General features: G+C 42.0%; 1 protein-coding gene across 5 annotated transcripts; it reads left to right on the forward strand.

Annotated features, from left to right (window-relative positions):
* Positions 1-4,324: 4,324 nt before the first annotated feature.
* Positions 4,325-53,535, forward strand: LONRF3 (LON peptidase N-terminal domain and ring finger 3). 5 transcript variants are annotated; one of them, XM_037821293.1, is made up of 13 exons: positions 4,325-4,554; positions 4,719-5,909; positions 8,787-8,905; positions 11,580-11,702; positions 17,798-18,035; positions 18,825-18,915; positions 30,892-31,006; positions 33,151-33,272; positions 35,159-35,317; positions 43,808-43,970; positions 44,998-45,147; positions 49,518-49,569; positions 50,132-53,535. In XM_037821293.1, exons 2-12 carry the CDS (start codon positions 5,111-5,113, stop codon positions 49,548-49,550), a joined length of 2,112 nt encoding a protein of 703 aa, XP_037677221.1. In that variant the 5' UTR covers positions 4,325-4,554; positions 4,719-5,110; the 3' UTR covers positions 49,551-49,569; positions 50,132-53,535. The 5 variants fall into 5 exon arrangements, with proteins under 5 accessions (XP_037677221.1, XP_037677222.1, XP_037677224.1 ...); XM_037821294.1 differs by having other exon boundaries at positions 50,143-53,535; XM_037821296.1 differs by lacking the exons at positions 49,518-49,569; positions 50,132-53,535 and adding exons at positions 15,611-15,766; positions 48,503-48,953.
* Positions 53,536-72,089: the final 18,554 nt, after the last annotated feature.

Here is a 72,089-nt window from a genome sequence, read left to right on the forward strand (position 1 = left end):
AAGGCAAAGGTATAACATTCCAGCTGAGTTTTCTCTTGTCATTCTGCATACTCCCAGTCAGTCCCAGGATATCCATTGGCATGCTCATTAATATCTGTGCAGATACTATCCTCTGTGGAGCCGATGAAAGACATAAGACACTAGTCTTTGCTTCTACTCTGCCTGGAAAGCCTGTTTAAGAATGTGTGGTGGGAAGATGTATGGAGGGGAGGGTCTGATAGCTAAGTGCTGCTTTGATGTATCTCCAGTACCCAGAGCAGTGCCTTGTACATAGAAGATGCTCAATAAATATGTGAAAATGATGGGCAATGCCATGCTTCTCAAGCTATTTATTTTAGTTGTAAAGCCTTTTTTCAATGAAGCCTTACCTGGAAGCTCAATATATGAAATGAATGAAACAGACACAGCACTGCCCTAGTTGAGGGGAGCTAGGGTTGAGCACTGTCTCTGTCTCCTCTCACCCATAGAGTTTCCTCAGGACAAAGTTTGAAAACTACTGCTGTAGTCAGCTGGAAAGCAGTTAGCACAACCCTAACTCTCTTCCAGGTTAACCACAGCCATGTGGAGATCCTAGCAAAAATAAATGGAGATTTGAAGGTCACGACACTACAAAGGAAATATTTGCATTTGAAAAGATGTTCTCAATCTCCACTCCTTTCTTTCTAGGGAGCAACAATTAGTAAGAGCAGAGGGGAGGGGGTTTTGAGTAGGAGACTTCTGAGTTGGTCCATGAATGTGTATCAATGTAATGTTTGTTTAATTTTAAATAAAAGAAAGAAAGCCACTCTAGCAAAGATTTCTAGCATTCAATAGAAACCCATTTGGTGTTATCTTATAGGCAGTCCTGATTTGAAAATACAATGTAAAACTCCTCAAGGAGTCTGGTCTGTAAGTAGGTGGTGCTGCCTTTTGCACTAGTGTACCCTGCTTTTACTCTGATGGCTATTAACATTCCTGACCAAGTTCATGGTTGGCCTTGGGCATATGGGCACACCACCTGCCAAGAGGGGCTTGCCTGGTAAGAGAGTCCCTGCAGGACTGGGACCCGCTGCCTGACCTGGCCTTCTTTCCTCCACCCACCCTCAATACCACCACCACCACCTCCTCCCCCACTCCCTCCCTCCTCACCCCCGCCCGAAGAGGGCAAGGGAGGGAAATCAATCCAGGGTCCGCTCATTTGTCAAGACGATGACCAAGACTTTTTCTCTCTCGATCAAGCTGCCAGCCTTATTCCTCATGTGCCCCTACCTGCTCCCTCCCATGTCCTGACTACCTTGAAACTAATCTTGCTGCTGTGGGACTGCAGAGAAAAACAATCAGACCATAGAGGGGAAAAAAAAGGAAAAAAATACTTCAGACCTTGACTAGTTTAAATATCAAACTCGCCCCCAATCTCCTTCCCCCCTTTCCTGCTCAACCCTGCTACCAAGGAGCCTGGGCGTCTTCTTCTTTTTTTTAATTCAATTTTATTAAGATATATCCACACACCATGCAGTCATACAAAGCATACAATCAATTGTCCACAGCACCATCATATAGTTGTGCATTCATCACCAAAATTAATTTTTGAACATTTTCATTACCACAGACACAAAAATAATAAGAATAAAAATTAAAGTGAAAAAGAACAATTAAAGTAAAAAAGACTACTGATTGCCGTTTTTTTTTCTTCCCCCATTTTTCTACTCATCCATCCACAAACTAGACAAAGGGGAGTGTGGTCCATCTGGCTTTCCCAATCACATTGTCACCCCTCATAAGCTACATTTTTATACAATTGTCTTCAAGATTCATGGGTCTTGGGTTGTAGTTTGATAGTTTCAGGTATTTACTGCTAGCCATTCCAATTCATTAGAACCTAAAAAGGGTTGTCTATATTGTGCGCAAGAGTGCCCACCAGAGTGACCTCTCAGCTCCCCCTGGAATCTCTCAGCCACTGAAACTTACTTCATTTCATTTCACATCCCCCCTTTGGTCAAGAAGATGCCCTCCATTCCACAGTGCCAGGTCTAGATTCCTCCCTGGGAGTCATATTCCATGTTGTCAGGGAGATCCACACCCCTGGGTGTCAGATTCCACGTAGAGGGGAGGGCAGTGATTTCACCCGCCAAGTTGGCCTAGCCGGAGAGAGAGGGCCACATCTGAGCAACAAAGAGACACCCAGGAGGAGACACTTAGGCACAACTGTAAGCAGGTCCAGCTTCTGAGAGTCTTCTAGTTGGGTAGTTCCTTACCTTCCTCCTCCTCTCTCAGTGCTTACAATCTCCAGTAGCCTAATTACCACAAAGGAAAACATTCTGAGCCAAGTGGTCCTAATAACTACCTCAGGAAATTTCTTAGCCATCCCAGTGAACAACCCTTCTCACTATCATCCAGTGCTTTTCCTCCAACCCACTCCCAGCCCTTCAAAAGCTGGCTATCCTGTTTCCACAAAGTTGAGTTCTACCCTCTCTCCCCTGATATAGCAGCCCCTGAATAAAGTCATCCTTGCCTGTTTAACATTGTCCAGTGCAGTTTTTTCCTTGACAGTGGTCTGGGGAATCAAGGCACATCACCGATCTGCATTTGGAAGACAATTTGGGGTACCAGACATCTAATTTTTAGGCTTGTTGAAGGAATAAACCTCTTGAAATAAGAGGTTTTCATCATTATCCATCTTGTGGCCCTTTTATGTGAACCTCTTTACTTGTGCCACAGACTGTTTCTCCTCATGGGAGCCAGAAGAGACAGGAAGATAATTAGTGCTGGGAACACCATTCAACAGCAAGGGAAACTGAGGGGGTGAAAAATGTTCTGCTCAGGTCAGACAGCAAGACACAGTGGGCACCAGTTTCTCTCCTACTGCCTGGCATGGCTGCCTTCTCTTCACGAGTCCCCTGACTTCCCTATCCTCAAAATCAAGCTGAGGCCTGACCCTGACAAAGATGAGAGCTGTCCAGCTGCCCCTGCCCTTCCACTATTACTGACTTCAGCCCCCCATTCAGGCCAAAACCCACAGCACCTGGACTAGCCATTTGTACTTAAGTAGGTGGAATCACAAAATTGGTCTTAGAAGTGAAGCCACTCAAAGTTAGGGCTGGAGGGGACCCTGAAGATCAGGCGAATCTAAGGTCTGGAGGACTTGCCCAGGGTCTCACTTCAAGTTGTGACAAAGCCAAGTCTCCCAGACAAGTTCTCCTAACTATGCCTCATGTCTTTCTGGCTACATCCTAAGTTCCCTCATTTCATTTCTTGGCATCTTTTTCCCAGTGTGCCAACTTCCCTTCTCCCCTCTCGTTTACTGTCTCACCCAAGGGAAGCTCTAGGGTTCAATTCGCAGTACCTGCTCTCTGGGATCTTGTTATTGATTTAAAGGGTGGACTAATGAGCCAAAGAGACAGTGCCCAGATAAAGCCCACAGTTCCTAGCTCTGAAACACGACTTGATGACTTGATGTCCCTGATATTTGTTCAGAAGTGAAAACGATGGCTCCCAGAGTTTAGGTGACTTGCCCGAGGTCACCTGGTTAAGAAGTAGCCGCAGCAGGAACCACCCATAGGTCTTCATGTCCCTGAGGCAGGGTTCTGTCCAACTACTGATCCTGGCACTGCCCAGAGTCCACAGGAGCCCAGACCCCACCACCCCCACGAAACAGCGTGATCGTGGGGAAGTGAGTTATTACTTGAGATCTCCAAGCCTCCGTCAGCAACTTTGTGCGTATGGCTCCCGTTCGAAGTGTGGGCTTGGGAGGCAGACACTAACAGCGTGTGTGCTTGGTCTACCACCCTGGCCTGCTGGAAGTTCACGGGGCGCCCTCGAGGAACCCCAGTTTTTGTGAGCCAGTCACCACGGCTCATGCCCAGCCCCAACCCTCTCCAGCGCAGCCCCCCATTATGACGCGCCAATATTAGAACTCAGCGCTCCCGGGCGGCGTACCCCGAGGCAGCTCCGCCGTTAGGCTGCGCCAGAATCCGCGGACCTCCTTAGGAGTCGCATTCTAGGCTCGGTCTTCCGCCGGCGATTATCTCATAGCCCCAGAGAACCCCTGAACCCAAGCAGCCCCGGTTCTCACGGCTGCGCCCACAGGGCCTGTGGCCCCTAGGGCCCCGCGTGTACCCAGCGGGGCGCCCGCCATCCGCCCCGGTGTGGATTCCAGCCTTGAGCTGTTTTCCCTATCAGGTCAGGGAGAGAAAGGGTGAGGGAGACGGGCCGGCGAGGTGCCTACCCCCGGGCGGAGCCGACGAGCGCATCCTCTAGGTCAGTCCTTCGCCGCCCAGGCAGCGCCGCCCAACTTCTGCACCCGCCCCGCCCGCCGCTCGGAGCGGCTCCGGGCCCAGGATACCAAGCGCCTTCTGAAAACCGCGCTCACCACCTTTGTGGACTCTCCGGAGAAGGTGGTCAGGGATTCCGAGTGTGGGAAACAGGGTTGGGGCTCCCAGGGCTCACGGCCCGGGGCTGAGGGTATTCTTCCCGGGGACTCTTCCCAACCCGCTTCCCTTCGCAAGCAGCAGCAGCAGCCCCTCAGAGGGCGAGTCCTCGGAGCTCCAGAAGACTCAGCGGACAGTGCGCCTCACGGTACGGGCCTCTTCAGGGAGGGGCGAGGGGTGCGCTAGCGGCGGATGACAGAGGGGACCTGTTTGCTGGCGGGTTTGGAGGTAGGGTTGGTGTGGAGTTTAGAGTTGGTGAAGCCTGAGAGAAGACTGAGTTTTTCTGTTTCTTTTTTCCCCTCTTCCGAAAAGGAACCACTTTGGGAGGGGGAAATAAGGCGGAGTGTAAACACAAACAACCTCAAAAAGAAGCCAAGAAAAGCGAAGCCAAAAGAAGCAAGCGCAACACTGTTACAAAACTGTCTGGTTTTGTAACAATTTCCCTGTCGCCGGCCAATGAGCGGCGTGGCAGCGCGTCACGTGGTATCGTTTTATATAACACTTTGCTGAGACAAGACAGTTATTAGGCGGCGCGGGGCGGCCGGCATGGAGCTCGCGGAGGCGCGGCAGGATCCGGCGCGCGGCGGCACGGCGGTGGTGACAGCCACAGCAACCACTGAAGCAGCCCCGATTTCCTCTTGCCGCGGCTCCCTGCTCCGGGTTCCCAGCTCCTAGACGCCTCTTCCCCGCGCTGTCCCTCTCCCATGGATTCCTTTCAGCCTGGACAGATGCTGAGCTTGGCGGCCGAGCTCGGCAGCAACAACTTAGAGCTGGTAGACCCAGCAGCATCAGCGACCCGCGTAGACGTGGGTCCCCACCCGGAGGCGGCTACAGAGGGCTCCGCATCCCCATCGTCGCGGGAGCCGGAGTCGGAGCCTCCTCGGGCTTCGATGTCTGAGTGCAAAGTCCTGCTCACGCAGGCCGACGCCCTGGCGTCCGGGGGGCGCCTCCAGGAAGCCCTCGAAGTATACAGACAGGTCTCGGAGCGGCAGCAGCTGGTGGCCGAGCAGCTGGAGCAGCTGGTAAGCTGCCTGGCCGAGAACGTCCCGCAGCGTGAGGCGCTAGCGTCCCCGGACGGCGGCAGTGCGACGGGCTGCGCGGTGGCGGCGGAAGAAGCAGGGTCGGCAGCGGCCACCGAGGTATGGGACGGCTTTAAGTGCCGGAAGTGCCATGGATTTCTGTCAAACCCCGTGTCCTTGTCGTGCGGCCACACCTTTTGTAAACTGTGCTTGGAACGCGGGCGGGCGGCCGACCGGCGCTGTGCGTTGTGTGGGGTCAAGTTCTCCGCCTTGATGGTGGCCACAGGGCGGGGGTGCGGGACCCGGCGGGCTGGGCAACAGGCCCCACCGCCGCTGCGGGTCAACGTGGTGCTCAGCGGCCTCCTGGACAAGTTGTTCCCCGGCCCGGCGCGGGCGTCGCAACTCCGGCACGAGGGCAACCGGCTGTACCGCGAGCGCCAGATGGAGGCAGCGCTGCTCAAGTACAACGAGGCAGTTCGTCTAGGTGAGCCCACCGCGCCGCTGGGCAGTGCCCAGGGCGGAACTGGACCCCAGTGAGCAAGGGGAGAGGTCGCGATGCCAGGGGCCGGAGAAGGAAGTGGGGAAGGAGATGGGGGGCATGGACCAGGGCGGAGGAGGGTGCGGGGAGACGGGGAGAAGGATGGTGGCAGGGGTGGGGAAGAGGGCTTTCTGGGGGTTCGGTCTTTTTCTCTGTCTCTTTCTTTTTCTCTGTCTCTCTATGTCTATCTCTATTCTTGCTCTTTTTCTCTGTTCTCTGTTCTGTTCTCTTCTGTGTCTCTGTGTCTCAGTCTCGTTTGTCACCCTGTTTCTCTTTTTCTCTTTCTCTTCGCATTTGTTTCACTCTGTTTCGGTCTTGCTGCGTGTCACCGTCTGTTTCTCTCTGTTGCTCCTTCTGCCTCGCCCTCTGCATACCCGGGTTCCCTCTTACACCTGCCCTCACTTTCTCCTCCAGGAGAGTAACTTCGCGCCCTTCCCACACTCACGCCCGGTCCTCTGGGCACTTGCCAATCCGAGATGTCGGGTCAGTGCCCGCACCTCCCCCTCCCGCCCGGCCCCGGGCCGCCGCTGCCGCTGGGAGTTGTCCCTTCCGGGGCCGCGGCTCCCTGTGGGGTGGGTCCTGCGTGGAATTAGGTCAGGAGAGCACTGGTTGCATAAGGGCCGCGAGCGGGCCGGGTCGGGCGGCCCCTCCTCCGCGCGGGCGGGCGGGATTGTGTAATGGCTGAGGTAACTGAAGTGGGCCACGCTCGCCTCAGAAACCATCCCGCGAGCGTGTGCGGGGCGGGGGGGGGGTGTAGGGGGGGAGGGAAGCTCTCGCGCCCCGCTGCCCTGTGACTCATTGTCACCGCTTCCTATCACACGGTCCTCGGCTGAAATAGATGCCCCCCCTCACCCTGCCGCCTGCCTGCAGCCTGTGCCCTCGCCTCGCACTGAAACCCGCCAAGTCCAGCGGGAGGAAACCGGGCCTGGCAACCGCTTCGGGGACCGTGTGCTGGCTATAGAGTGGTAAGGGGGCACGCCTCTGCCCCACTTTACCGTGCCGTTTCTGGAGAGGGATGGGTGGGTTCTGCGGCTTCAAGGGCAAAGCAGGCAGTTCCACGCCCCCAGCTGGGCTATGGGCGTCTGCCCGAGCCCCCCCTTTAGGGAGCTGCTTGCACCCTCCCATTCCTGGACCCGGGAAGTGGCCGCTGAGCCGCGGGCCGGTATCGCCCTGCTCGGGCCAGTTGCCAGGAGCTTGGTCTGCGAGGTGCGGTGTCTGGTGAAGCGTGGTGCCCAGAAGCAGGGCTGGGCAGACAGGGCTCTGGGATCCGAGGGTGCCCTGGGCCTGACTGATAGTTGGAGGAGGGGGCAGGATGGAGTAGCCACGTTTTGAATCTCCACCCAACCTTGCAACAGGTAATGGGGGGGCAGGGATGAGGGCTGACTGAACAGAACTGGCAACTGGGGGAGCAGGGCACTGCTGCCCAGCCCCCCCCCCCCCCACACACACACCCTGTCTGCCCAGGCAGGGCAGACTTTGAGCTGCCACTGGCCTGGGGGTGTGCTGCAGAGGAGAATGGGCAGAAAAGACTATAAACTCTTTGCTAATGTCATAAAAGCAAGTAATGGGCCCCCAAGAAAGCTCTGGTCAACCCCCCCCCCCACACACACACAAACAAACAAACAAGAAAGCCTGCTGCAGCAACAGAAGCTGGTGCATAGCCCTTAAGGGAAAGCAGGGCAATATGAATGAGACAGATGGAGACCATTTAAGCCCAGACTCCCAAGGGAGGTTCCATTCCTTTCAGCCATTCCCTAAAAACCAGGAAAGCCACTTCCTGCCCTTTCCCTCCTCTTTTGCTGCTGCCTCCACTTCCTTTACCCAGGAGGTTCTTCCTTGCACTTTTGTTAATCCCCTCAGCTCAGTCAGGGTGAAAATATCAAGACCGATTTCTAGAAGAATAAGAATTTCCCCAACAGAGAGTATCTTTGTGCTGCAAGATGGTCAGTGTCTCCTTCTAATTCTAACTACTGTGTTCCCCTTCAGAAAAAGGAACCTGTCCCCCACTACAGCTTTAATGTCCTGCCACTTAGCAATGACTCTGACCAGCTGGTGGTGTGACTTGACCAGATGCCTTTCTCTCTCTGTGCTTAATTTTTCCCCATCTGAGGAACTGTGTGGGTTGAAAGTGACGATCTCTAAATACCTGTCCAGCCCTGGCATCCAGTGATTCAGAATTGTTGGTGAGAGTTGGAAATGAATTTCCTAGGCTTGTTCCCAGAATTCTTATCCAGGTTCATTCACATTTGGCCATCAGTGATGAGAGGATGGAGCCTTGCAAATGCATTAACATTTTCTCCTGGGAAACTTCATATATGCTGGGCTTTGTAGATAGAGGTGTCGTTAATATCACCAGTCATCCCACCTAGGGACTAACTTGGACTTGTCTTCCTGGTGACTGAGATAGGGTCATATCTGACCACCCCCTTTTCTGCCCTCCCTGACCTGTTTCATTGTTGGTAATACCTCACTCAGAAGTCACACTGTCAGGCACTAGCCATGCATAACCATGAAGCAGGTGCCAGGGTTTCCTCTATGTCAAAGTCTCTAGTGTGTCACTGACACCACAGGCCACCTGAATAACTGCTTGAGGGAGGGGAATAAAAATTGCTTCTTTGCGGTTGGGGAAGCTCAGATCCAGAGTGACTGGGTTGGGGGGATGTGGTAGGCAGGGCAATATTAGGGCTGGAAATTGAACCTAACCCTTTGGATCCCCAGTAGAAAAGTCCTAGATAACTTGCTATTTTCTCAAGATCCAGCCTCATACAGGACTTATGGACTTATACCTGGGGTCATTAATGAAGGTTTTTCTCCTCTTGGCAGCTCCAAATGACCACTTGCTTTATAGCAACCGATCTCAAATTTATTTCACCTTGGAGTCTCATGAGGATGCTCTGCATGATGCAGAAATAGCATGTAAGCTCTGCCCAAAGGGTTTTAAGGTAAGTATGGGAAGGGGTTGCATTGTAGACAGAAAGGGCTGTCTCCTTGGGGTCTGAGGGCACTAGAGTGCAGGCAGAGCAGGGAGAAGGCTTAGGCCTCTCCCAGGATGCCAGGATGCGAACTGTCACTTTCTGCATCCTGCCTGGCCTCAGGACTGGCCTCTGGCCACATATCAATATTTTGTTTAGAAGACTAGATTTGAGCCTTGGCTCTACTACTTGCAAACTAAGTGACTATGGGGAAGTCGCTTCACTCTATGAACCCCAAGTGTCCTTGTTTGCAAAACAAGGCTATTGCTTGTTGCTTTACGGGGTTGCACTTAGGATCAAATGTGAGCATGGCTAAGAGGATAGTCTGCAAGCTACAAAGCTTGCTGGGTCTTAGTGTAGTGCTCTTTCTATACAACTCCAAGATGCCTTCCTTGGAAAGCCAACTTATCCAAGTCCAGGTCCATGATTCATTATCTGAATCTCATGGGGCCAGATGTGTTTCAGAATCCAGAATGCTTCCGATTTTAGAAAGACCATGTATTTAGATAACACCCTCAGTGAGCTCTGGATGGTACCATGTAATCAAGAAACTTATATGAAAATTCACATTAAGTTAGATAAAGACTTAAAACACTTTACATCAGTTGAGATCAGGTTTTGCCTTCTAGAGTTTTGATGTCAAGCTTATGAAAATACTAGATTATCAGAATTTTTGGATTTGGGAACTTTAGATAAAGGATTGTAGACTTGTATACATTGCCATTAGTGCCATGGTGACTCTCAAATGTTTCTTTCATTAGAAGGTCTTCATGGGGGTGATGGATTAATGTGCTTTGTTTCCCAAGGAAAACATTTACAGTTTAATAGAAGTCACTAATGTCTTAAATCAAAGGAGCTTGAGTGGGGGCATTTCAGGCCTTGTAGCAGTGCAAGCCAGGGAGCTGGCCAGGAGTAAGAGGACTCCTTTTGCACCTTCTACTGTTCCTACCCTAAGCCTCAGGTGAGGGCCTTGATAGCAACTTGGGAAGCAGGGCTGAGAGTCAGTGGACTGTTTGGGATGAAATGGGAGAAGTGACTCCCACGGTGAAGGAAGGGTTGATGGAAGTATTAAGCTGGAGCTTCATTTCTTCATAGTGCTGGGGTAAGGAGGGTTCTTTGGGACTGAGAAAAGACCCTTTGGATAAGCCGATGTATATAATACAAAAACCACTTCATACCCTGCTTTGCGTACTTCCCACAATTTCTATGTGAAATGCCCCTATGGAAGGGGTTTGCCTTGCAGCCCCATTCCAGCCATTCAGCCAGGGCTCATTGGTACTCAAAAAACCCTGTGGGTAGTACAGCTTTCAATGGAGTGAGCTTGTGGCCCTGAACAGGTGGAGTATATGGGTTGCCACTTGGTGTGATTAGTGGGACCCTAGAGTTCTTGCCAGTCTCCCAACACTTAACCCCTCCAGTTGTCCAGAAATGTCATTCAAGCCTTATCTCCAAAAGACCTCTGGTAAACAGTGCTGGGAAGAGCAGCAAGGGAAGCCATTAGCTTCCATGTATCAGCCAAGATTAAGTTCCTGAAGGAGGATAGGGAACATTCGGAGAGGTCCCCAAGAGCTATGGAGTAGGGGCCACTGCTCAAGAAGGCAGATCCCAGTCAATTCCTGTAGCCAGGCTGGAACCTGAGGGTACGGGGGCCTGCAGAGGCATGTTGGAAGGGGAGGCAGGTGGTACCCAGCAGCAGCAACCTGGCCCTTTTCATTCACTAAGTTTGACTTAGGGTCAGCCCTGGAGGCAAAGGAGCAGGCCACTGAGGGGCAACCTAGATGACTCAAGAGAAATGGCCTCCAAGCCAAGTTGCAAGTGGCCACCTGTTCCAAGGCCCAAAGAAAGAACTGCCCTCTCCCCTTTGTTTCCTTCTTCACATCCCCCTTCCCCAGGATGTTCCTCTAGAGTTTCTCTCCCAGGGTAGTTGGCCTTGGACCCTGAAGAACCCTAAAACTTCTTTATACTTTTTAAAGATTTGGTGAAGGAGCAGAAGTGACCTGAGTGTCCAGTAGAGAAAACATTTGCTCAACCTCTGGGTATCCCTCTAGGAGGCAGTTTGCTTTGAGGGGAAGAGCATTCTGGGAGTTGTAAGACCACAGTTCTGGCTCCAGCTTTGCCAGTAGCTAGCTTTGAAGTATTGGAAAGGTCATGTCCCTTCTCTTGGACCTTTTCTGAAATATGATCAGTAAATATAGGTGGTCCCTACTACTAGGCCTCTGCTTGACAGACTAGCTAAGAGGAAGGCATCACATAGGGGCAGATCCTGAAATCTAGTTAGTGTGTGGTCAGTGAGGGTACTTGCTAAATTTGGTGATTCCTCCAATACATTGGGGGTGAGTGGGTGGGTAGTATAGCACAATGGGTAAAATTATGGGCTTGGTATCAGTCAGTCTCAAGTTCAAATCCTGATTCTAAAATTTACTGGCTTTGTTGCTTTGAGCAAGTCACTTTTCTGGGTTTCAATGTCCTCTTCCTTAAAAACAGGATTCAGAATAGCTATCTAAGTTATAGGGCCATAGATAAGATGGTTCTTTTAAAATATTTAAAGTATAATAGTGAATACTGTATTTAGCTGTTATTATTAATAGTAGTATCCTTAATAAGATGAATAAGAAAGAGATTGAAAACTCATGTTTTCTTCCAGGCACACTTCCGCAAAGCGCAAGCCCTAGCCACCCTAGGCAAGGTAGACGAAGCACTAAGGGAATTTCTATATTGTGTATCCCTCAATGGAAAGAACAAGAGAGCAAGATCTGAAGCACAAAGGGTGAGTTGAAATGACACCAGGGTCTGGCTGCCTAATGGGCTTCTATATCTTTGTCTTCTCCAGGGAGGGGAGTGAGGGTACTGCCCTCCCTGGCCTTTGGGGCCCTGAGTGGGTGGCTCTCTGAGATAAGGGGACAGGAGGGAGACACGTGTTCCAACTGACTGCCCAGAAACATCCTCTTCCTGGTATGTACAATCAGATTGGGCAGTTTCTGCATTTTTGTAGGAATGTTCTTGCTGCTTTGACTCGGGGTCTGAACTCTCAGTGTGATACCAAACAAAACAAAACAAAGTAAGTTAGTATGGGGATGGAGGCTAACGGAGGAGATTCTGGATGTTAATGAGAGATCTGGGGTGTGGAGCCACCTGTAGTTGTATAACTTCTCTTTGTCTGGGTCACCTCTTCACCAGTCACACAGGGCAGTCAGCTCTTGGGACGGGACCTTGGTCCCCATCTCCCTTGCCATACACAGAATTCCAACCTTCAGTTACTTTGCTAGAAATAAAACACATACACTCTCTCACAAATGCAAGTCTTATATTATATTATATTATGTTATATTCCAAAATATCATCCCACCTCTTGGGTCCCAGTGGAATGCAATTGTTATAAAAAGTTGCTTGAAATATTGGGAGCATTAGCGAAGGCTCAAGCATCTTCAGTTCAAGGACTTTGTTGCTTATTGTTTTTGCAATTTTCTCTCACAGTGTCTGCCTAACTGGTCTGGGAGTTGGGTCTTGACAGTCAGTAGTCTTCTCTATTCCCCTTGTGTCCTTCCCTCCAGCCCCCCACCTCGCACCCTGATTCACTACCATGCCCCAAGTGCTTCTGTTCCAGTGTGGTTTGGCAGAGCAGTGTCTAAAGATGCTGAGCAAGAGAAAGGACTGGTTTCTAAAGTCTCCAGAAAGGAATCTTGAGCAAAATCAGTGGATGAGGGGAATCTGTACTCTCAATTTTCTACCTGTTACAGAGAATTTGTTTCTGGGGAAGTTGTTTTGATTTGGTTTGGGCATATGGACAAGCGTTCTTGAGAGGAGCACAGGTGGGATAGAGTTGTTCCAAACTCTGGACCCTTCCCCAAACTTAGGTATTGTCCATGGTGAGAGTAGTAGTAGTAATAATAATAATAGGTAACATTTTTTAAGCATTTTGTATGCATTAGGCACTGTGTTAAGTGCTTTATTTGGAAGATATATTTTAATCCCCACAACATGCCCATGAAGGCAGGTACTGTTATTTACTCCATGTTACAGGTTAGACAGATGAGGAAGCTGAAGCTTGGTGACTTTCTCAAGGCCACACAGCTAGCGATTGATGGAAAAGCATTCAAACCCATCTGTGTCTGCTTCCAAAGCTTTTTCTCTTAGCCTTTCCAGCTTCCTGCTGTCCCAGGAGGACATGACAGAAGTCTTAGCACTTATTGGTTGGGCTAGGTCAAGCATAGCAATGGAACTATCCAATTCTGGAATGGACAAAGGCAGTTAGAAGAACCTTGACTTTGGGAGCAGTGTGCAAGAGTCAACAGAGGCAGGTCTCAATCCATGGGTGAGTGTTTTCTTTACTCCTGTTTGTCTGTTTCCTACTTGGTCTGAGAGACTCTGGTATCATCATTTGGGCTGACCTCTTTCTCCAGCCCCGTTTTATAGACCAGATGGTTCATTTCTACAATGGCCTAATGGATGGAACAAGGCATTGTACAAAACTCTTGGAGACCCAAAGTGACATAAGCCACAGTCTCTGTCCTCAAGAAACTTCCAATCTTGATAATCGTTAATTCAAATATCAGACAATACAATCAAGTATATGTCAATGTCAAGTGTTATAGGAGTTCGGAGATTAGAGCAAGGATTTAGAGGCTAATTTCCACTGAATATGATGAGGGCATGACAGCCATTTAAGAGCACTGAGGGCCCTCAGCTGTGCTTATTTGCTGGATTGTTCCAATTTCAGGCTAACTATTTGACAGAGATGATCCAGGTTCACTTAGCATTAATTCGCTGCCTTAGACACACAGTCCTGAGTTTCTTTTTAATGTTTGCTTTTACCTCAGTTTTTTTTTTTCCTTCTTGACTCAGTTGGGCTTTTCCAAGACTGACACAGTGGAATTGACTTTCATTCATGTGGAATGATCATTCTAACTGAGAGTTGTCCTCAAGTTTTGTTTTCCAAAGCCATTGAGAAGGTCTAGAGAGAGATCTTAAGTAGTAGAGGGAAGAAGAGAAGTGCTGCTATTTCTGCTTTGTTTCTTTTGATTTCTCCCCTCTGCCTCCTTTTCTTCCTGCCACCCTCTCCCCATTGATCCTTGTACCTTGGGATGCTATGTGGCTGCCACTGAAGGGCATCACGCTTTCTTTGGGAGAATTCCTGGAAGACTGCCTCAAAAATGGGTGGGTCCTGTTGGGCCATGCAGGAGGGCTTCTGAGGGCCAACTTTGGCCCCTGTGGAGAAAAGACCTCTGAAAACTGGCATTTCTGGCCCTGGGTGCTGTGAGTGCTTCAGCATGTCACTCCTTTGCCAACTTATACCTGGAAAGTGGGTTTCCCAGAGCTGGAAGGAAAGAGAAGGCTCTGTCTGGGGACTTTGGTTCTTAATTCAATTGCACTTAATTCAATTCAATGTGATGAGTCTTTATTGGTCATCTGTTATGTGCACCCCAAAAGTCTGCCATTTGGTTTGAAAGAAATACATCTGTGACACAATTCAAGGATATCAAAAGATTGTGTAACATAAGATGCCACATTATGGTACAGCAGGGAACATGAAAGAAGAGATCAGGCAGGCTGGAGTAGTAAGGACAGGCAACACTTGAGCTGATTGAGCCTGACAAGCTGAGCAGGGTTTGGCATCTGAAGGAACATCAGGAAGGAACTGCTGGGGATCAGCAAGGGAACAAATCAAACCAAAGAGAGTCTGGTGTTCTGTCATATTCCCTTGATCAGTGAATACCCTGACTGTGTAACCTGAGCAAGAAGGTGGTGCCTCCTTAGTGGGTCTCCAGACACTCCAAACACTGTAGGGGCTGCTCAGTGGTAGTTTAAAAACTTTAAATATAAATACTTCAGTATATTTTATAAGGCAAGTGACCTGCCCTCCTTGTGTTAAATGTGTTATGTATGTTATGTCTCATATATATATATATATGTATATATGTGTATGTGTGTGTGTGTGTATATATATATATATATAAAATCAGAAATAGTCTAGAAACTGCCTGCCCCCTAATACTTGATACTTGAACTTATCTGACCGAATTATAATTGGGTAGGAGAGGCAGGGGGAAGAGAGGAAGGTTGGGTTCTAATTTTCCTACCACTTCACTGCTCAGGTCCCCACCTTTGAAGGGATTAATGATCCAGGGGTGATGGCTGGGGGAGGAGGTGGGGCAAAACGGTTAGGCAGAGAAAAGAAACAGTGAGGAACCTAGGAGACATCTGTAGATTTCTATGCACTGGGGTGTTATGGATATAACTCCAGGTGCCCCAGCTGATGTCTCCCCTAATTTCACTTGAACTCTCTGTCTCTTTCCTCCTAGATGGGTATAAAAATCCCACTGCAGATATCTCTGTGGAATGGTAGCACCCAGAGTGGTGGTTCTTAACCTTGACTAGGTAACAGAGGCATGCCTAGTAGTGCCTTTTAAAAATCCCGATTACTGGGCCCTACTTCAGACCTGGGGCAGGGCTAGGGTGGGAGTTAGAAAGCTGGATTTTTCACAAGCTCCCCAGATGATTCTGATGCACACTGAAGCATGAGGACCCCTGCCCTGGCCTGTCAGGGGACTCTGGTCCAAGGCTTCCTCCCTGGAGTTTTGCCCTGCAAGCTGTGCCCTCTACCCCTTCCCACCCCTCCCCCTTTCACCTGAGCACCTGTAAAACTTAAGTAGTGAAGTCTTCTGTTTTATGTCACAGCTTCTCCTTAGTTTCTTTACACCATCAGTCCCGGGGGATTCTCAGGAACATTCTCCCGATATCCTGAAGCTGTTGGCATCTCACCCTAGATTAAAGGAACAAGTAGAGTCAATGGCTACTGAAGGCACCAGCCATAATCTACCAAAGTTGTCACAGGTAAAACTCAACTCACCCAGCTCGCTCGTGACGCTTGTTTGGCTAGTTTGTGGGCAAACATGGGGAGTGAGCCCTACGTCCCCTACTCCAGTTGCTGAGAAAGAAGAAATGGAGTCACTAGTTGCTTGTGTTCTTTGCTGAGAAGCTTATTTCTTAAAGGTAAAAAATGTGAATTTTGGCCATGGTACGGGGGTTACTTATTAATTTTATTTTTAAGTTCTTGGTCAGATCCAACCAAGAGATGGATGACAGAACCAGAAAGGTATTGGCCCACTTCCCTTGGAGCCGTACAGTTGGGGTGGGTTTATCAGTTTAGGGGCAGAGCCTGGGAAGAGGGCCTGGCAGCTGTTCCTTTCCTGCTTTATGTTTGTTCAAGCTATTGGCCTTTCAGTGCCAGTTGAGATCTTTGTGCAAAGATAACTCCATCTGATCCCCAAGCAAAGGTAATGTCATATTCCTGTACTGTGCCTTACACGTAAGAAGGTTTCCAATACATATTTGTAGTGGACAAGAGGGAAGAGATTTGGGAAGGGTGTTGAGTTGAAGTTCCTAGGAGGAAGACGGATATTTGTGCCTTTCTCTAGAAACAGGGGAACACAGCCATGGAGAGATGGGCTGGCTTTCCCAGCAGAATGAAAGTGGTCAGAAGTCCAGACTTGAAGGCAGAGTTTAGTGACTTTGGTAGTCTCCCTTCCATTTGTGCCCTCTGTACTTCCCCTCTATGTAAGCCCTGAGCTCTTAGTGGCTTCGTGGATGTCCTGACAGGTGGAAATCTTGACATTTTCCCAGCTTCTCTCCTTGATCTGGTGAAGGAATAAAATACAGGTGTGCCTTAAAAAAATAAGACAGAACTTAGAGGATCTCCTGAAATCAGAGAACCGCTAGTGCATTTCAGTAATTGTTGGAGATCATTATTACATGATTGAAAACACTAATACTGAACAGAAGTGCCTGGAGTGGCTTCTAATTGCAGCTCAATTCAAAATGAAGAAAAATAGCACTCCTGGCATTCCAGTGTGAGTCAGCTGGGAAAAGGGGATTAGATTTCCACCCAAACTTTGCTTTGCGATGCAGTGTACTCTTGTGTGGACAATGCCTTGGGCTCATGGAAAGTTGAGAATGTAGTATTGCTGTAGTTCTGAATAAAACCTGAACTCCCCAGGTTAGAGACAGAAAGCCCACATCCTTTTCCTCCTCATCTTGTTTTCTTCCAACTGTACACTCCCCATTTTTCATCTACCTACCATTTATTTTGGTAGGGGTTGGAGGAGAAACAACAACAAGAAAATTTTGAGCCATGGAGTGTGGATTTAGATTAGAGAGGGATTCTGTTAGGTAGATCTGCATAAACATGTTATCAGTGGATTTATTTCTAGATCCATTTTCAAATATCCCTTTCCTGGACAGAAATTCTTTAATAGGCTAGGGACAGTATTGATTGTTTTGCCTGATAATTTTGTAACTTTTTCAGACTTTCCACCCAAACTCTATTAAAAGGAATTGTTTTTCCCTAGTTCACTTGACCAGTGTCACATATAGGTCTGGGGCTTGAGAAAACAAACCTGTGCCAAAGACTCACCAAAAGTCCCTTTGGAGTTGGAAATTGAGGATTGCTGATGGCCTAGAATGGCAGTGAGTGTGGGAGGAAGTATCGAGTGACAGGTTCTATTCCCCCTGCATGCCCTGGTTTCCCTAAAATGGTAACTGGAAAATGATTTGGATAGGAGGGGGTCTGGTGCGATACCTTGCATTTCTCCCCTTTACCACTCCCCAAGGATTTCCTCCCACCTTTATAGCCTTGCCTCGGGAAATTCCACACCTCCACCCAAGCTGGGAGTGTCTTTGCTGCAGATGCTGTGTAGACAGGAAGTGGAAAGTATGACTTACGTCTGCCCCGGATTACCTACGTGTCCATTAAGGCTCAGGGGTGGGGATCGGGGCAATGCAATTTTCTCTTTGTCCCCTGTGGGTAAGAATATCAGAAGATAATGTTGGTCCTAAATAGATTCTGATGTTTGGCTCTTCCTCCAGGAGAATCTGGAGCTACCACATTGTTCTAGTCAGGAGGAAGCAGCAGCCAGGGAAGACTGCAGCAGCCTGTTGAAGCCAACTAAAATCAAGGTGGATGGTCAACAAGACAACATGAATGACCAGACTGCCTCTCCAGAATCTGTCTCCCCCAAGACTGGCAAATGCCAGGAAAAGAAAAGGAAACATTGCCAAATTGAACCTGAAGGTCCAGAGGTGCCTAATAAAGCCTCCGAGCAAGGTACCAACTTATCTAGGCAGAAAGGAGCTTAGAGGAGAGGCCTGGTCTAAGATATGCAAATTATATGCAATAATATATGCAAGTTACTTATTCTCCATTTGGGGTTTTCTCATGCTCTGAATGTGTGGTCCAGCTCTGGCACTTACCAGCTATGTGACCTCATGGAGTTGCTGTGTGCTAATGCACAGAGCACACTTTTAAGTGTTTAATGATAATTATAATGGAAGGCCAAGGCAGAGTATCAAGTAATAACATCCCATGCCCTTGGCAGTGTCACTTCCTTCCAGGCCAACCTTCCCCTACCCTCATCCCTGTTCTAGGAATGTACAACCAGGCAAGTGTGGCCAGTCCTCACCCCATTCATTCCCAGTTGTGCTGCCATAGGTTGGCATCTCAGAAGCAGCAGCAGCAGCTTGATGTCTTTCCAAGAGAGGTTGGAAATGCCAAGATTCAGCCTCAGCTCTAAGGCCTGGCTCAGTCTATGGAATTGTTGCTGCTGGCTGCTTTTGTGGTTGAGTGGGTGCCTCCTGCATTTGAATGAAGTTCCTGGGGCTCCTGTCCATTCCCTTACTTGTACTCTCTCTATGGGGCAATGTCCCAGGCTGCTGGGACCCTTTGAGAGCCTGCTTCAGGGTATTCTATTCTCAATAGTTCAGGTGATCACCAAATCAACTCTCTAGGAGAAGAATGAAAAATTGAAAAAAAAACAATTGGGTCCTTTTGTCACAGAAGTAATATCTGTGAAACTGAAGTTGGTCCAGCTCTGACTTAATGCTTTCTAAATCACAGATCCTCCCACTGATCAGGGGGCCAAACCTGCTCTCAGTATTCCATTCACAGCTTTTGACGCATCTGACCTTGAATGTTCACTCTGTATGAGGTAAGTGATGTGGGATATCACGTAGTGCCTAATGTTTCCTCCTCTCTGATGCCTGGACTTTTCTGATAGTGATCCACTTGCTCCATTGGTCAGCATGTAAAAGCATGGTTCTAATGAAATGGAAATGGACAATGTTGATTGTCACATGGGCCAGTTTGTTCCTCCTTCTTACAAACTACATTCCCTGCTTGTCTTGTTCCTGACTTGAAAATAACTGGAGAATGGGATGGGAATAATCTATTCATGGGTCACAGACTGATGGTTCACAGGCTGACTATGTCTTTTCTTTGGCCCTTATGTTTTTGTTGTTGTTGTTGTTAAATGTGAATGTCTTGAAACAGGACGTGCACTGTACTATTGGTTATGGTCCCCACCCCATCCTCACTTCCTTATACCAGTCTATGTCTTACATTTGCATTACTTTTATGGACCCTATAAGCATTAAAATTTATGACCCTGGAACTGACCTCAATTACTGGATCAAGAACTCAAAGCTCAAGGGCTAATGTCAGTGCCACAGGCCTGTTCTTTGGCAGCTGAAGGCCTAACTAGCTTTTGTCCAAGTATCTAGTTGGTTGCACATTTCTCCTCACCCAGAGCCACATCATCTCGGCCTTCTCAGATCTCTGGAGAGGCAAATTACCCCGTCCTACAACAAAGAAAGTTGTTATTACCACGGTCATTGTGACCATGTAAAATAAAAGTTATTGTCATTTGTTTCATTTCACAGCTGTAGCTTAATGATTAGGAACAGGGGCTCCAGAGCCAGATGGCCTGGGTTTGAACCTGGCTCTGCCACTTACTGGTTGTATGACCTGGAGCAAGTTACTTTGTTTTGTTTTGTTTTTGTCAGTAAAATAGAGACCAATAGTACCTACCTCATGGGATTGTTATGATGACTAAATGAGAAAATCTAGTTAAAATGCTTAAATTAGTGCCTAATAGTAAGTACTCAATGACTGTTAGCTATTTTTCCCTCTAGACCAGAGTTTCTTAACTTCAGGTCCATGAACCCCTGAGGAGGTTCTATGATGGATTCTAATAAATCTATGTATTCTCTGAATTGGTATGTAAAAGTGTGTGTTTGTATATGTGTATTTCCAGGACAAGGACCATAGCTTTCAGTGGATTCTCAAATGTATCTACTTCCCTAAAGAGCATTAAAAGGAAGTTAAGGTATTTGCACAAAAGTTGTTACAAAGTTTGATAAAAGAGAAGAGATGTCAAGACAATCTTTTGGTCCACCCACAGTGAGATCCAGCAGACAGAGAATCATCCTCAGATATTTTGTTGCCCCTTTACAAAAGCACATCTTCCATATCAATCACACATGCATTTGTATTCTGAACGACTTCTCTTGTCATATGAAGAAAAGTGAATAAGGCAGCAATTAACTGGAACATATACTTTTTTCTTAGAAATAATTTAGTTTGGTTGCCAAATTTATATCAAAAGTTTCGGCAGACTTGATAACGAACAGTTCAACATACAGAATGTAGAAGGAATTAAATGAAAAAGCCTTCCATGAACTGTCAGGAGTTTGTTTAGGTGGAGTGGGGTAGGGTGAGATGGGCTATATAATCAGTTCCCTTTTACCAGCTGCCTCTCCCCCTCAACCCTTCTAAGAGCTCACAACAGAATGGTAGGGTTATGCCAGAGCCACCGTACAAGATAGAACAAACCAAGTGAACCTAAGCCCGTGGTGTGAGCCATGGTCTGACAGATGTCAGACTCTGAATAGACTTGATTTAGCTTACACAGAAAGCCTAGGTCTTTGTTGTTCTTATCCTCTTTAACACTCCTCCCAACATCCAGGAACATGAAATTAAACATACAGACTCATCCTGTTTGTGTTTTCTCTGAGGACTAAGAATCTTGAGTTTGAAGTTCTTTTGTTCCCCTTCCTCTGCTCTCTCCCTTTCAGATTGTTTGTCCCTGATCTCAACGTGGGGCTTTGGAGAAGATTAGAAATAAACACCAACAGGACAAGACCCCCTTCTAGTTTGCTCAGTCCCTGAGTTTAAAAGCCATTATTTCCCTTACCCTTCTTCCCCATTCCAAGTCATACTTCAAAAAAGAAAAATGCCATCTTTGCCTGGAGTAGCTGTTGTATAGGTTGATAAGTTATATTTGGACTCTAGCTGCTTATATTGAAAAGGAAGCCTGCCAAATCTAGAGAGCATTTCTGATCTTGAGGCTCTTAAACTGTAATCCTTGGCCAGAAGCATATAATTCCCCTTCCAACAGGGTTTGTGTCTAAGTCAAAATCAGATGTTGACAGAGGCTTTTTACATGCATGCTTTAGCTTGAATTATTGCAATCTTGAAAAAGTTCCTGTTTCCACTTCTCTGTCGTGTTTTTCTTTTTTGTTGTTGTTAGGATTAGATTAGATTAGATGATTACCATTAGATTAGGCTCTATCATTATTACCGTTATGTGTCTATGGGGGAGAGTTGCTAAGAGTAGAGATATTCTCAAAAGATCTGCCAGGTCATGAAACTAGAAATATGAACCTACTGTACATGTTTCTAGAATGGCATCCAGTCCCATTGTGCTACACTGGTAGAATGACGAGTTAGGATATGGACTTATCTATTGTGATACTAGAGAGAGATCAGGAGAAGGTTATACATTCCACAGGGAAAAGGGTGGAAAAAGTGAATGGAAAAAGACTTGGAGGATGTATTAATGAGGAACTTTCCAATCTCCAAGTTTCCCCTGTTGGATTAGGAGAGCTCTGCTGAGAGAAGTTCCCTAATTCTAACATGTTGATCTTTAATGACTGAAATTCCACCTTTGAGATTGAGCTGGTACAGATACCCTAGCAATTGGGGGCACTTCTGGGCCTGTTGTGGAGCAGCATCTCTGAAGTGGCCAAGATATTTTGAGATGCAAAGCAAGAATGTTTGATATTTGAGCCAGTTATCTAATGGCCCAATGACCTCTTTGTCGTTTGAAACAAGAAGCTTTTTAGTTAACCTTGTTTTATCTGCTCAAGTAGCTAGGTGTTAAGCAACCAGTTCATTCTTCTTCTTCTCTCTCTCTTTCTCTGTCTCTCTCCCACTCACTTCCTTCCTCCCTTTCATTCCCTCTTTGGTCTCATTTGATAGCGGCAAAAGAACACAATACAAGGATGTGACTGGTGGGAAACGATAGCTATTTCCAGACCAGCCAAACATTTTATCAGGCTGACATCTAACTGAAAGCATTTATTATTACTATTGTTTAGTCCATCACTGTGACGATGTAAAATGCTTTCTTGTGAGAAAATCTGGCCCTGCTCTGATTTAGAAATGCTTCCCTGAAGTATTTTCTGAAATCATTGCCTAAAGTGATAAATAAAAGGGACAAGAATCTGGAGCACAGTGTGTGTGTTTGTGTGTGTATGTGTGCGTTTGTGTGTGTAGAGAGAGAGACAGAGAAAGAAAGAGAAGAGGGGCCAGGGAGGGGGAAGGAGTGAAAATGTGTGTGAATGTGCATTTATGAGTAGATGCATGATATATGTTTTAGATATAAATATACACATAGTTGTAGCAATGTCAAGACAATCTTTTGGTCCACCCAAAAGATTGTAGAAAGAAGATGGGCTTGGGAGCCAGATCTGATTTCATGACCCAAGTCCTGATACTTACTGGCTAGCTGTGTGACCTTGGGCAAGTTGTTTAACCTGCCCGAGTCTTAATTCTCGCAATAGTAAAACCATGAAGGTAATCATAAGTGGAACTTATCAATATATAAAGTTGATTTATATGAAAAACAGCACTGCACACACACCCCAAGATAGCAAGAGAAGTATATTCCATCTTTTTCTGGTCACTTTACCCAGTCACCCTTTGCAGAGTAGGAGAGTAGTCCTGAATACAGAAGCGAATTGAGTATTGAAAGGTGATATATTCTAAGCATCTGAACCTTGAATTAAAGCAATAAGTATGCAACATCTGTGGCAGCATTCTCATTTGTTATCACTCAGATGAGGGGCACACTTGAAACATTTGTGTTTGTTTAATTCATCTACTTGCTAAATGTGAGTATGTGTTGCAATTAATTAGCCAGCTATATCTTTGTTACTTTATGTGGATTGCATTCTGAAATGAACAGTAGGCCCAACTGTGAAATCCTCAGGAAAAAATAGTTTTGTTTCCTGGCTGCAGATGCAGATTCATCATTCATCTTCATCATTAGCATCTGTTCTAGTTTGCTAATGCTGCTGGAATGCAAAACACCAGAAATGGATTGGCTTTTATAAAGGGGGTTTATTTGGTTACACAGTTACAGTCTTAAGGCTATAAAGTGTCCAAGGTAAGGCATCAATAATCGGTTACCTTCACTGGAGGATGGCCAATGGTGTCCGGAAAACCTCTGTTAGCTGGGAAGGCACGTGGCTGGTGTCTGCTCCAAAGTTCTGGTTTCAAAATGGCTTTCTCCCAGGACGTTCCTCTCTAGGCTTCAGCTTCTCTGCAAAATGTCACTCTTAGTTGCTCTCGGGGCATTTGTCCTCTCTTAGCTTCTCCGGAGCAAGAGTCTGCTTTCAACGGCCGTCTTCAAACTGTCTCTCATCTGTAGCTTCTGTGCGTTCTTCAAAGTGTCCCTCTTGGCTGTAGCTCCTCTTCAAAATGTCACTCTCGGCTGCACTGAGTTCCTTCTGTTTGTCAGCTCATTCATATGGCCCCAGTGATTTAATTTAGACCCACCCTAAATGGGTGGGGTAACACATCCATGGAAATTATCCAATCAGAGTCATCAGCCACAGTTGGGTGGGGCATAGCTCCATGGAAACACTCAAAGAATTACAATCTAATTAACACTGATGGGTCTGCCCACACAAGATTACATCAAAGATAATGGCATTTCAGGGGACATAATACATTCAAACTGGCACAGCATCAAATAACGTATAAAAGATATTCAGAATTAGAAGACTCAAATTACTAAGGACAAGCCTGTTGGTTATAAGATATTCTGGTTTGGCTGTTCTAGTAATTAGATCAAAGCAGTGACTCTCAAACCAGGCTATATATCACATTTTTAAAAACATTTTAAATTGTGAAGTATAATACTCAGTGGAAAAGTGCATAAAACGTGAATCGTAAAATATTATAAAAGAGAATACCCACATAACCCTTCTCTATTCAAAAATAGAACATTTCCAGGACCTCAGAAGCCACCCACATGCCCATTCCCAATCTCTATTCCCTCACCTCCCCACTAGAATCTTGACTTTTATAGTTTTCTTTGTTTTTCTTTCTAGTTTTATCACCCATATATGCATCTCTAAACAGTGTAATTTAGTTTTGTCTGTTTTTTGGAACTTACATAAGCTGAATCACCCAGAATGTATTATTTTGATCTGACTTCTTTACATTTTAAGTTAAGATTTATCCGTGTTATTTCATGTAGATGTTTATTTTCATTGTTGTATAGTATTTCATCATATGAATCTACCACAATTCATTTATCTATTCTATTATATATGGATATTTGGATTGTTTCTAGTTTTGGACTATTATGAACAACATTGATATGAACATTTTTTACATATCCTGGTAAATATAAGTCTTTGTCCATTTTTCTATTGGGTTATCTCTCTTTATCCTTTTTCTTTATCTTACTGTATATTCTAGATACAAGTTCTTCACAAGTAATATGTGTTGCAAATACCTGCCCCTACTCTGTGGCTTGCCTTTTTGCTCTCTTAGTGGTGTATTTGATGAACTTAGAAGTTCTTAATTTTAATACAGCAAAATTATCAATCTTTTCATTTATAGTGTTTTTTTTAATATTTTGTTTAAGACAGTTTTTTTTTACCTTGAAGTCATAAAGATACTCTCCCATTTTATCTTCTAAAAGCATTAATAAAGTTTTGCCTTTCACATTTGTTTTTATAATCCACATGGAATTGAGTTTTGGGTATGTTGTGAAGCACAGTCCAATTTCAATTCCCCACATGGATATCCAGCTATCTCAGTAGTGTTTACTGAAAAAATTGTCCTTTCCTCCTGCTTTGAAGTGCCATATTTGTCATAAATCAAGCATCTGTGTCTTGGTTTATTTGTGGGCTTTCTATTCTATTCCATGGATTTGTCTGTGGTTTTGTGAGTTCTACACTGTATTAATCACTACAGCTTTATAATATGTTCTGATGTCTAGTGGAGCAAGCCCTCCCACACTGCTGCTCTTAATAAGTGTCTTGAATCTTCTTGGCATTTTTGCCTTTCCATAAAAGTTTTGAATCAACTTGCAAGTTCCACAAATACAAACAAATGAAATAATTCATTGGGATTTTTATTTAGGTCTCCTTTGATTTCTTTCAATGAAGTGTTTATTATTCTTTTCCAATAGAGGTCTTACACAACTTTTATTGGATTTATTCCTGGGTCCTTCATCATATATATATATATATATATAAAATTGAGATTGTTCACATGCCATACAACTATCCAAAGATCCAAAGTGTACAATCAATTGCCCATGATAACCATCACACAGCTGTGCATCCATCACCACAATTAATTTTTTTCCATTTTTAGGACATTTTCATCACTCCAGAAAAGAAATAAAGACAAAAAAAAAAAAAAGGACTCCATCCCCCTAATTACCTCCCCTCCATTATTGATTCATAGTTTTGGTATATTACATTTGTTACTATTGATGAAAGAATGTTAAAATACTACTAACTGTTGTATATAGTTTGCAATAGGTATATATATATTTTTTCCTATATGCATCTCTATTATTAACTTCTAGTTATAGTGTCCTACATTTGTTCTAGTTCATGAGAGAGATTTCTAATATTTGTATAGTTAATAACGGACATTGTCCACCACAAGATTCACTGTTCTGTACATTCCCATCTTTTAACCTCCAACTTTCCTTCCAGCAAACATACGTGACTCTGAGCTTACCATTTCCACCATATTCACACACCACTCAGCACTGTTAGTTATTCTCACAATGTGCTACCATCACCTCTGTCCATTTCCAAACGTTTAAGTTCACCCTAGTTGAACATTCTGCTCATAATAAGCAACTGCTTCCCCTTCTTTAGCCTCATTCTATATCCTGGTAACTTATATTTCATGTCTGTGAGTCTACATATTATAATTAGTTCATATCATTGAGACCCTGCAATATTTGCCTTTATATGTCTGTCTTATTTCACTCAATATAGTGCCCTCAAGGTTTCTTCATCAGCCCATTTCTTTTAAGATGGTTGTGTTCACACACCATACATTCCATCCTAAGTAGACAATTGTTGGTTCCCTGTATAGTCACATATTTATGTATTCAGCACCATCGCCACTATCTATCTAAGGACATCTCCATTTCTTCCACAAAGCAGGAGGAAGATTCAAAGAAGGCAGAGACAAAAGAAAAAGAAAAGAGAGAGGAAAAAAAACAAAAAAAACCCACAAAACTTGACAGCTAGAAAGCAACAAAAGGAAAGACAGTATTAACCTTAAGTAGAATAAAGAGTCAGACAACATCACCAATGTCAGGAGTCCCATATCCTTCCCCTATTCCAACCCCCCCATATGCATTTAGCTTTGGTATATTGGCTTTGTTATATTAAAAGAAGCATAATACAAAGTTTCCATTACTTATAGTCTCTGGTTTGCATTGATTGTATTTTCCCCCAATCCCACCCTATTTTAACACCTTGGAATGTTGACATTCATTTGTTCTACCTCATGTAAAAACATATTTTTACCTTTTATTACAATCGTTGAGCACCCTAGGTTTCCCTGAGTTACACAGTCCCAGTCTTTATCCTTGGTCTTTTGTTCTGGTGTCCCACATGGTCCCAACTTTACTCTTTCAACCATACTCACAGTCATCTTTGTTCAGTGTACTTACATTGCTGTGCTACCATCTCCCAAAATTGTTTTCCAAACCTCTCACTCCTGTCTTTTCCTTTCTGTCTGCAGTGCTTCCTTTAGTGTTTCCTGTAGAGCAGGTATCTTGTTCACAAACTTTGTCATTGTCAGTTTGTCTGAGAATATTTTAAGCTCTCCCTCATATTTGAAGGACGCTTTTGCCAGATATAAGATTCTTGGTTGGTGGTTTTTCTCTTTCTGTATCTTAAATATATTACCCCACCTCCTTCTTGCCTCCATGGTTTCTGCTGAGAGATCCACACACAGTCTTATCAAGCTTCCTTTGTATGTGATGGATCACTTTTCTCTTGCTGCTTTCAGGATTCTCTCTTTATCTTTGACATTTGATAATCTGATTAAGTGTCTTTGCATAGGCCTATTCAGATTTATTCTGTTTGGGGTATGCTGCACTTCTTGGATCCATAAGTTTATGTCTTTCATAAGAGATGGGAAATTTTCATTGATTATTTCCTCTATTATTGCTTCTGCCCCTTTTCCTTTCTCTTCTCCTTCAGAGACACCAATGACATGTACATTCCTGATTTTCCTTTTGTCCTTAAGTTCCCGGAGACGTTGCTTGTATTTTTCCATTCTTTTCTCTATCTGTTCTTTTGTGTGTAGGCTTTCAGGTGCCTTGTTCTCCAGTTCCTGAGTGTTTTCTTCTGCCTCTTGAGATCTGCATTGTATGTTTCCATTGTGTGTTTCATCTCTTGTGTTGTGCCTTTCATTTCTGTAGATTTTGCCAGTTGGTTTTTTGAACCTTCAATTTCTACCTTATGTATGCCCAGTGTTTTCATTATACACTTCATCTCTTTTGCCATATCCTCCCTAAACTTTTTGAATTGACTTAGTATTAGTTGTTTAAGTTCCTGTCTCTCAGCTGAAGTGCAAGTTTGTTCCTTTGACTGGGCTATAACTTCATTTCTGTTAGTGTAGGTTGTAGGTTTCTGTTGTCTAGGCATGGTTTCCTTGGTTACCCCAATCAGGTTTTCCCAGACCAAAATGGGCTCTGTTCCCAGAAGGAAGAGCTATTCAGTATCCGGTTTCCCTGAGGGTGTGTCTTAGAAAATTGGTGCACCCTGGGAGGCCTCGTGTCACTGTGCTTTTCTGCCCAGCAGGTGGCGCCTGTCAGCCTGTAACTCCAGACTGTTGTAAGGAGGTGTGGCCCATGGCTGTTTTCCCCCAGGCTCTGGGGTCTGGGTCTGAATGGAAGGTGGGTAGTAGAGCTGGCCCCACCCCTTTCCTCTTAGGGAAGATAGACCACCTAGGGAGAGGTCATTAGCATTTCAATGGTCTCTCTCTGCCTGTGCTATCTCCACCCTTGTCTGGGTCAGAGCACTGGGAACTGAAAATGGCTGAGGCTTTCTCCACTGAGCTGAAACAGGGACAGAAGGCCCCCTGCAGGGCCAGTCCGCGGCCACCCTCTGGCTCTCCAAGGTCAGTCTTCACCCAAAGCCTCTGTCTGCTTGTTGGGGATTCGTATCGAGCAGTCCACATTTGTTAATTAAAACCCTGTTGGAGCTCAGCTGAGCTATATTTGCTTGCTCAGAGAGAGCTGCTCTCTGGCTCCACGAGGCTTTGCAGCTTGGGCTATGGGGGGAGGGGTCTCCCTATTTGGATCCACAGTTTTTACTTACAGATTTTATGCTGCGATCTTGGGCATTCCTCCCAATCCAGGTTGGTGTATGAGTGGATGGTCACGTTTTTCCCCCCGCAGTTATTCTGGATTATTTACTAGCTGTTCCTGGTTGTTTATTAGTTGTTTCAGGGGGACTAACTAGCTTCCACTCCTCTCTATGCCGCCATCTTAGATCCACCTGGATCCTTCATTTTTAAAAGAAATTATAAATGCCGTCTTTAAAATTTTTATTTTCTGACATTCATTGCTGAAATATAGCATTATAATTGTGTGTATTTATTCAGCAATCTCTCTTAATTCTTATCAATTCTAATAAACTTTCAGTAGATTCTGTTAGATTTTCTAAGTTCACCATTATACCATCTGCAAATACAGACAGATTTGGGTTTTTCCTTCCTAATCCTTATATATTTTATTTTTTCTTCTTGCCATATTGCGCTGGTTAGGACCTCCATCATAAAGAACTGTTTTTGAAACTAATTTTACTTTTGGGCCAATTTAATAACAGAGATTTAATAATTTTGTTAAACAAATTAACTACTTTTTTAAACAGGATTATAAGTCTCAAAAAGTAACAAAAAAGCAAATATATGAAAAGTTTCTCTACTACTCTAGATCCTCATTGGCTTGTTAAAAGTGTAAATCTCTGCCCACTCCTTGACCTACTGATTTGCAAACTTTAGCCAGCGGGACTTGACCATGTGTAAGTTTTTAAAGCTCCACGGATGATTCTGATAATTATGTTTGAAAACCAATACAGAAGTTTGGCCTATGTAGGGCTCAGTAGGCTCAGTAGGACTGTATAATTCAGTGATTCTCAATGCTGGCTGCACATCAAAATCAACAGAGGAGTTTTAAAATATCCTAAACCTGCGTCCTTATCCTAGACCAGCTGAATCTGAATCTTTGTAGGTGCAGTCTCCAGCATCTACCTTTTTAAAAAGCTCCCCAGGTGATGGGGGATGTGATGTTGGGAGAGGCAGGAGGGAGGGCTTAAAAAGGGGTAAGACCATAACATTCTTTGAAATTTGCTCTCCAACTACTTGTTAAATTGTATTTTGAAAGTTATCACTTTTCTGTATATGTTATATTTCACCATAAAAATGTAAAAAGAAAAAAGGGGAGTAAGAGGAAACTTCAGTGGGTGTTGGTTATGTTCACTGTCTTCATTGTGATGGCTCCATAGGTATGTACATATGTCACAACTTATCAAAATGAACATTTAAAGTACACGCATTGTGTGTCAATTATACATCAATAAAGTTGTTTAAAGAAAAAGTACCCCAGGTGATCCTGATGCACAGCAATGGGAATCCTTGTTCTAATTGAAGCAGAAGTTGGATAGACTTTCATCTGCCAGCATTTAAGTGTGTATACTCAATCAAGCGACTTCACCTACTCTAGACTTCAGTTTCATTCTGAGTTGGTGGGTTCAGTTTCTTCTCAAGTCCTTTTCGGCTCCCACATTTTGATTCTTCTGCTCAGCTTGGCAGTGCAGACCAGGCTACCGGTGTACCTCCTGGCCACATAAGGGAGCTGTGCAGGTGGCTGCCTCTTCCTCTCAACTGAACACTCGTGAGGTCAAAGTAGGCTGGTGAGGCGTCTTTCCCTTTTTTTCTGTGCTCTTCCTCTTGGTGAGTGTAAATCCCACATCTGAGCCTCATCTTTGACTGCCCCCACCCACTAGTCCTGTTGCAGGTGAGCCGTTGTTTAAGCTAAGTAGATTCATGAATCTCTGAATGTACAGAACAGCTTTCTAAAAGGATTCCCAGATTGCTTTGAAACTATTCAGCTCCCCCAAAGCAATTAAAATAGGATCTATTTGAAGTATATGTATTTATTTTCAGTAGCACATTAACAATATTACTCTGATGTCCATGGGAAAATTATCTATACATATAAAAAGCAGTTATGTTTGTTAGAAGTGCAATTTCAAGATCCTTTCGGTGGTAAATGTTGCTTAGGTGAAAAAATGAATCAAGGCTAGCAAACAAGCGAAGTCCTTTTCTGTAGTAGTAATATGATGTGAAGGACTTACATGGGTAAATGTGTAAGTGTGTGTGTGTGTGTGTGTGTGTGTCTATGTCAGGTGAACAGGTTGGCTAAATATTTTTAGAATGTGATCTATTCAGACACTGTGAGCATTAATCTCTCTTTTTCTGGGACCAGACAGGGGTGAAAATTCCTCTGGATGCCCCAGAATATACCAACTATAGAACTGTTACAAAAATGATCTAGCTATAACCCCAAACATTAATTTAAATCCAGCCCAGAAATAAAAAGCAAGTGCTTTTCTGAAGCACAGCAACAATATAACAATAACAAAAATGAAAAGAACCCCCCCCACATAATTTTCCAAAAAACACTATAAGAACCTTAGCATTGAGTAATTCTGTCTTTTATTTTTGTTCTTATTGCCGTTTTGTTTTTTTTTTTTTTAACATTTTGATTCCTAAATTTCAGATTATTTTATGAGCCAGTCACAACACCCTGTGGGCATACCTTTTGCTTAAAATGCTTTGAAAGATGCCTAGATCACAATGCGAAGTGTCCTCTGTGCAAAGATGGACTTTCACAGGTAAAACAATGTGGTTGCTTCTTGGTTGGGTTAGCTTATTTGGAATTAGGTACTAAGATAGTGCCTGATTGGATCCCAAGCCTCTGCACTATGCTAGGGCAAAATACCTCCTCAGACCATCTATTTATTTCTTCTGTCTTATAGACACTTCTTTACCCCTTCTTCAGGAAAATGAGTTAACATCTAGATTTTTATCAACTGAAAGTTGTGAAATTAATTTGTTTATTTGGGAACAAAAATATTAGATGGACGATAAACCTGGATCCTTGTTCTATTCCCAACGTGCTACCTGATTCAGTGTAATCCTGGGTGAATCTTTTGTCCATTCTAGGCTAAGACTAGATGAGCTCTGATGTTCTCTTATCATTAATATTTATTCTGTGGTTTGAAGACCTCAGATCCAAGGTCCCCAGAAAAACCTCATAGACCTTCAGTGTGGTCCTTGTCCCATCCCTGGAGAGCAGATACTTGGCTACTTGAAAAGCTCTAGGCTTCCAGATCCTCTGAAGTTAATCATACAATCTCCCACCTTTGTTTTTCAAGTTGTCTTAATGGAATTTTCTTTAGCAAAAGAGGACCCAGGAGTCCTTCTTCTTTTCCCTCCCTCAGGGTCTTTTTTGCCACATTTTACAATTGGTATTAATGTTCCTTGACCCCTGTCATTCCTAAGGAGAGGTTGGAGGTGCAAGCCTAACTCCAAGTGATTGTAGGTCCGAAGAAGTCACATGTTGAACTTTCACAACACCCCAACATGTAAACTAAGTGAAATGAACATCAAGGGTAGTCCTGCAGGTGTGTATGTGGAGTTGGGGGGAAGGGGAGAGTCAATGTCATGCCTTTCCTTAGATAAAGGGATGAGATTTGCTGGGCTGATGGTAGGTGAGGCATCCATGGTCTTTATGACTACTTAAATAATACATTTATACTGTGATAACACTACAGAATTCAGATAAGCAGAAAGAAGAAAAATCTACCCTTATGATCATCACCTAGAGAAAATTATTGATAACATTTTAGTATGTGCCTTTCCCAGGTATTTTGTTTTAGCATCAGCTGAGGGGTCACCTCCGTCTTGGATTGGCTATCTCCTGAATCACTGTTTTCCCTCAAAGACCGGGACTGGGCAAAGCAATTGATTCTCCTGTAGCCAGGCGATAGTAGATACTGCAGGATCATGGACTCAGGGGCTAGAACATATTCCATCTATCTCTGTGTATTCACACAAGATCACACTGACACAGTTTTATTTATAGAGAAATGTCTTATTCCAATCACATTCACTACAAAATAGACACAGCCCATACTGAGAAAGGAAAAAAATTGTCTGAAACCAGCAGTTTTATACTCAGGAGCGCCACCTGCTGGGTTTGTAGGGGCGGTTAGTTTCCATAATGAGCAATTTTCTCCACTGATGATTCAGGCTGTTAAATACCCACGACTCACAGATCCCCATGTATGCATGGGATAGGGGTGTGTGGGAAGAAAGTAATAATGACAGTTGAGCATGGTTTATAACATAAGTTCAAGAATATCTAGATGACATATCTTTAAAAAGCAGATAAACAAACAAAATCACCCATTTTTAGCTGTTTTTTTTCCCTCTCCCTAAAGTTAAAGGGGGAAAAGAGTGTAGACTTGAAATATTTACAAGCCAAACATTGGGGTGAGGTGGGGCTGGACCAAGCTAGAAAAGGATCAATGATTAAAAATTGATTTTTAGTTCCCTGAACCTTGCGACTATTGACTTTCAGCACATCCCAGATGAAGACCATTTCAGTGAGCTTGTAAGCACATAACCAGAAAGAGGAAAGGGAATGATTTTGTTTTCTTTTTGGACAAGAATGTGATCTTGATTTCAGTGTTTCGGGAAAGCTATGAGATTTTTAAAACTTCAGTTCAGGCTTTTCCCTTGTTAAAACATTTAATTTTTTCCAATTATAATAGTAATACATTGTATGTGCTTTTTCAACTTAACTTTAACATCCAGAGAGTGCATACATTATAATAGTATCAGCCGCTAATCTGTGGGTCTAAATTACTCTAATATGTGGGTCATTTGATTATTTTTCTGATTACATCAGAAAGTGCTTTGTGTTTTTCTGATCACTGCAAAATGTTTAATTGCCTTTTTCTTCCTTACATAGTGTTTGGCATCAAGAAAATACAGCAAAAATATTATAATGGAGGAGCTAATAGCTAAATTCCTTCCAGAAGAACTCAATGAACGAAGAAGGCTTCATGAAGAGGAAATGGAAGAACTTTCTAAGTGTGTATATGCATGTTTCTATTTTCAGTTTCACTATACCAGCTCATGAGGAGCTGAATGTGCACATCTCTTCCCAGCTCCTTGTTCAGTAATATCATGTTAGTAGCTTGAAACTAGCCATGTGGTAGAAGTATTTACACCACAGAAATTGGTAAATACTGCAAACTAGTTCCCCCTCTCTCCCGGCTCTGAGAGCCATTTGTTAAACATTTATCAGCATACCACTGAAGAAGCATAAGCCAAACCATTGACCAGGGCACATCTTGGTACTAGTAACAGAGTGTTGCTAGCAGCAGTAAATTGGCACAGCTTAATCAGGGGAATTTAAGGATTAGACGCGTTCAGAAGACTGTCTTTAAATATATGAGTGGTGCTGTGAGGTTAAGAACTTTGATGCCAGTCAGGTCTGTATCTAAGACCCAGTTCTGCCACAAAGTGAGTATACTTCATGACCCTAAGCAGGTCACTTAACCTTCTGAGCCTCATTGTCCTCATTTTTAGCTTAGGGATAATAATGGTTCTTACCTCAAGAAATTGTTATGAAGATCAAATGAACTAGTGCATAGTAAGTATTTAGTAAGTGATAATAGTAGTGCTTGTTGTACACCTCTTCTGCCATGCTTTGGTTGTGTGAGAGGTGAAGAGTACAGACAAGGATGTAACTGGGGCTCCAGTCTCACTACCTGGCTGGAAGAATAGCTCGCCTAGTCAGCATAAAAGACAAGAAGCAGTCACTAATTTCTGACTCTCATACTGCTCCCCTCCTCTCTTCCATCCCCAGTGGAATAGAACTTCTTACAGGATTTTGGAGGTGATGTTCCTGACAGCAAAAGGCATTCTGGTTTTATGCCCACCCTGTAGAGAGTATTTCTAAACTCTGCCACCAGTTTGAATGTGACTTTCATCCTGAAAAGCTAGCAATGAAATCCTTTTTTTCTCATTGACTTATATTAGAACTACTCAGGGTATCTTTATCTTTATTTCTGATTCTTTAATTAGCCTCTAGTCTCTCTGAGTCCTCTTCTCAAATATTATTTAATGTTTTCTTAACAAATACTTGGGGCTTTCTATTTAAAGGAATCCTAAGCTTAATCCTTTTGAGATTTGACCAATTTCATATTTGTTAGTGGTTTTAGGTTTAGCTGTTCCTATATTGGATTTGCTAGACAAATAAGAGGATAGTGATCCAGGAGGAGCTGACCCAGTTGGTGATTCCCCAATGGGCTGTGTTATCTGAGTCTCCTGGGGGTACTTATTGAAATGCAGATTCCTTGATCCTAATTTCAGAGCTACTACATCAGTATTTCTGGAGATTTGGCCACCCAGTCATCTGGATTCAAGCATCCCCAGTATTTCTGATGCATGGGAATGTTTGAGCATCACTGGGCTAGATTATTCTTGCCTCCCTTTTGCTCCCTCCTCCCCACTGCTGGGTCTTCTATGTAGATTCTTTGGAGGCTCTGAAAATTTGCGATGCACATGGGGATCTTGTAGAGAATTTCCCACCACCCCTTTGGAGAACTGGGTCGAATTAATGTCATCATTACCCTTCCCCATACTGACAGCAAAACATCACAGGAGATTGTTTTGAGTGGAGAGCATGAATGAAAGAAAAAAGTAAGAGGTATGAATATCATCCACAATGTTAAGGTACTAAAGAGCTGTTTAGTCAAATTAGAATGTGTAGAATGCCAGTTTTAATCTCTTAGCTCTTAGGCTAACCACTGCACCAGATAATGGGACTCAACCCACAGCATCAGTTGTGTTTCAGTTTATATCAGCCATCAAAACTTGATGTCTCCTTTTTCTATGACAATGTTTGGCCAACCTTTTTCTGTTCTGCCTGCATTTGCCCTGAGTTATATGCCATTTGCTCTTTCTGACAGCTTAAATAAGAACGTGCCTATTTTCGTGTGTACTATGGCCTATCCCACCGTTCCTTGTCCCCTGCACATCTTTGAGCCTTGTTACCGTTTGATGATTCGTAGATGCATTGAAACAGGCACAAGGCAGTTTGGCATGTGCCTTGGAGATTCTGTCAAAGGGTAAGTGAGGAGCTACCTGAAGAAAGGAAAGGTGGGTAGAAAGGTTTTTTGCTTGCTTGTTTGTTTGACCTTGGGGTGCTCCCAGGAGTTGGGGAAACATAAGCATAGTTCATGACATGTAGCCATCTCTAGAACATGAGTATTTGTAATTTGTAAGGATCAGGGGCCCTCTGCCCCCTAGGTTACCATCTGACAGCCTGCCTTTTTAAAAGAACCCCAGGATCAATATTTTGTTAAACAGGTAGCATATATTATAAAACTTGTTTTATTAGAGTTTGGGCCCTGGAGTCAGTTTGCCTGGGTTCATATTCTGAGTTCAGCCTCACAGCAAGTTTGACTCAGTTTCCTAATCTAAAAGTGGGTATAATAGTAGTGCCTACCTCATTGGGTTTGTTGGGAGGATAGATGAGTTAATGCACATAAAGCACTTAAGCATAGTACCAGGCACGTAGCATGTGCTCAATAAATGTTAGCATTAAGATTTTTTTCACACAGGCACTGCCTGGTGTGTAGTATCAGCTGTAGATCCTGAGAAAGGCAAATAGGCAGAAGTCACTCAAGGCACATCATGGAATTGCAGAAATGGCTGGAGGTCAGGTCAGGGAAACAGAACTCAAGAATCTACTTTAGGCAAGATGGCAGACTGGTGAGCTGTATGTTTTAGTTACTCCTCCAGGAAAGTAGGTAAAAAGCCAGGAACTGCGTGGACTGGACACCACAGAGCAATCTGTCTTTGGGCATACTTCATACAACACTCATGAAAACGTGGAACTGCTGAGATCAGCGAAATCTGTAAGTTTTTGCGGCCAGGGGACCCGCGCCCCTCCCTGCCAGGCTCAGTCCCGGGGGAGGAGGGGCTGTCAGCTCCAGGAAGGAGAAGGGAGAATTGCAGTGGCTGCTCTCATCGGAAACTCATTCTACTGATTCAAACTCCAACCATAGATAGACTGAGGCCAGACACCAGAGACTCTGAGAGCAGCCAGCCCAGCAGAGAGGAGACGGGCATAGAAGGAAAACAACACGAGAAGCTCCAAAGTAAAAGCAGAGGATTTTTGGAGTTCTGGTGAACACAGAAAGGGGAAGGGCGGAGATCAGGCCTTGAGGCGCATATGCAAATCCCGAAGCAAGGCTGATCTCTCTGCCCAGGGCACCTTTCCTTAATGGCCCTGGTTGCTTTGTCTATTAGCATTTCAATAACCCATTAGATCTCTGAGGAGGGCCGTTTTTTTTTTTTTTTTTTTTTTTTTTTTTTTTTTTTTTTTTTTTTTAAATCCTTTTTGCTTTTTCTAAAACAATTACTCTAAGAAGCTCAATACAGAAAGCTTCAAAGAATTGAAATTTGGGCACGTCAAGTCAAGAGCAGAACTAAGAGAGCTCTGAGACAAAAGGCAATAATCCAGTGGCTGAGAAAATTCACTAAACAACACAACTTCCCAAGAAAAGGGGGGTGTCCGCTCACAGCCACCATCCTGGTGGACAGGAAACACTCCTGCCCATCGCCAGCCCCATAGCCCAGAGCTGCCCCAGACAACCCAGTGTGACGGAAGTGCTTCAAATAACAGGCACACACCACAAAACTGGGCGTGGACATTAGCCTTCCCTGCAACCTCAGCTGAATGTCCCAGAGCTGGGAAGGGGGAGCAGTGTGAATTAACAGAGCCCCATTCAGCCATCATTTGAGCAGACTGGGAGCCTCCCAACACAGCCCAGCAGCCCAGAACTGCCCTGGGGGGACGGCACTCACCTGTGACATAGCACAGTCATCCCTCAACAGAGGACCCGGGGTGCACAGCCTGGAAGAGGGGCCCACTTGCAAGTCTCAGGAGCCATACGCCAATACCAAAGACTTGTGGGTCAGTGGCAGAGACAAACTGTGGCAGGACTGAACTGAAGGATTAGACTATTGCAGTAGCTTTAAAACTCTAGGATCATCAGGGAGATTTGATTGTTAGGGCCACCCCCCCTCCCCGACTGCCCAGAAACACGCCCCACATACAGGGCAGGCAACACCAACTACACACGCAAGCTTGGGACACCAATTGGGCCCCACAAGACTCACTCCCCCACTCACCAAAAAGGCTAAGCAGGGGAGATCTGGCTTGTGGAGAACAGGTGGCTCGTGGACGCCACCTGCTGGTTAGTTAGAGAAAGTGTACTCCACGAAGCTGTAGATCTGATAAATTAGAGATAAGGACTTCAACTGGTCTACAAACCCTAAAAGAACCCTATCAAGGACAGCAAATGCCACGAGGCCAAAAACAACATAAAATTATAAAGCATATGAAAAAACCAGACGATATGGATAACCCAAGCCCAAGCACCCAAATCAAAAGACCAGAAGAGACACACCTAGAGCAGCTACTCAAAGAACTAAAGATGAACAATGAGACCCTAGTACGGGATATGAAGGAAATCAAGAAGACCCTAGAAGAGCATAAAGAAGACATTGCAAGACTAAATAAAAAAATGGATGATCTTATGGAAATTAAAGAAACTGTTGACCAAATTAAAAAGATTCTGGACACTCACAGTACAAGACTAGAGGAAGTTGAACAACGAATCAGTGACCTGGAAGATGACAGAATGGAAAATGAAAGCATAAAAGAAAGAATGGGGAAAAAAATTGAAAAACTCGAAATGGACCTCAGGGATATGATAGATAATATGAAGCGTCCGAATATAAGACTCATTGGTGTCCCAGAAGGGGAAGAAAAGGGTAAAGGTCTAGGAAGAGTATTCAAAGAAATTGTTGGGGAAAACTTCCCAAATCTTCTAAACAACATAAATACACAAATCATAAATGCTCAGCGAACTCCAAATAGAATAAATCCAAAAAAACCCACTCCGAGACATATACTGATCACACTGTCAAACATAGAAGAGAAGGAGCAAGTTCTGAAAGCAGCAAGAGAAAAGCAATTCACCACATACAAAGGAAACAGCATAAGACTAAGTAGTGACTACTCAGCAGCCACCATGGAGGCGAGAAGGCAATGGCACGATATATTTAAAATTCTGAGAGAGAGGAATTTCCAGCCAAGAATACTTTATCCAGCAAAGCTCTCCTTCAAATTTGAGGGAGAGCTTAAATTTTTCACAGACAAAGAAATGCTGAGAGAATTTGCTAACAAGAGACCTGCCCTACTGGAGATACTAAAGGGAGCCCTACAGACAGAGAAACAAAGACAGGACAGAGAGACTTGGAGAAAGGTTCAGTACTAAAGAGATTCGGTATGGGTACAATAAAGGATATTAATAGAGAGAGGGAAAAATATGGCAAACATAATCCAAAGGATAAGATGGCCGATTCAAGAAATGCCTTCACGGTTTTAACGTTGAATGTAAATGGATTAAACTCCCCAATTAAAAGATATAGATTCGCAGAATGGATCAAAAAAAATGAACCATCAATATGTTGCATACAAGAGACTCATCTTAGACACAGGGACACAAAGAAATTGAAAGTGAAAGGATGGAAAAAAATATTTCATGCAAGCTACAGCCAAAAGAAAGCAGGTGTAGCAATATTAATCTCAGATAAAATAGACTTCAAATGCAGGGATGTTTTGAGAGACAAAGAAGGCCACTACATACTAATAAAAGGGGCAATTCAGCAAGAAGAAATAACAATCGTAAATGTCTATGCACCCAATCAAGGTGCCACAAAATACATGAGAGAAACATTGGCAAAACTAAAGGAAGCAATTGATGTTTCCACAATAATTGTGGGAGACTTCAACACATCACTCTCTCCTATAGATAGATCAACCAGACAGAAGACCAATAAGGAAATTGAAAACCTAAACAATCTGATAAATGAATTAGATTTAACAGACATCTACAGGACATTACATCCCAAATCACCAGGATACACATACTTTTCTAGTGCTCACGGAACTTTCTCCAGAATAGATCATATGCTGGGACATAAAACAAGCCTCAATAAATTTAAAAAGATTGAAATCATTCAAAGCACATTCTCTGACCACAATGGAATACAATTAGAAGTCAATAACCATCAGAGACTTAGAAAATTCACAAATACCTGGAGGTTAAACAACACACTCCTAAACAATCAGTGGGTTAAAGAAGAAATAGCAAGAGAAATTGCTAAATATATAGAGACGAATGAAAATGAGAACACAACATACCAAAACCTATGGGATGCAGCAAAAGCAGTGCTAAGGGGGAAATTTATAGCACTAAACGCATATATTAAAAAGGAAGAAAGAGCCAAAATCAAAGAACTAATGGATCAACTGAAGAAGCTAGAAAATGAACAGCAAACCAATCCTAAACCAAGTAGAAGAAAAGAAATAACAAGGATTAAAGCAGAAATAAATGACATAGAGAACAAAAAAACAATAGAAAGGATAAATATCACCAAAAGTTGGTTCTTTGAGAAGATCAACAAGATTGACAAGCCCCTAGCTAGACTGACAAAATCAAAAAGAGAGAAGACCCATATAAACAAAATAATGAATGAAAAAGGTGACATAACTGCAGATCCTGAAGAAATTAAAAAAATTATAAGAGGATATTATGAACAACTGTATGGCAACAAACTGGATAATGTAGAAGAAATGGACAATTTCCTGGAAACATATGAACAACCTAGACTGACCAGAGAAGAAATAGAAGACCTCAACCAACCCATCACAAGCAAAGAGATCCAATCAGTCATCAAAAATCTTCCCACAAATAAATGCCCAGGGCCAGATGGCTTCACAGGGGAATTCTACCAAACTTTCCAGAAAGAACTGACACCAATCTTACTCAAACTCTTTCAAAACATTGAAAAAATGGAACACTACCTAACTCATTTTATGAAGCTAACATCAATCTAATACCAAAACCAGGCAAAGATGCTACAAAAAAGGAAAACTACCGGCCAATCTCCCTAATGAATATAGATGCAAAAATCCTCAACAAAATACTTGCAAATCGAATCCAAAGACACATTAAAAAAATCATACACCATGACCAAGTGGGGTTCATTCCAGGCATGCAAGGATGGTTCAACATCAGAAAAACAATCAATGTATTACAACACATTAAAAACTCGAAAGGGAAAAATCAATTGATCATCTCAATAGATGCTGAAAAAGCATTTGACAAAATCCAACATCCCTTTTTGATAAAAACACTTCAAAAGGTAGGAATTGAAGGAAACTTCCTCAACATGATAAAGAGCATATATGAAAAACCCACAGCCAGCATAGTACTCAATGGTGAGAGACTGAAAGCCTTCCCTCTAAGATCAGGAACAAGACAAGGATGCCCGCTGTCACCACTGTTATTCAACATTGTGCTGGAAGTGCTAGCCAGGGCAATCCGGCAAGACAAAGAAATAAAAGGCATCCAAATTGGAAAAGAAGAAGTAAAACTGTCATTGTTTGCAGATGATATGATCTTATATCTAGAAAACCCTGAGAAATCAACGATACACCTACTAGAGCTAATAAACAAATTTAGCAAAGTAGCGGGATACAAGATTAATGCACATAAGTCAGTAATGTTTCTATATGCTAGAAATGAACAAACTGAAGAGACACTCAAGAAAAAGATACCATTTTCAATAGCAACTAAAAAAATCAAGTACCTAGGAATCAACTTAACCAAAGATGTAAAAGACCTATACAAAGAAAACTACATAACTCTACTAAAAGAAATAGAAGGGGACCTTAAAAGATGGAAAAATATTCCATGTTTATGGATAGGAAGGCTAAATGTCATTAAGATGTCAATTCTACCCAAACTCATCTACAGATTCAATGCAATCCCAATCAAAATTCCAACAACCTACTTTGCAGACTTGGAAAAGCTAGTTATCAAATTTATTTGGAAAGGGAAGATGCCTCGAATTGCTAAAGACACTCTAAAAAAGAAAAACGAAGTGGGAGGACTTACACTCCCTGACTTTGAAGCTTATTATAAAGCCACAGTTGCCAAGACAGCATGGTACTGGCACAAAGATAGACATATAGATCAATGGAATCGAATTGAGAATTCAGAGATAGACCCTCAGATCTATGGCCGACTGATCTTTGATAAGGCCCCCAAAGTCACCGAACTGAGCCATAATGGTCTTTTCAACAAATGGGGCTGGGAGAGTTGGATATCCATATCCAAAAGAATGAAAGAGGACCCCTACCTCACCCCCTACACAAAAATTAACTCAAAATGGACCAAAGATCTCAATATAAAAGAAAGTACCATAAAACTCCTAGAAGATAATGTAGGAAAACATCTTCAAGACCTTGTATTAGGAGGCCACTTCCTAGACTTTACACCCAAAGCACAAGCAACAAAAGAGAAAATAGATAAATGGGAACTCCTCAAGCTTAGAAGTTTCTGCACCTCAAAGGAATTTCTCAAAAAGGTAAAGAGGCAGCCAACTCAATGGGAAAAAATTTTTGGAAACCATGTATCTGACAAAAGACTGATATCTTGCATATACAAAGAAATCGTACAACTCAATGACAATAGTACAGACAGCCCAATTATAAAATGGGCAAAAGATATGAAAAGACAGTTCTCTGAAGAGGAAATACAAATGACCAAGAAACACATGAAAAATGTTCAGCTTCACTAGCTATTAGAGAGATGCAAATTAAGACCACAATGAGATACCATCTAACACCGGTTAGAATGGCTGCCATTAAACAAACAGGAAACTACAAATGCTGGAGGGGATGTGGAGAAATTGGAACTCTTATTCATTGTTGGTGGGACTGTATAATGGTTCAGCCACTCTGGAAGTCAGTCTGGCAGTTCCTTAGAAAACTAGATATAGAGCTACCATTCGATCCAGCGATTGCACTCCTCGGTATATACCCGGAAGATCGGAAAGCAGTGACACGAACAGATATCTGCACGCCAATGTTCATAGCAGCATTATTCACAATTGCCAAGAGATGGAAACAACCCAAATGTCCTTCAACAGATGAGTGGATAAATAAAATGTGGTATATACACACGATGGAATACTACGCGGCAGTAAGAAGGAACGATCTGGTGAAACATATGACAACATGGATGAACCTTGAAGACATAATGCTGAGCGAAATAAGCCAGGCACAAAAAGAGAAATATTATATGCTACCACTAATGTGAACTTTGAAAAATGTAAAACAAATGGTTTATAATGTAGAATGTAGGGGAACTAGCAGTAGAGAGCAATTAAGGAAGGGGGAACAATAATCCAGGAAGAACAGATAAGCTATTTAACGTTCTGGGGATGCCCAGAAATGACTATGGTCTGTTAATTTCTGATGGTTGTAGTAGAAACAAGTTCACTGAAATGTTGCTATATTATGTAACTTTCTTGGAGTAAAGTAGGAACATGTTGGAAGTTAAGCAGTTATCTTAGGTTAGTTGTCTTTTTCTTACTCCCTTGCTATGGTCTCTTTGAAATGCTCTTTTATTGTATGTTTGTTTTCTTTTTAACTTTTTTTTTCATACAGGTGATTTGAAAAAAGAAGGGAAAGTTAAAAAAAAAAAAAAAAAAAAGATGTAGTGCCCCCTTGAGGAGCCTGTGGAGAATGCAGGGGTATTCGCCTACCCCACCTCCATGGTTGCTAACATGACCACAGACATAGGGGACTGGTGGTTTGATGGGTTGAGCCCTCTACCATAAGTTTTACCCTTGGGAAGACGGTTGCTGCAAAGGAGAGGCTAGGCCTCCCTGTATTTGTGCCTAAGAGTCTCCTCCTGAATGCCTCTTTGTTGCTCAGATGTGGCCCTCTCTCTCTGGCTAAGCCAACTTGAAAGGTGAAATCACTGCCCTCCCCCCTACGTGGGATCAGACACCCAGGGAAGTGAATCTCCCTGGTAACGTGGAATATGACTCCCAGGGAGGAATGTAGACCTGGCACCGTGGGACGGAGAACATCTTCTTGACCAAAAGGGGGATGTGAAAGGAAATGAAATAAGCTTCAGTGGCAGAGAGATTCCAAAAGGAGCCGAGAGGTCACTCTGGTGGGCACTCTTATGCACACTTTAGACAACCCTTTTTAGGTTCTAAAGAATTGGGGTAGCTGGTGGTGGATACCTGAAACTATCAAACTACAACCCAGAACCCATGAATCTCGAAGACAGTTGTATAAAAATGTAGCTTATGAGGGGTGACAATGGGATTGGGAAAGCCATAAGGACCAAACACCACTTTGTCTAGTTTATGGATGGATGTGTAGAAAAGTAGGGGAGGGAAACAGACAGACAAAGGTACCCAGTGTTCTTTTTTACTTCAATTGCTCTTTTTCACTCTAATTATTATTCTTGTTATTTTTGTGTGTGTGCTAATGAAGGTGTCAGGGATTGATTTAGGTGATGAATGTACAACTATGTAATGGTACTGTAAACAATCGAAAGTACAATTTGTTTTGTATGACTGCGTGGTATGTGAATATATCTCAATAAAATGATGATTTAAAAAAAAAAAAAAAAAAAAAAAAAAGAATCTACTTTAACTTCACTCTCAATAAACAGGTTTGTGGAATATGGCTGCATCCTAGAGATTAGAAATGTTCAATTCTTTGCTGATGGCCGCTCAGTGGTTGATAGCATCGGCAAGAGGCGCTTCAAGGTGCTCCATCAGGGCCAGCGGGATGGTTACAATACTGCTGACATTGAATACATTGAAGATCAAAAGGTAAGGGTGGCCATTGCCAAGAATCCCAAAGCTATTCACGTAAATTGTCTTACAAAGATGGCTGCAAAAGGATTGCTCAGAACATTTGGGGGCCTTGGGATTCTCACCAAATTGCTGTAACAACACTGAATGCTGCTGGATTGCTGTTTAATTTTAGAATTGTGGTAAGAGTGCCCTTTGTCCAGCTCTCCTTGCTTAGATGCTGAATTGCTTTTGTGCATAAGAAATGCTACCCTAGACCAAACCCTAGGGCCCACCTAGCCCAGGAGTTAGGTCTGTGTCAAGGATACCAAGGGAGAGATCTGGAGTCAGGTCTACAATGTGTATTTCTATTTCTATTTAATTTTTAATTTCATTTTTATCTATTTTTAAACTTTATTTTGAGATAATGGTAGATTCACATATGCATGTGTGTCTTTAAATGTGTAACCTGGGTAAGAACCTTTCCCAATAATCAGTCATCCCATAAGGTAGAAAGATAACGTATCTTGTCAGTCCTTGATTTTCTGAGCTAATGGATGAACGAAGAAAAAATCATCCCATGTTCATTTATATTTACATTGTCTACATACATAGTACAAGATTAATACATATTTGATCAATGATACATGCATTTGGCTTGGAAGATAGAATTTCACACTGTGACACAGACACATTCATGTCTTTCTTTCCAATGAGCAATGGGAAAACAGATGTAAAAATGAAAAGGGCAGAGGCATAATCCAACATAACCTAGTTTAAGTGCACCCCTCCATTCAGGCCTATTAGAATATCTTTTTTAAATATGTCTTGCTGTTTCAGCTAATTTACCTAGCTGAATCTTTTTCCTCCCTCCACTCCCAGTATTTATATACAGTACAGCATCTGGTTGAAGAGCCTTTCACATATCACATAGGAGAAAGTTGGATGGTTGACCGCATCCCAGAGGGAGACAGGATGGTTGCGCAAAGAGAGTCAGGCATTAGAAGTGGTTCTGGGAGTGGTATAGAAGGTACAGAATGCTTCCCTTTCACTTTGATAATTTCAGGTCCACGGAGAGGATTTTGCTGAGCTCATAGGATTACATAATTGTGTTTATGAACAAGCATCGTTGTGGTTTCATTCACTCAAATCATCTCTGAAAAATCGGATACTCAATCACTTTGGTCCAATGCCAGAGAAAGATGCTGACCCCCAGGTATATAAAAATTTCTATTTTTAATGGATTGTCCCCTCAGCTAAGAGTGCCTGTGGTTTTTGATTGTATGGGTACATGGTTGCCATCTAATAACGTCAAGCACAGAGAGGAAGATGGATCCAATTCAGTATTGTATGGCTGGGCATTGGGCATCATGAGTAAGAGCGAAAGGATCCGAAGTCAGAATTGGGGTAACTAAAGTAATGCAGTAGGAACTTAGGTCCAAGGCAGGTTTCGAAAGATAAATGGAGAGAAAGGAAGCATAGACACCACCAACAGAAGAACCTTCAATGGGAGTCCAGACTCACACCATGGTGATGTGTTAGGGTATGAGAAGATACATGTAAAGGCCATGGCTTAAGAGAAAGGTGTCCTGAGAACTTAGACTATAGCTGCAGCTTCCAGGGAGCTTCATAATCACCTCCCCCTGCCTACAATTGTTGCAGGAGCTAGGAGATAAGATCAGCTACTTTACAAAATTCCAATTGCAAGAACACAGAAACTTTTAACACCCAGGCCTATCCACAATTAGCCCTACAGATCTGGGCCCTTGTTAGTGATCTCATTTAGCGTCACCTAGACCTGAGAAAATTGACTCAATCTTTAAATGTACCCTTGGCTGAGCTATACTAGAAAACAGTTCATTAGGTTCTACTAGATCAGTCTTTTTTTCTGGGGGAACAGATCCATTTGAGAGTTCAAGCTGCAGAACCAAACCTCTCCAGAAACTACAGATACTTAAGCTTCACTAAGTTTTGCCTGCCTGGTATAAACCAGGCAGTACTTTCAGGGAATTCTATTTCAGTAAATTCTTTCTAGAACAAGGCTGGAGGTATCTGAAACATTTTTTTCCCTACCATCACCTTATATTATATTCTGAGCTGGCTCTCTTACATCATCACCTCCATAACTTTCTTGATTCTTTTAATCGTTCCCAAGTCTTTCACAATAGAAAAGTCTGAATGTACATATTCTGTCTGCTCTGACAAAAGACTAGTCCTGCTTACCTCTCTAGCTATGTGACCTTGGGTAAGTCTTTTCCCCTTTCTCAGCTTTCTCCCCATCTCGGAAATGAGGAAGGTGGTTGAGGAGGTCTCTAAAGTCCCTCTGCTTTTTGTTTTGAGAATCTAAAACACAAGTCTTTTTCCTTAATGGACTGAAATGTCTTGTTTTCTCCAGACGATAAAGGTAGCTCCTTTCCCCCATGCAAAGACATATCATGAGTGTTGAAGGGAGAAAGGCCAGAAAGTGCTTCCAATGATCCAGATCCTGGCTCTGGGCCACTGTGACTCATGACTCCATCATAGCTCTGAGCAAGCTCTTGATCAAACTTAATGTTCCCCTTCACCTTCTGGAAAGCATCTTTCCCAGTCAGACAAAAGATAGAGATTAGCAATAATAACAGCATCCTCCAATGGAGAAAACACAGATGCCACAATGTGATTCATAAGGACTCAATGACACAGAAAGCTGAAATCTTGGTTTCATTTAATTTCTTATTAGGAACAGTCATGATATTGTTTTGGCAATGTTGAAAAAAGAGGTATCCTCCAGTTTGCTGCTGTCAATGCTGTGGCCACACTGGTCCCACTAGTAAGAATGTTCTAAGCCTCAGGAGGAGGTTTGTTAGAAACAGCTACAAGTGCTAACATGAGCTTAAATATCTTTTTAAATGATCCTGGAAAATAAAATTCAGTCTATGTAAATCTAATATTCAAAGCTGTTAATAAGAGGGAGAACATGTTATAGACTCCAGTGAGGGACAAAAAAGAATCCAAATGAAGCTAGAGGTACAGAGAGGTAAAAAGGGCAGCGAGATTTGGAGAGAATCAGGTGAACCAATTGGGAGTCAAATAATCCCGGGGGAGGTGATTTGAGCAAAATGTGATTCCCTATAGTCCTAAAAGCAGCCTTCCAAAAGTTGGGCACAGAGAGCTCATTTCAGTTTTAGTAGGAAATAAGTTACCAATGTCTAAGATGTGTGCCTGGGGAGCTGCTTACAAAAGAAATTTTGGTAAAGGGTTTATGTGGGATGGAAAAGCTCTTTGTTAAAAGGAAACCTGGGGATAGAATGCATTTCTAATGTGAATGTATTTTCTAAATGGAATTATTGTAGAGTGGAATTGCTGTTCTTTAGGACTATAAACCATTGCCTTTGGTTTCAGGGGAGTAGATAACTGTGGTCCTGTGGTCCTGTATTGTAACATGGTATATCTGGGCTATTGCCTTAAGCTCCAAGCAGGGAAATGAAGGAAGTCAAGAGACATGTAAAACCTAAGATGTCATGGGAATTGAAGGCCCACATGTTATATGCATCAGTCCAAGGGACCTAAATACAGTCTTAGATGTGAAAGAGACTGAGTAGTGGATATCCTGGCTTATAAAATTACATTGGCTAGGAGGCATGGTATATCTGTTAAGACATTGGTTTGTCTGCTTAAAATACCAAATAACTGTAACTTTAACCAGAGAGAGGGCTTACATCCTAGGGAGTGGGGCAGCTTGATTCCATGAGATCATTCAGAAACTCAGGCCCCTTCCATCACAAAGCTCAACCATCTGTAGAATGTTGCCCTAGTCTTTTTTTTCCAGATATAAGTTTGTGAATTTAATTTGTTCCGTTTCCTGATAAATGTAAAGTTTCACAATAGTCTGTTGAGAGAAGAGGCAATAACAAATTATTTCTGCTGTTGTTGGTATAGTTCTAATAGAAGGAAACTGATAGGGTAAACAAATTATCTAATTGTGGACCTAATTACTAGAACTTCAAACCCTCAGTGTCCATGATTATATCATTTTCAAGGAAATTGACTCCTCTTCAGCACTCTTAGCCAAAACACTTAATTAACTCTCATTTAATTAGATAAATTGTAATCTCACACAAAATTAAAGACCCATAAAAGTGTCCTGTCAACCTCTGCTTGCCAGTGGAGAGAAGAATGTAACTTGGCAAAGTTACAACAGACAGCAAGAGGCAGTGCCCTAGTCTTCTTGATTGAAGAAGGCTGATGATCACCATGTCCACGTTCTAGCCAGGGGAAAGGGGGATAAAGAGGAAGGTAGAAGGCACTTGTTCTTTCCTTTCCTAGAGCAGGACTCAGAAGTTATACTTATCACTTCTTTTTATATCTCATTAGCTAGAACCTTGTCTCATGCCTTCATCTAGCTGCAAGGGAGGCTAGGAAATGTAGTCTTTATTCTGGTTGGTTATAGGCCCAGCTAAAATAAAGGGAGGATGTATATAGAGGCAATTAGCAATCTCTGCCATGCAGAGAGGCTCTTCCACCTGGTATGTTTAAGTTGAGGCTTTGGAAACCTGTAGACCGTATGAACCTATTGTATTTCTCTGTTGCAGATTAACCCTGATGGTCCAGCCTGGTGCTGGTGGATATTAGCAGTACTTCCTTTAGAAAGCCGAGCTCAGCTCCCATTCCTAGCAATGAGGTCCTTAAAGGATAGACTGAATGGCATTCGGCGAGTCTTGGCTTTTATATCCCGAAATCAAAACTAGTGAGAGTTGATTGCTGAAGAGGAGCTCCTACCCTCCCCACTACCCTAAGGGAGTCTTCTTGTAAATATATCTAATTGCAATAACATCTTAACAGAAGGGAGTATCAAACAGAGACATTACCCTGCTATTGATCACAGAGAAATTGAATAGAAAGACCAAAACAATGTGACCTGTTTGAAAACTTTCTGAAGATACTTCTTGACATGCTGCACTACTATATGAACAGCAGAGGTGTTTAAGATCCCGGGGGTGGGGTGGGACTGATTTTACCATAAAATGTTCTGAAAGTTTAAAATGGTTTTGCTTTAATTTTCTTGCTTTCATAGATGAATGACTGTGTGGTTGAAATGTGAAGCAAAGATACTAATAATGTTGCTGCATTATTTCACTGACTTGAGGTCTCATTCCAAATGCTTCAGGTTTTATATAGCATTGTGTAAAATAATGTTTATACATCTTTCTGTTTTAATAATTTATTTTTTTTCACTACTGTATCCTTTTTTCTACATGTATGTTTGTAACTATTTAAGTGTACATTGCTGAAAAGCCAGTCGCTTTATTTATGGATGTGGTTTACAGTGTATGAATGACTAGGGGGAAGTAACAATACTAGAAATGTGCAATGTTTGCCCTAACCATGTTTTTACTACATTTGATCCCAGTTCTAGTACCACTTTGATATCTGTCCAATTGGATGTTTAAAAGAAGCTAAGAATAATGCTAAGATCATCTATCTTTACAAATTCCATTTTGTTTTCAGTTTGAATTCAACGGTATAAAATACTTAAGGAATTTGGCATAGATTATGGCATATGCCAGGGTAAAGTAAAATAATCCCTTTTCTGTGTGTTATGTACAGAACAAGGCTGAAGGCATTATTTTTCTAGAATGAAGAGCTGAATCAGAGGGAAGTATCTTTTATTGCATTATAGACATTTATTTGAGCAATCTAAATATATGTGTATCTATTTTTTTCCCAGTGCAGTTAGCAATGGGATTTTAGGCAGGATAATTTTTTAACCCTTCAGAGGGAATGTTTTTCAGTTTGGCACATCACAGCCATGCCCAAGTAGCCTCCACACCCTACCTCTTCTCAGGGTTCTGAAGATCAAGACCTGGGTTAGCATGGGGGAAATACTTTAAGAAGGACTGGGCTTACTAGTGTAAAGAAGCTAAATAGAGTAGAGCCCTTTAAATGTGTTTTTAAGCAACCAGACAGTTAATCCATGTTCTGATCCAAACACTGCCTTTCCTCCTGGTTACAAGGGGCCAAAGATTTCGGTATTGTGGAAGAACAAAGAGGAAAGAGGTAAGAGTAAGCACTTGCTTAGTTTGCTTAGTGCTCATTTTGATTCCTTCAGTGTCAGGAGAACCTGAAAAATACCCCAAATATGGGAGCATTACAGTGACAAAGTAAAAAGATCAGGGCAGGAAAGAAGTGAATTGTGCTGTTTGTACCTTGACTCTCATCTGATGTTGGACAGCTACAGCGGCGGGATTCACTTGCAGCCAGTCATTCTACTAAGCTGAGGGGTTAATGCCTCAAGTAATCTGTCTAACTTATTCCATCACCACCTGGAGCCAGAAACAGAAAAGTGAGAGTGAGATGATTCAAAGTATATAAAACAGATGCATGTAAGCAAAAACCAAATGATCTTTTCTATACTTACTTAATGGATGCCATGTTGTCAGAGCATTATGTTACAGGGTTTGATGTTGGGGCCAGCCTGGGCTATTGAAGAATGAAAGTAGATGATGTACAGGTGTGGTTGCTGCCCAAGTACACTCTCAAGGCTCAGGGACCAGGAAATTAAAGGTACTCTCTCCTACCTGGTGCCCAACCATGTGGTCACAATAGTCCTAGTATAATAGTTTGCTATTATCTAGTATAAATGCAATAAAGGAAAGGGTCATAAGCTTCTCCACTTACTATATGTGTCTTTTGGCATATGGCTTAACTTTTTCTAAGCTCCAATACCTCATCTATAAAATGGTAGTGATAAATACTACATATTGTGTCATTCGGAACATTCAATGAGATAGTATATATATATATCGCTTTAACAGTGCCTAGCACATAGGTAACACTCAAAAAATGATAGCTGTTATTAGATTATTCATAGTTATAGAATATCTCCAGGAGCCCACATTTCTATAAAACACTGCCTTTACACACAATACCCACTTCCAACCCCTTTAAACTTGGTTGGGGAAATCCACACCACTGATTTTTCAGACCAAAACTTGATGATTGACAGGTAATTACTTTCAGGGTCAAGTCTGTTTGGGAAAGTGAAAAGACTGGAGAACTAATGAGGGTTAGAAGAGGAACACATCCTGTGCTAGCAAGCTTTCCCCATCCCAATGGGACTAAAAATTAGTTTGGGTTGGAGGTCTAGAATTTCTGATAGAGTGGAAGCCTTAATTTATAGCTCCATTGGAATAACCAACTCATCACTCCCTACTTTCCATGTATTGAGGTTCTTGGCCAAGCCAGGGTGAATGGATTTTACAACTTACAACTTGCTAAGTTCATGGCATTTTCTTAATGCTGCCCAAAAGATTTAATAAACAAAATGTATTGAGAACATACTATGTACCAAGTACTGAACAAGGTGATTTCACATACATGAGCTCATTGAATCATTTATTTCTCACAACAACCCTATAAGAACAGTTATTATCCCCAAATTATGGATGAAAAAACTGAGGCTCCACAATGTTAAATACTTTGCCCAGGTTAACAGTAAGCCAGTAAGTGGCCAACTTTGGTTTTGAACCTGTTCCTTGGCAGATTTTTTAACATTTGTAAGTAGTTTACATTACACATAATTTTAATGAACAGGCATAGTCATCAAATCACAAAAGCATTCTCCAGAAGCTCACAATGGTAAGTTGGGGGTTAAGTAAATTAACCCCAACATTTCTCCTTAATCTAAGTAGAAAGGGAGGTTTGATTTCTGAATAAAATTCCACATCATAGAATGTTCACCTTGAAAAGTGAGTAACCAACATCAGCAAATGTAAATCTTCACTAGGCAGAATTATACTTTAGTCTCAGTAGCCTAGATACACATTTGGGTTGTTTAACAGTAATTTCATTAGTTGCATGAGGCAGGATGCAAGGCTAAACCTTGGCTTTCTTTGAGGTGTACTTGAATGGGGTGATCGATTGGACATGACCATTTTTACCACTTGTAGGTGGGTTTTGCTGCACAACTTGGGAATGAAGAGTATACAGAGAAAAGACACAAAGCTAAATCTAGGCCAGAACAACAAGACTCCCCCAGTGTTAGATGGTGCCATTTATTGGTTATGTTTCCTGTCTACTGTATCTGATCAAGTCTTTTCCTAGCAGGTTATTTTCTGTATATATATAAACCAGGTACCAGGCAGATATCATGCCTTTCTGCTCTGTACCATACTACTGCTGCTAGCTAATAACCAGCAAAATGTAGAAAATGAAAAATAAAAAAATGAGTTTTCTGTAGATCACTTGGAGAAAAAAAGTGTTTGCTCCTGACTTAGGGGGACAGAGAATTGACTATTTCAACAGTTTTCCTTTTCTGAAGGCTGTTCTAGCCTTGTGCTGCCTCAGCAGCAAGGGGCTAATCGAGTCTGCACATGTAGTGCTTCCAGCTCTGCATATGGAGCTGGCCTGGGCTCAGATAATCCCCTGTGACTGGCCACTGGAGCAGTGGTGCTCCTGAGGCTGGTTCACAGCTCCCAGAGGTCTCTTACTGTCAGCAGACTGCATACTGTTGATGGACTGAAATACAGTGGGGACTGTGTTCCCCCACCCCAACTCCATTTCTGAGATGGGAGTTTCATTCAGGGACTCATTTCTTGAGTCCCCAACATGTTGACTTTGCATCCATTTCTGTTTACCAAGGCAGAATCATAGTAGAGGTGTAAAACAGAGATATAAATGGAAGGCAGCCCAAATTGGACAAAGGCTGACTTTCAGTCAATTCTTGAGCCTGAGAAATGAGGTTTTGATTTATGATTAAAGATGGTTGTGGAAAGCAGCCAACTGCATGGGCTCCAATTTGTACCCCTTCCTGAATGAAGAGAAAAGGAAGGAAAAAGAGCCATGTAAAATGTACACATTCAATTCATTTTAGAATGATCACTCCAACTTGTTACACTGTTCAACTGTTTAATCATCTGGGTTCTGCACATTCAGAGGTGAAATGAAGGAATAGTCATTTACAAATGGGTATTTCCAAATATGTTTAGTTAACTTTCAGAGAGAAGTGCCTGTAATCTCTGTACCTGGTTGTCATTTTAAAGCTTTTGCTCCATGATTATGTAGCCATTTAAAAATTCTTTGCTGCAAACATGATTAACAGAAGTTTACAAAGCAGCACTGTAGCTTATGCATCATTTTAAAAGTTGATTAACACTTATCTATTATCAAAGCAACAATAAATAATAACAACAAAAGAGAAAATAGGTCAATGAGGCACCATAGGCTTATCTTAGATAAACTAGTTCCATCGTTTTGTGTAGTTCTCAGTAATGCCAGGATTAAAATATCAAGCAAGCCATTTAACCAGTGGCAAATGTGTATTGTGTTATTCCATTTGTTAAGCAGTCATTTTACTCTTACACTGTAATGAACTGAAGGGGAATTAAGATAATGCTTTTCCGCCCCCATATTGCTATTCAACTACCTCTATAGGCTTGATTTCTTTTTAGGCTTTTCCTTCCTCCAAATCTGTACAAAAATTTTTTCAGCTCATCTATGTTGTAATAACAATGTGATATAGACAGTCTCTGTGAAAAGTTTGTTCATTAAAAATGTTTCCAATTGTCTCAACTTTGTATCTAACAAAACTGTACTCGTACTTTAGGGCAAGAATTACCCAAATAGCTTCAGTATCATTTTGTTGGAAGCTAAATAGAAAGGAAAGCTATTGGAATGTCTATTTTGTTCTTGTTTCCTATTGGTTGTAACACATTTGGCCAGAAGATTCTTTGCAAGGGAATAGACCTGCACTCAGACCAGCTCTTATATGTGTGACAGTGAAGCAGGTATGAACTGATTCATGTGACTGATGTGTTGTGATAAACTAGTCATAAATCAAGTGCTTAAAAATGCATCAAAAACATTTTCTGTTATTTAAAGAATTATGTTTAAGCATTTTGTCAAGTAAATAATCAGTCCCTAGTTTATTTGTAAATCAGAACATTCATGTATTGAGTTTGCTTCAAGCACAGCTACAGTTCTGAGTCTGTTTTCTTTGGCATAAAATACACATGAAAGCAAATTACATGTTGTGTGTGTGTGTGTGTGTGTGTGTGTGTGTGTGTTAAATGGTTTCCTAACAATAAGCTAAAGCTAAGACCTGAGGTGTGAGACTTCTGACAGGAAAATCCGTAAAATTGTTTGGTACACTGAGTGATACTAACCAAACTGACTCCAGCAAGAGAATTTTAGCAACATCCCATCTTGTCTAGAGTACTGTTTTTAGTCTCATGCCATTGATGACTTTATACAAGTTCTATTTTATCACTGAGGGAAAAAAAACAGGAAGGGGGAAATTTAAAAAATGAAATGATAGCAAATTCCACTTGGGCCTGACCTTGTTCTACGTAACAAGATCTTTGGGGTGATTGAGAAAAACCAGAACTCCTGACCAACTAGGTCCCAGATGGAATGCTTGGCTCTGTTGGACTTTGCCCTTCTGTGCCCAGACTGCCACTCTCCAATTCTCATAAGATAGAGTACATTTCAGTCAAAGGCAAAAATCTTCATTCAAAGGCAGCCCTGCCCAGATGCCTGCATCACTTTCTGTCCGGATTGGACCATCTAGAAAGAAATAAGAAGGTCCTTGTGACAGTTAGGTTCATGTGTCAACTTGGCCAGGTGATGGTACCCGGCTGTCTGGTCAAGCAAGCACTGACCTAACCATTACTACAAGGACATTTGTGGCTGGTTAATAAACCGGAAGGCTGGTTTATTAAATCATCAGTCAATTGACTGCAGCGGTGACTGATTACATCAACGAAGGGCATGTCTTCAACAATGAGAGAATGCAGTCAGCTGGATTTAATCCAATCAGTTGAAGACTTTTAAGCCAGATAAAGGACCTTCACTTCTTCTTTGGCTGACCAGTGAAGCGTTATCTGAGAAGTTCATCAAAGTTGCCAGTTCGCTGCCTGAGGAGTTCATCGAACATCTTCCTTGGAGTTGCCAGTCTGCTGCCTGCCCTATGGAATTTGGACTCATGCGTACCCATAGTTGTGTGAGACACTTTCATAAATCTTATATTTATAGATATCTCTTGTTGATTCTATTTCCCTAGAGAACCCTAAGTAATACAGTCCTATTTGCAGTTTTCCCTAGGCCTTGAGCAAAGCCATGGCCAATACTTTCTGCATACTCATTTGAGTTCTCCAGGGCCAAAGATGCCTCCCTAGAAGACATTCCCAGTTGCAAAATGAGATGAGAGCAAGAGAAGGGAAGGAAAAATGCTCTAGACTCACAGGAACCAGAAGCCTAAACTTTCCCTTTCTCTCTTAGGTTTTATGATTTCTTCACTTCCAGGTGGGCTGAGGTGGGATGGGAACAGGCTGGTGTCAATACTCCCCATATTGTGGTAATGCAGAAACTTCCCAGCCAGTCCTGTCCATGGTCAGCTCAATGTGGAGCTTTGCCCTAGTCAAGGCAGACAGTACAGGCTCCAAGGAGCCCTACCTCTATTTCTGAGCACCATTCCTCCAGCTTTTCCAGCTGTCTGTTTCTAATCTGCCCATTTCAAACTGTGGTCATGGTGACTGTCCATTCATGTTTATTGTGCGTGTGTGGCAACCTATACACAACCTGTTTTTTCCCCTTTTCAAATATACAATTCAGTGGTGTTAATTACTTATGCAAATTTGTGCCTCCATCCCCATTGTCCATTGCCAAAACTTTTCCATCACCCCAAACAGAAACTCCATACCAATTAAACATTAATTCCCCATTCCCCTCCCCTACTTCGCCCCTGGTAACCTGTATTCTAGTTTCTGACTTTATGAATATGAATATTCTGATAATTTCATGTATGTGGGATCATACAGCACTTGTCCTTTTCTGTCTGGCTTATTTCACTCAACACAATGTCTTCAAGGTTCATCTGTGTTGTAGCATTCCACACGTGCCATTCTGCTTAGGCAGTCTATAGTGATGAGTTCCCACTGGAGGGAGGGAAGAACAGAGGAATTGAAGGAGGGAGAGAAGGATCATGGAAATAACCAATCATGACAACTGAAATAGCTACCTTTTCGTTTCCTTGACAGAATCTCATACATCCTCTTCAAAAATTGACTGTAGCTTTGATCTTTCATCCCAAATAGGGATGCCACTTATGCCCAAACCAGATTGCAGATTCATCTTCAGGGAAAAGGAATCATGTTCTTGCACCCTTAGGCTGATCTCAGAAGGGATCAATACACTGATATGACTGTGCCAAGAACCCCTTGTGTAGATGGCCACCAAGCCAAAGGCCAAACTATTGTCCATTGAGTGTTCACTATGTGCTATGCTTTTTCTAAGTTTTTAAACATTTTCTCATTAGAGCCTCACTATAATCTATAATGTAGATCTTTATTCCCATGTTATAGATGAGTAAACTGAGGCACTGTTACTTGCTTATGATCATACAGATTAAAACCCATGATGCTTTTCATGACATTCATTCATTCATTCATTCATCCATCAAATATTAGTCAGTAAAGTGTAGTGGTTGAGAGTAAAGACTCTAGAGTCAGAGTGGGTTAGACTCTTGCCCCCACCACTTACTACCTATGTGACCTTAAAGAAATCACTTAACATCTCTGTGCCTCAGTTTCTACATCTGTAAAATGGGGGTAATATTATCTACTTCATAGTGTTGCTGCAAGGATTAAATGAAATGATGCTTACCAAGATCTGGCTCATAGTGAGCACTCAGTCAGTGCTAGCTATAATTATTAATCACCTAGTAGATCCCAGGCTTCTTCCCATCGTTTTAAGAGGCTTATGATGACATAAATTTATTATATTACTGTTCTGGAGGTTAGAAGTCCAAAATGAGTTTCACTGGGTTAAAATTGAGGGGCCAGCAAGGCTTTATTATTCTTTAGTCTTCTTAAGTAATCCACCAATACACTTTTTTCTGTTTTTTTAAATATGTTCTTATGATGTTTTCCTAGCATACTTATGATAATAGTATATATTACATATATTAAATGATACACAGAGAAGTGAAATATCCTCCTAAATTAGGATTGAAGCAAAGTCTTCTGGTGGGATCTCCAATAATTTTACAGTGAAGAAAATCATAAAAGGGAATTGTGTTAGACTATAAATTTAAAAGAAATTTTAAATGACTTACAAATGCACATCTTAAATATGTTCTATAACTTTTATTCCATTTAGCCTTTACATATGTGGATTGTGTACCCTGGTTTTAGCAGCATCATGGTCACATTTTTTTTTTTTAAGTGAAATAAAATTCTACTTCATTCACTCTTTTAAAAATTAAAAAAAAATTTTTTAATTTTAATATTTTTGGAATCATTTCAAATTTACAGAAAACTTGCAAAAATGGTACAAAGTGTTCACACATTCCCTTTATCCAGTGTATAATTTAACCATAGCTATGTAACAAATTACCTCAAAGCTTAGTAGCTTAAAACAAGTTCTTTTTAATCTACAGTTTCTGAGAGTTAGGAATCCTGGAGTGGCTAAGCTGGGTTGTCCTAGCTCAGGGTCTCATGAAGTTGCAGTCATGATGTTGACCGGAGCTGCAGTCAGCTGAAGGCTTGACCAGGGCTGGAGCATCCATTTCCAAAATGGCTCACTGACGTGGCTGTTGGTATGAGGCCTCAGTTCCTGGATATGTGGACCTCTCCATAGTCTGCCTGAATATCCTCATGACATGGCAGCTGTTTTTCCCTAGACTCTGGGGACTCCCAGGGCTGTTAACTGAAAGCACAGCACTCAACAGACTGCCAACAACATTCGGTTACCCTCTTCATTTACTCTTATAACTTATTTTTGCTTCAAAATATTATAAAATGGTAGTCATTCAAAAGCAAAGGCTTTCAAACTAAGTAACATTCCTTATTCTACCTTCCTGTATCAGATGTGAGTACTTAATTTTTAGTCTTAAATATGGGCACAGGAAGAGTTCTTAAAAGAAAGTCAAAACTAGGAACTGGGATTGTCACCCTTGTAGCTGTTTAAGCTCTAATAATTAATTGATTCTTGCTGCCTGATTTCATAATTCTGAAAGCAGTGGCACTGAGAACTGCTGCAAAACTTTCACAACTTAATTAATTACTGAAATATGATTGACAGAATGAGGAAAGAGCATTGTCTATACTGGCTTTTGTTGCCAGGCAAAAATGCCAGGGAATTGAGCTTAAACAGAAGGGGAGGAAGTAGAGACAAATGAGGCAAAATGTTTTTAGTTGGCTTGTGGATATATTCTGGCTGTAATAAATTCTGTGAAAAAAATCCCTTCATAATTAGAGAGGGTAAAAGCACAGTGCGGAACCCTTGTGGATTCTTAAGATTTCAGAAAGTGATTCAGGTTTTCATCTCTCTCTCTCCCTCATAAGTTCATGTCTATATTGATATAATATCTAACAATATGATATGATATTTAGACCTTTCAATAAAGCATGCTACTTGAAACAGAGAAGTGAAAAGTGATAGGGATGAGAAAGTGAGGAAGAAAACAAATATTCCCATCTAAAATTTTATTTTTCTGAGTAATAATGAGAAATGTTATTCAAATTAATCATGAAGGATAAAGTAATTTATTATTGTTTAAATTCCTTATATAGACTCAACATTTGATGTGGTCCTCAGTTGCCTTATGGTTAAGATGCTCTTTAAGCACTTCGGTTTTTCTCACACTATCTGATTCCTGAGCAGTTTTGTTTCAGCCCAATATGGCCCTCTGTGGCAGGCTATCAAGACAAATTCAGCCTTGCTTTTCAAAGGACAGTTCATCAAAAGATTTCCTACAATTTTTCAAAAAAACCCATAAACATACATTATCTTGTTTAATAAGAAGACCAGAAGGAGGAGATTTCAGAGCTGGTTCATAGCTCCGACAATCCCATCAAGTGCCTGGTCTCTTTATATTTTTCCTAATGTTTTTTTAAAGCTCTTTAATGAAACTGCTTCATAAGGAGAAGACGACTTTCAACCTAGTCCTTCCTGCTGGGTTTCAGATGCCTGAAAAAGAAGGTTTTTTTGGCCACCAGCTCTACAGGGCTATCAATCCACAGATGAAGGAATTTTTTTAAGTGGGAAAGTGGTCTTCTAGTGTTCATGCCTACCTCAAGGTTCAGATGTGAGGATGTTCACCAGGATGTTTCCACCTATAACTAACTGCCAGAAAGATGGAGGCTCAGCTACAATGGCAATTTTTTCTCTTTCTCTTTCATTTTATTTTTACAAGCAAATACTTCCATTTCCTACCTCCCCTATACCTCCATAAACTCTAATCTTCTTTCTATCTCTATGAATCTATTATTTCTAGTAATCTGTTACAAGTGATATCACACAAATTTTGATCTTATGTGTCTTGCATACTTCACTGTGCCTAATGTTTTCAAGGTTCTTCCATGTTTCAGCAGGTCTCATAACTTCATTCTTTCTTATGGCTGAATAATATTCCATTGTGTATATATACCACATTTTGTTTATCCATTCATTTGTTGATGTACACTTGGGTTGTTTCCAGTTTTTGGTTATTGTGAATAATGCTGCTATAAACATTGGTATACAAGTATCTGTTTGAGATCCTGTTTTTCTCTCTTTGGGTATTTATCTAGAAGTGGGATTGCTGGATCATATGGTAATTCTATATTTAACTTTTTGAGGCACCCACCATATTGTTTTCCACAGTGGCTGCAACATTTTACATTCCCACCAATAATGCACTAAAGTTCCAATTTTTTCACATCTTTGCCATACAGTGGCAATTCTTAGTCCAGGCCCTACAAGAGCCAACATCTCCAATTCATTCACTTATTAATGGAACAAACATTTGCAAAACACAAAACTATATGCTAGTCACTGGGCTACAAAGAGGAATACAGCACTATCCTTGCCTTTGAGAGGCTCATAGCCTCGGGAAGAAAACACAGACTCATTACACAGGGCACCATGATAGTTCAGAGTAAGGATACCTCATCTTGCATGTGTTGGGTAGGTGATAGTTCAGGAAAGGCTTATTGGAGGAGGTGGTATGGGAACTGAATCCTGAATGATGGAAAGTTTTCCACATGAAAGAGTGGGTAGGGTTTGGAGAACATCCCAGGTAGAAGCAGCAACACATGAAAAAAATCTGATGGTCCATAGGGAGAGTTTTGACCAGTCATCTGGAATGTCATGAGCAGTTCATTCTGGCAGAACACAGGGCTCAAGACATGGCAGTTCCTGACAGTTTATCACATTCTAATTTTAACCTGATTGAAGCCACCAGCTGGTCTCCGGGGAAGCATGTATGGCAGGCTTCTGGCTAATGGGGAGAGGGATGGTGTAGAAGAGCCCAGTTTGCTGGATAAGTCAGGGTTCATTGGTGTTGAGGATTGAATCATGTCCCCCATAAAGACACATTCAAGCCTTAATCTGCATTCCTGTAGGTGTGAACCCATTGTAAATAGGATCTTTGAAGGTGTTATTATTAAAGTGTGGATCCATTTGTGAATAGGATCTTTGAAGATCCTATTTAGATGAGGCCATATTGAATCGAGTAGGCCTTAATCCAAATGGCTGTAGTCCTAATAAGGTAGAAGGAATTCGGATGCAGTCAATTAGAGATAGCCACAAGAGGAGACAAAGGAGAGGACATCGCCATGTGATGGAGACAAAGATGCAAGCCAAAGAACCCCAAGGATATACAGTAAGTCAGCCCCAGAATGCTGCAGACTCAAGGAGAAAGCATGGTCTTGCTAATATCTTGATTTTTAAACTTCTAGCCTCCAAACTGTGAAACAGTAAATTCCTGTTGCTTAAGCCAAGCAGTTTCATAGCAGCCTGGCAAATTAAGACTTTTGGGTACTCGCCATGGGAGTCCTCAGCACAGACCATTTGAAGACTACAGCCTGACGCTTGGCTTGGGAGGCCCCTTAGAGTTTGGACCAGAGGAAGAGAAGTGGGGATTGGTGGAATGAGCAATTTTTGAGGAGCAAATGGAGTATTCAGAAATGGGGAAGCCAGATGTGGATGGGAGAAATGAATGAGATGGCATGTCTGGAGTTGAGGGAGTGATTTACAAAGACCTGGAGACTTTGGGACAATGGACCCAGATGAATCTCCTCCCCTCGATCAGCCAAACAGAAACCAAGGCTCTGGCCATGGTGTGCTGGAACATTTTCATACTGGCTGGTGAAAATCAATTGTGAAATTTTCAGAAATTTTGCAAGCCAGTTGTTAAACACAGCCATTATTAGAGAATAAACTATATAAACTTATAATTAAACACATTGCATTTAAAAAGATAATAATCAAAACTCATCACTTCCTAATCATTTGACTGCATTTTACTGTTGTCAATGCTCTTCAAGTTATGTACATCTACTGTATCTGTCTGGTGGAAATACTACTGGTATGCTACTTGGCATCTCTTCCCATCTCCATATTCACTGATGTCTGGTTGATAGCTTGAAATCACCCATGGTGGGAGTATTTACACCACACTAGAAATTAGGGCTTCCTCCCAGATGACCTGGTTTACACTTTTACCAACACACAACTGACTCTGGGTCTTATCTCTTTCTCCTTCTCTAAGCCTTCCTCTAATGTCAATAGCTGTGTTCAAGAAAAAGCAAACTTATAAAAACAAATTCTTGTGGACATATAAAATACTAGGAGCCTGGCTTTCTGATTTTGGCTCTTAGATAAGTTATTCGCACTTTTCCAGGGGTCTTCTGAAGACATCATGACGGTGTGATCGAGAGAGATTTTCGGACCAGACTTTTCAGAGGCTGTTGAAATAGTAGACATCAATTTCCTATGCTTTTGCTTAAGGTCATCCCTCCACCACTACCCCCCTTCAAACCACAAGACTCAAACTATCCACCCCCTTCAATCCGTGACCCCCCCCCAAGGATTTCAGGGGAATTAAGTGATTGAATTCCTCAATCATTCATCCTGCTAAGGTCATGACAAAATGGAGTTACAGGGACTCAGCCAGGGTTCCCTTTTACCCCTCCTTCACAAGGGTAAATATTAGAAGAATAAGAATAATGATAGCAGCTATTATATATTGAGTGCTTACTATGTGTCAGGCACAGTGCTCTTTAACACTCCTAACAGTCCATAAAGCAAGTATTATTATTATCCCTGATTTATAGAAGAGGAAACTGAGGATCAGAGAAGTCAAAGTACTTGCTCATAGGCACAGAACAATCAAGCAGTGGTGGAAGGAGATATGAACCCAGAGCTCTCATTCCTCAACACGGCAGAAGGATTTCTCCTATCAAAGCTGTCCTCATGACTCTTCCCACTAATAGGCCTAGGCTCATCTCCTTTTCTCTCTGACAGGCCTGTTCCCTTTCGCTGTCCATTGCAGACTAACACACCTGGTGGCTTTGATGCATGGCTGAACTTGACCCAAAAAAAAATCTCAGAAACTGAGAAAGCCCCAGACCATTTCCATTTTATGATTATACCGATATGTTGAAACAAACAAAGAACACAAAAAAACAAGGAAATGCCAAGATAAGGTTAAAAAATTGTGGTAACACGTTCACACAATTAATACAGAGCAAGCAGTTTAATATAATATAATTTTGCTATTCACAGGGATAAATCCAGGATTTATCTAAAACTTTGTACTGCACTATATGCAATGTGGCCTGGAAATGGAACACAAGTTTAAAGTGGTATAATGAATGTGGTCTTTGTCCAGTCCAGTCAGTACATTTCTGAATGTATAGTAAATAGCCTCATTGTGAGATAACCTCAAACATTGAGGTCCTTCATGAGTGTAAGGCCTTGGTCAAATGGCTTTCCTAGCTGCCCGTCAATGTTTTGCCCTGACATAGGGTTTCTCACAGCAGATGGCTTCTCACAAGTACAGTCAGCTCCATTTGATTTCACAGCACTGACCCTCACTGTGCCCAGAGGTGTGGCACAAGCTTGAAAGGTCTTCCAGGCAAAGACAAACATTACTCTTCATTTCTTTCTAAGTTCAGACTATTTTGATCAACTTAACAGATGGTTTAGCCTTCTTTCATTGTTCTTTGTGTTGCTGTACCTTAGCAGTTGTCACCATTATTATGTCATACAGAGACTGTGGGAAACTATGTATGGGTGCTCGAGAAAAACACGGGCAACTGCATACATGTGTGCATGCATGTGCACAATTTTCATACAGTTTATAGACCTTCCTTGAACAAATGAAGCCTATTCATGTACTCTCTGTATAAGAAGTCTCTACACATTGAAGTCCACAATCTTTAACAGGAGAATCTAGGCCTTAATCACTTGAAGCCACCAAGGTTGTAGCAATATGAGAGCCTCACAGTATTTCAGTATTTTGGTGGTGGTCCAGTACTTCAGGACAACATGCTATACTTCCCCTTGACTAAAAATCTCCCAACTTCCCCAGGCTGAAGAGTTTGGGGCTTCCCCCCACATGCACACCCCACTCCAACTTAGACTTCCAGACATGGTGGCTATTTGGCTACATTCTAGAATTGACCCAGCAAAGAAGCAAATGTAAACAGTCAGTCAATCTCCCTGGGGTCGTTCTGTGTAAGCAGAAAATGTATATAATTTGTTCTGCCTTTCTAAAATCCATATATATAGATATGTATATTTGGGGGCTCTTAGACATACATCCATGGACAATTCTGCTCTATTTGCTCTCTGGCTTGTGATCTGGACCTTCCCTGGGAATAGTCTGATGCTAGGGTCTATACAAAGCCAACTGAACATTCACTTATTGTTTTTTTTTTCCTGTTTTGGTCCAGTCCAACAGTTTCTGTCTTTGCTTCGCCACATGTGGGCTCTCCCATCTTGGAGATATGTAAATGTGAATATGATCATATTTCCTCCCTGTTTACCTTCCTTACTCTTTTAGCTCTGATGGCTTTCAGCGTCTCTCCCAAATGTGCTTTGTTTTATTCTCCTAACGAGTTTCATTATGGCTTCACAATATACTTTTTTTTTTTTAATCATCATTTTATTGAGATATATTCACATACCATGCAGTCATACAAAACAAATTGTACTTTCGATTGTTTACAGTACCATTACATAGTTGTACATTCATCACCTAAATCAATCCCTGACACCTTCATTAGCACACACACAAAAATAACAAGAATAATAATTAGAGTGAAAAAGAGCAATTGAAGTAAAAAAGAACACTGGGTACCTTTGTCTGTTTGTTTCCTTCCCCTACTTTTCTACACATCCATCCATAAACTAGACAAAGTGGAGTTTGGTCCTTATGGCTTTCCCAATCCCATTGTCACCCCTCATAAGCTACATTTTTATACAACTGTCTTCGAGATTCATGGGTTCTGGGTTGTAGTTTGATAGTTTCAGGTATCCACCACCAGCTACCTCAATTCTTTAGAACCTAAAAAGGGTTGTCTAAAGTGTGCGTAAGAGTGCCCACCAGAGTGATCTCTCGGCTCGTTTTGGAATCTCTCTGCCACTGAAGCTTATTTCATTTCCTTTCACATCCCCCTTTTGGTCAAGAAGATGTTCTCCGTCCCACGATGCCGGGTCTACATTCCTCCCCGGGAGTCATATTCCACGTTGCCAGGGAGATTCACTCCCCTGGGTGTCTGATCCCACGTACTGGGGAGGGCAGTGATTTCACCTTTCAAGTTGGCTTAGCCAGAGAGAGAGGGCCACATCTGAGCAACAAAGAGGCATTCAGGAGGAGACTCTTAGGCACAAATATAGGGAGGCCTAGCCTCTCCTTTGCAGCAACCGTCTTCCCAAGGGTAAAACTTATGGTAGAGGGCTCAACCCATCAAACCACCAGTCCCCTATGTCTGTGGTCATGTTAGCAACCATGGAGGTGGGGTAGGCGAATACCCCTGCATTCTCCACAGGCTCCTCAAGGGGGCACTACATCTTTTTTTTTTCCTTGTTTTTCTTTTTTCTTTTTTTTTTTTTTTAACTTTCCCTTCTTTTTTAAATCAACTGTATGAAAAAAAAAGTTAAAAAGAAAACAAACATACAATAAAAGAACATTTCAAAGAGACCATAACAAGGGAGTAAGAAAAAGACAACTAACCTAAGATAACTGCTTAACTTCCAACATGTTCCTACTTTACCCCAAGAAAGTTACATAATATAGCAACATTTCTGTGAACTTGTTCCTACTATATCCATCAGAAATTAACAGACCATAGTCATTTCTGGGCATCCCCAGAACGTTAAATAGCTTATCTGTTCTTCTTGGAATATTGTTCCCCCTTCCTTAATTGCTCTCTACTGCTAGTTCCCCTACATTCTACATTATAAACCATTTGTTTTACATTTTTCAAAGTTCACATTAGTGGTAGCATATAATATTTCTCTTTTTGTGCCTGGCTTATTTCGCTCAGCATTATGTCTTCAAGGTTCATCCATGTTGTCATATGTTTCACGAGATCATTCCTTCTTACTGCCGCGTAGTATTCCATCGTGTGTATATACCACATTTTATTTATCCACTCATCTGTTGAAGGACATTTGGGTTGTTTCCATCTCTTGGCAATTGTGAATAATGCTGCTATGAACATTGGTGTGCAGATATCTGTTCGTGTCACTGCTTTCCGATCTTCCGGGTATATACCGAGAAGTGCAATCGCTGGATCGAATGGTAGCTCTATATCTAGTTTTCTAAGGAACTGCCAGACTGACTTCCAGAGTGGCTGAACCATTATACAGTCCCACCAACAATGAATAAGAGTTCCAATTTCTCCACATCCCCTCCAGCATTTGTAGTTTCCTGTTTGTTTAATGGCAGCCATTCTAACCGGTGTTAGATGGTATCTCATTGTGGTCTTAATTTGCATCTCTCTAATAGCTAGTGAAACTGAACATTTTTTCATGTGTTTCTTGGCCATTTGTATTTGCTCTTCAGAGAACTGTCTTTTCATATCTTTTGCCCATTTTATAATTGGGCTGTCTGTACTATTGTCATTGAGTTGTAGGATTTCTTTGTATATGCAAGATATCAGTTTTTTGTCAGATACATGGTTTCCAAAAATTTTTTCCCATTGAGTTGGCTGCCTCTTTACCTTTTTGAGAAATTCCTTTGAGGTGCAGAAACTTCTAAGCTTGAGGAGTTCCCATTTATCTATTTTCTCTTTTGTTGCTTGTGCTTTGGGTGTAAAGTCTAGGAAGTGGCCTCCTAATACAAGGTCTTGAAGATGTTTTCCTACATTATCTTCTAGGAGTTTTATGGTACTTTCTTTTATATTGAGATCTTTGGTCCATTTTGAGTTAATTTTTGTGTAGGGGGTGAGGTAGGGGTCCTCTTTCATTCTTTTGGATATGGATATCCAACTCTCCCAGCCCCATTTGTTGAAAAGACCATTATGGCTCAGTTCGGTGACTTTGGGGGCCTTATCAAAGATCAGTCGGCCATAGATCTGAGGGTCTATCTCTGAATTCTCAATTCGATTCCATTGATCTATATGTCTATCTTTGTGCCAGTACCATGCTGTTTTGGCAACTGTGGCTTTATAATAAGCTTCAAAGTCAGGGAGTGTAAGTCCTCCGACTTCGTTTTTCTTTTTTAGAGTGTCTTTAGCAATTCGAGGCATCTTCCCTTTCCAAATAAATTTGATAACTAGCTTTTCCAAGTCTGCAAAGTAGGTTGTTGGAATTTTGATTGGGATTGCATTGAATCTGTAGATGAGTTTGGGTAGAATTGACATCTTAATGACATTTAGCCTTCCTATCCATGAACATGGAATATTTTTCCATCTTTTAAGGTCCCCTTCTATTTCTTTTAGTAGAGTTATGTAGTTTTCTTGTATAGGTCTTTTACATCTTTGGTTAAGTTGATTCCTAGGTACTTGATTTTTTTAGTTGCTATTGAAAATGGTATCTTTTTCTTGAGTGTCTCTTCAGTTTGTTCATTTCTAGCATATAGAAACATTACTGACTTATGTGCATTAATCTTGTATCCCGCTACTTTGCTAAATTTGTTTATTAGCTCTAGTAGGTGTATCGTTGATTTCTCAGGGTTTTCTAGATATAAGATCATATCGTCTGCAAACAATGACAGTTTTACTTCTTCTTTTCCAATTTGGATGCCTTTTATTTCTTTGTCTTGCCGGATTGCCCTGGCTAGCACTTCCAGCACAATGTTGAATAACAGTGGTGACAGCGGGCATCCTTGTCTTGTTCCTGATCTTAGAGGGAAGGCTTTCAGTCTCTCACCATTGAGTACTATGCTGGCTGTGGGTTTTTCATATATGCTCTTTATCATGTTGAGGAAGTTTCCTTCAATTCCTACCTTTTGAAGTGTTTTTATCAAAAAGGGATGTTGGATTTTGTCAAATGCTTTTTCAGCATCTATTGAGATGATCAATTGATTTTTCCCTTTCGAGTTTTTAATGTGTTGTAATACATTGATTGTTTTTCTTATGTTGAACCATCCTTGCATGCCTGGAATGAACCCCACTTGGTCATGGTGTATGATTTTTTTAATGTGTCTTTGGATTCGATTTGCAAGTATTTTGTTGAGGATTTTTGCATCTATATTCATTAGGGAGATTGGCCGGTAGTTTTCCTTTTTTGTAGCATCTTTGCCTGGTTTTGGTATTAGATTGATGTTAGCTTCATAAAATGAGTTAGGTAGTGTTCCATTTTTTTCAATGTTTTGAAAGAGTTTGAGCAAGATTGGTGTCAGTTCTTTCTGGAAAGTTTGGTAGAATTCCCCTGTGAAGCCATCTGGCCCTGGGCATTTATTTGTGGGAAGATTTTTGATGACTGATTGGATCTCTTTGCTTGTGATGGGTTGGTTGAGGTCTTCTATTTCTTCTCTGGTCAGTCTAGGTTGTTCATATGTTTCCAGGAAATTGTCCATTTCTTCTACATTATCCAGTTTGTTGCCATACAGTTGTTCATAATATCCTCTTATAATTTTTTTAATTTCTTCAGGATCTGCAGTTATGTCACCTTTTTCATTCATTATTTTGTTTATATGGGTCTTCTCTCTTTTTGATTTTGTCAGTCTAGCTAGGGGCTTGTCAATCTTGTTGATCTTCTCAAAGAACCAACTTTTGGTGATATTTATCCTCTCTATTGTTTTTTTGTTCTCTATGTCATTTATTTCTGCTTTAATCCTTGTTATTTCTTTTCTTCTACTTGGTTTAGGATTGTTTTGCTGTTCATTTTCTAGCTTCTTCAGTTGATCCATTAGTTCTTTGATTTTGGCTCTTTCTTCCTTTTTAATATATGCGTTTAGTGCTATAAATTTCCCCCTTAGCACTGCTTTTGCTGCATCCCATAGGTTTTGGTATGTTGTGTTCTCATTTTCATTCGTCTCTATATATTTAGCAATTTCTCTTGCTATTTCTTCTTTAACCCACTGATTGTTTAGGAGTGTGTTGTTTAACCTCCAGGTATTTGTGAATTTTCTAAGTCTCTGATGGTTATTGACTTCTAATTGTATTCCATTGTGGTCAGAGAATGTGCTTTGAATAATTTCAATCTTTTTAAATTTATTGAGGCTTGTTTTATGTCCCAGCATGTGATCTATTCTGGAGAAAGTTCCGTGAGCACTAGAAAAGTATGTGTATCCTGGTGATTTGGGATGTAATGTCCTGTATATGTCTGTTAAATCTAATTCATTTATCAGATTGTTTAGGTTTTCAATTTCCTTATTGGTCTTCTGTCTGGTTGATCTATCTATAGGAGAGAGTGATGTGTTGAAGTCTCCCACAATTATTGTGGAAACATCAATTGCTTCCTTTAGTTTTTCCAGTGTTTCTCTCATGTATTTTGTGGCACCTTGATTGGGTGCATAGACATTTACGATTGTTATTTCTTCTTGCTGAATTGCCCCTTTTATTAGTATGTAGTGGCCTTCTTTGTCTCTCAAAACATCCCTGCATTTGAAGTCTATTTTATCTGAGATTAATATTGCTACACCTGCTTTCTTTTGGCTGTAGCTTGCATGAAATATTTTTTTCCATCCTTTCACTTTCAGTTTCTTTGTGTCCCTGTGTCTAAGATGAGTCTCTTGTATGCAACATATTGATGGCTCATTTTTTTTGATCCATTCTGCGAATCTATATCTTTTAATTGGGGAGTTTAATCCATTTACATTCAACATTAAAACCGTGAAGGCATTTCTTGAATCGGCCATCTTATCCTTTGGTTTATGTTTGCCATATTTTTCCCTCTCTCTATTAATATCCTTTATTGTACCCATACCAAATCTCTTTAGTACTGAACCTTTCTCCAAGTCTCTCTGTCCTGTCTTTGTTTCTCTGTGTGTAGGGCTCCCTTTAGTATCTCCAGTAGGGCAGGTCTCTTGTTAGCAAATTCTCTCAGCATTTGTTTGTCTGTGAAAAATTTAAGCTCTCCCTCAAATTTGAAGGAGAGCTTTGCTGGATAAAGTATTCTTGGCTGGAAATTCCTCTCACTCAGAATTTTAAATATATCGTGCCACTGCCTTCTCGCCTCCATGGTGGCTGCTGAGTAGTCACTACTTAGTCTTATGCTGTTTCCTTTGTATGTGGTGAATTGCTTTTCTCTTGCTGCTTTCAAAACTTGCTCCTTCTCTTCTATGTTTGACAGTGTGATCAGTATATGTCTCGGAGTGGGTTTATTTGGATTTATTCTATTTGGAGTTCGCTGAGCATTTATGATTTGTGTATTTATGTTGTTTAGAAGATTTGGGAAGTTTTCCCCAATAGTTTCTTTGAATACTCTTCCTAGACCTTTACCCTTTTCTTCCCCTTCTGGGACACCAATGAGTCTTATATTTGGACGTTTCATGTAATCTATCATATCCCTGAGGTCCATTTCGATTTTTTCAATTTTTTTCCCCATTCTTTCTTTTATGCTTTCATTTTCCTTTCTGTCATCTTCCAGGTCACTGATTCATTGTTCAACTTCCTCTAGTCTTGTACTATGAGTGTCCAGAATCTTTTTAATTTGGTCAACAGTTTCTTTAATTTCCATAAGATCATCCATTTTTTTATTTAGTCTTGCAATGTCTTCTTTATGCTCTTCTAGAGTCTTCTTGATTTCCTTCATATCCCGTACTATGGTCTCATTGTTCATCTTTAGTTCTTTGAGTATCTGCTCTAGGTGCTGTGTCTCTTCTGGTCTTTTGATTTGGGTGCTTGGGCTTGGGTTATCCATATCGTCTGGTTTTTTCATATGCTTTATAATTTTCTGTTGTTTTTGGCCTCGTGGCATTTGCTGAACTTGGTAGGGTTCTTTTAGGGTTTGTAGACCTATTGAAGTCCTTATCTCTAATTTATCAGATCTACAGCTTCGTGGAGTTCACTTTCTCTAACTAACCAGCAGGTGGCGTCCACGAGCCACCTGTTCTCCACAAGCCAGTTCTCCCCTGCTTAGCCTTTTTGGTGAGTGGGGGAGTGAGTCTTGTGGGGCCCAATTGGTGTACCAAGCTTGCGTGTGTAGTTGGTGTTGCCTGCCCTGTATGTGGGGTGTGTTTCTGGGCAGTCGGGGAGGGGGGGTGGCCCTAACAATCAAATCTCCCTGATGATCCTAGAGTTTTAAAGCTGCTGCAATAGTCTAATCCTTCAGTTCAGTCCTGCCACAGTTTGTCTCTGCCACTGACCCACAAGTCTTTGGTATTGGCGTATGGCTCCTGAGACTTGCAATGGGCCCCTCTTCCAGGCTGTGTACCCCGGGTCCTCTGTTGAGGGATGACTGTGCTATGTCACAGGTGAGTGCCGTCCCCCCAGGGCAGTTCTGGGCTGCTGGGCTGTGTAGGGAGGCTCCCAGTCTGCTCAAATGATGGCTGAATGGGGCTTTGTTAATTCACACTGCTCCACCTTCCCAGCTCTGGGACATTCAGCTGAGGTTGCAGGGAAGGCTAATGTCCACGCCCAGTTTTGTGGTGTGTGCCTGTTATTTGAAGCACTTCCGTCACACTGGGTTGTCTGGGGCAGCTCTGGGTTATGGGGCTGGCGATGGGCAGGAGTGTTTCCTGTCCACCAGGATGGTGGCTGTGAGCGGACACCCCCCTTTTCTTGGGAAGTTGTGTTGTTTAGTGAATTTTCTCAGCCACTGGATTATTGCCTTTTGTCTCAGAGCTCTCTTAGCTCTGCTCTTGACTTCATGTGCCCAAATTGCAATTCTTTGAAGCTTTCTGTATTGGGCTTCTTAGAGTAATTGTTTTAGAAAAAGAAAAAAGGATTTAAAAAAAAAAAAAAAAAAAGGGCCCTCCTCAGAGATCTAATGGGTTATTGAAATGCTAAGAGACAAAGCAAGCAGGGCCATTAAGGAAAGGTCCACAGGGCAGAGAGATCAGCTTTTCTTCGGGATTTGCATATGCGCCTCAAGGCCTGAGCTCCGCCCTTCCCCTTTCTGTGTTCACCAGAACTCCAAAAATCCTCTGCTTTTATTCTGGAGTTTTTCGTGTTATTTTTTTTTTTTCTATGCCTGTCTCCTCTCTGCTGGGCTGGCTGCTCTCAGATTCTCTGGTGTCTGGTCTCAGTCTATCTATGGTTGGAGTTTGGATCAGTAGAATGAGTTTCCGATAAGGGCTACCACTGCAGTTCTCCCTTCTCCTTCCCGGAGCTGACAGCCCCTCCTCCCACGGGACTGAACCTGGCAGGGAGGGGTGCGGGTCCCCTGGCCGCAAAAACTTACAGATTTCGCTGATCTCAGCAGTTCGACGTTTTCATGAGTGTTGTATGAAGTATACCCAAAGACAGATTGCTCTGTGGTGTCCAGTCCACGCAGTTCCTGGCTTTTTACCTACTTTCCTGGAGGAGTAACTAAAACTTACAGCTCACCAGTCTGCCATCTTGCCCCGCCTCCCACAATATACTTTTGCATTTTGATTTTGATTTCCACAGAAATCTGGCTTGGCAAAAAACAAACAAAAACAACAACAACAAAATAAAACAACAACTCAGGAAGTCATGTTGATATATTTTTTATAAGGAGAGTTCACTGACTATCCTATCTTCCATTAGCTTCTACATTCAAAACCCCTCCTTTGCTAGGAGTAGCATTACACCTCTCTCCCACTCACCCATCCTTAGCTGTGGAGCTAAAGAACAGAACATTCTGTATATTTCACTAAAGAAAAGAGGTCATCACATTGAGCTGGGGGTGGGTATGTTGGGGCTCATAAAAGAAACAACTTAATTTCACTTTTTGCAAACGTAAGTTTAGCTAGGTCACTTCTACAAACAACCATCCATTGGGGAGAAATTAGTGGCTATCAATTTACAAAAAGGATTATGGAAATTTTCAAAATGT

Source organism: Choloepus didactylus, chromosome X (assembly GCF_015220235.1).
Source record: "Choloepus didactylus isolate mChoDid1 chromosome X, mChoDid1.pri, whole genome shotgun sequence".
Taxonomy (NCBI): Eukaryota; Metazoa; Chordata; class Mammalia; order Pilosa; family Megalonychidae; genus Choloepus; species Choloepus didactylus.

What these genes read in the sequence shown, in the direction of transcription:
- LONRF3 (XM_037821296.1), top strand. Translation starts at nt 5,111, where the DNA reads ATGGATTCCTTTCAGCCTGGACAGATGCTGAGCTTGGCGGCCGAGCTC. An exon ending in GAATGTTCACTCTGTATGAG is followed by an intron (nt 18,916 to 30,891) that starts GTAAGTGATGTG and finishes CCTAAATTTCAG; the next exon opens with ATTATTTTATGAGCCAGTCA. An exon ending in CTTGGAGATTCTGTCAAAGG is followed by an intron (nt 35,318 to 43,807) that starts GTAAGTGAGGAG and finishes CTCAATAAACAG; the next exon opens with GTTTGTGGAATATGGCTGCA.